Raw genomic sequence first — 72,089 nt, forward strand, 5'->3', positions numbered from 1 at the left:
CTCAAAGGAATTGGTGAGTTCCAGAACCACATTGACTCAGAAAAGGATGTAGTTCGTAAGAGTTCACATGACTGACTTTCACTCTTGTCCGATTCCTTGCAGTTTGCAGCTTGACCCCAGCGAAGAGTTCCTCGTGGTAGCTGATGAAGTTCAGGTAAGGATTTGGCTTATCCTACACAGTTCAATAAAATAAGGCCAGAATGTAACCTGTGGCTTGCTCCCTTATTCAGGTGTGGAGAGAAAATATGAAGTTTGGGGAATAATGCCTCTGGCGGTAAAATTAGGTAAGTCTATTGTGGTGAGAAGAGTTCCTCTTGTTTGTCCCTTCGTCTCACCTTGTTGTCCTTTTGTTCCTCTTAGGGGGTCGGGGTACGGCGAGGATGCAATGGAGACTGTGCCGACCCGTGAAGAGGAATAGTACCCCTGGCGGTAATCAGGTAAGTCTATGGGGGTAGTTACTATTGCCTCTGTTTATTCCCTTGGCTCACCTTTGTAGTTCTTGTGTTCCCCTTAGGTGCCAGAGTGCTGCGGAAACGTGCATAAGGATGCGGTGGATCGTGAGGATGCTGCGAAGGCCGGTGAGTTCAGCGCGGCGCTGCAGCAGGCGAGGCGGCGCACGTAAAATGCTTCTTTCTTCCAGCTCGAAGGCGCGGTGGATCCGGAATTCAGGTAAGGATCAAAGGTTTTGCTCTTATTCTAACCTCTTCTCCTTATGTTCCTCCCTTTTTCTAGGAGCTGCAGACTCGAGGCGGGCGTGGCAGAAGACTGGATGCAGGCTTGCAGACACAGTGAGCGTTACGCTGCTGGATGCAGAATAATGCGAAGCGTGTGCTGCTCTTCGGGCGTGATTTAGATAGCCTCCAAAGTAGTCCCAGGTAAGTATTCCTGACCAGCCCCACCCGAGTAAAAAATAGTCCCTAGGTAAAATAGTCCCTTCCAAGCCTCATTTGGCTTGGAGCTCTGCAGCATGGTCTGCATCAGGTAAGCTTGCAGCATGGTCTGCATCAGGTAAGTTCTACTCTATGAGCCTGGCGCCTATGGCGCCAGGACTGACTCTCCATATGAGCCTGGCACCATAGGCGCCAGGACCGCACCCAAACAGCCCCTAGCAGGGGTTTGTGGGCTTGCACAAAATAACTTGATGCCTGCTTCCGGGGTTGCTGGACCTGGTCTGGTTCCCCGGGGGTAAGCATCATGACAAATACGCAGCATAATTGGGAGGCTAAACATTGTCGTACAACCACAGTACATCCTCCTCAGCATGCATCATCTCACCCTTCATCATCTATTGAACGCCATCCAGACTACCACACCTCATAGCAGTATAGTATGCATCTAGATAACATTTGTGCATACGTACAGGGACATGTGCATGTCCACACCAAATAGCTGGGGGAATAACTGTGCTTCCTGAAGGTGGCAGCTCAGAGTGACACACAACTATTTGTATTTGCTTGCCGGTGATGGAGGATATCCCTTGTGGCTGTAGCTACTTACCCCTGTGCGGAACCTGCAGAACAGCCATGAAGGAGTACAATCGGGTTCACACCCGTACCCATGTTGTGATAGCGCAGACCTTTGGCCTGTTGAAGGCGCAGTTCAGCTGCCTAAGCAGGTCTGGTGGAGCACTCCTTTGTAGGCCTGAGAAGGTGGCAAAGATCACCATGGCCTGTGTCATGCTGCACAACATGTGCGTCCGGAGAAATGTACTACTGCCACCTGACATTGACATGCATGCACCGGGTGAGGATGATGAGGATGGAGACGGAGGTGAAGCAGCACCCCTGCCAGAATGTGATGCACAGGATGGCCATGCAGTACGCCAATCACTGATTCACGAATACTTCTGAACCACAGGGACTATGATAGACATGTGTCAGTGACACACTGGGTCCATGTGGACATACTCACAGGGAATGTTGGGAGTTGGGCACTGAACACCGTCATACATTAAATGGATATAAACAAAATGAACAATGTCCAGGTATTGAATGTTTTTTCTCACAACGGGTGTATTGGTTCAAACTGCTAATATGTGACGACCCCTACCCCCCAAAATCCCCAGTGAACTACAAACCCCCCCAGTGAACTCCCAAACCCCCCAGTAAACTACAAACCCCCCCAGTGAACTCCCAAACCCCCCCAGTAAACTACAAACCCCCCAGTGAACTCCGCCAAATGCTCCCATTCACCCCCAACACCAAGTGAGCCACTCCCATTTTCCTCCCACACTATTTGCGGGCCTACTTGCTTTGCGGAGGCAGCATTTCTGTATGCCTCACACTCCTTCTGGTAGGCCACACAGGGCTGGTGGGGACAGAGGAAGCAGGTGTGGTGGCTGATGAGGAGTCGGTGGGGATTTCCACGCCTGATGCAAGTCGTGGCCACTGCATGTGCAGCAGGTTTGATGTTAGTACCTGCATGATAGCCCCCAGACTGTCCGTCATCAGCACTGCTGAGGCATTGACTGCTGCTGTGTTGACTGTAATGGCGGCTGTGGTCCCTGCTATGGCTGTGGCTATCTCCCGCCTGGTGTCCTCGCCATCCGCTGTGTATTGCCGCAGGAGCTCCAACATCGACTCCTGTCGGGCTTCCACCCTCACCAGCCGTGACTCTAGGCTGTTGGTGGGAGCAGGAGTGGTGGGTGGTGCTGACACAGGGCCTGCATCTTCAGTGCTGTCCTCGGGGAAGGGGCTCAGGTCAGAGTCGTGCAGGCAGGGATCAGCACTGCTGTAGGTGGGTGAGGGCTGAGTTTGCGGCGGGGGGGGTGTACACGGGGCTTGGGGTGCCTGGACAAGCCACATCCGTGACTCCTTCCTGGTCTACATTGTCCTCAAAGTCATCTTCAGTGGTGGCCAGTGCTTCTAGGGCCTCTCCTTCCACTGGTGTGGGTGTGGGCAGCTTGGTGTTAACGGTGTCAGGCGCACTGGCTGTAGGGGTGGGCTGCGACACTGACCCGGAGGTGGTGGTGTCGGTTGCCCTTTGTGACCGGGACGTGGATGCCCTCGTGGTGGTGTCTTGGCTGGCATCTTCTCCATCGGTGCTTGGGGGGTAGAAGAGATGCAGGGCATGAGTGATGGTGTTACATGCCAGATGCATAGTATGGTGCTGTGCAGTATTTCATTAATCATACATTCATGTCTTACAGGTGTGTCACACAGGGTAGTCTGAGGGGGCATTTTGCCATTTGCTGCATGGCAGGTGGCATGCCGTTGTATTGGGGTTTGTGTGAGGTATTACATGGGCACGGTCCATGTGTGTTGGCTGTGTGTTGGTTATGGGATTGGCACTCAGCATGCATTTCTGTCTGGCAGGGTTTGGCCCTCCATCTGGACTTGAACATGTTCATGTGGGTGTTGGGACATGCATTGCCTTGCCTAGACTCTCTTCCACATCACTGCACTATGTCATGGTTTCCCCTACAGGGATCTGCATGGTCACTCGCCTCCTTCTGGTGATGTTGCTGCACCCATCTCCATCTCCATCTCCCCAAATCCCTCGATGGACTTGGGATTTATAAAGGTGCTTGCCATCTCCTCCCAGGTGGTCAGTTTGGCTGGAGAGTGTGGACCCCCGCCTGTGGCCATGGCCTCCCTACTGTTGCTCGCAAGGATGTTGCGGACCCTGAGGCGGAGGTCATCCCACCTCTTCCTGCAATCCTTGACACTCCGTGGGGTGGTTCCAACAGCGGAGACCTTGCGGGCTACCTCCTGCCAGATGTCCTTCTTCCACTGCTGCACCTTACGCTTCAGGTTCTGTGATTCGATCACGTCAGCATGTGCGGCAAGGGTGTCTGCAAGCATGTTTAATTTAGCGTCTGAAAAGCAATGTTTCCGCAGGCGGGGGGTGGTCTTACAGGTTGCCTGAGACATTGTGAAAATATTGCCACTGAGCTCTCCAGGAAATGACTGGTGGTTTGGGAGGATGGCAATTAATTGTGTTTTTAAAGATGGCTGTTCCTGTTCCGACGCAATGACGTTACTTCCGGGTCTGCTATTACGAGCCCGGTATTAGCATGTTGTTATTACCGGGTCAGTATTAAGGGGTTCCTCCTAGGCGGTGGCGGTATCGGCGGGTGCCGTGATGGCACTATCGGGGAGTTGGAGGGCCTTTAGCACCATGCCGGTATGGCCATTACTGGCATGGCGGTTTGCGCGTGCTCGCGCACTCGTAATCACCCGTTATTAGCAGCGTCATAGGAGCACGGACCCGCTCGTACCTCCATGCCGGTAATGACCCCGGTTTTTACAGCGCTACTCATAATGAGGCCCCATGTCTTTATTTGTGTGCAAAATATGAAATGGGCTTCTATGGTAGGCATTTGAAAAGGTTTTGCTGCTTATGACAAGAAAGCCCTGCCTCCCATTATAACTTGGTGAACGCTTATTTTGAACCCTGGTGCACATTTCAAATGCCTGATGGTGGAGGTCTAAAGAACAGAAAGCATTGTATAGTTTTATGGTGTGATGATTCATCTTTGTGTGCCCAGTCACAAGTCCAAGCGAACACACAACTACCCTGGAATAAAGTTAAAAGGTTTTATTAAGCCAAAGTAAACTGTAAGACTATTGCATGGAAATTGTCTCAGAATGGCTGTAAAATAAAGATTATTGTGAAAAGTTGTCCTTGAAAGCAGGTTTATATATGAAGGTGAGCAACAAGGAAGGCATACAGTCTGGATCTCAGTCTGTATACCATCTTCTTGGGATCACAAGGCCTCTTTCAGGATTTATGGAGTCCTCTTTTTGCCAAGTGTCCCAAACGTCATCCCCTTCCCTGGGGCTCTCCTTCACTCTATTACTTATTCCCCTCTTCCAGGGCCAGGGGTGATCTCCCACTCTGTTACACACACCCTCTTCAGTGGATAAAAGTCTCTCACTGTAGCATACCCCTCTTCTGGGATCACAGGGCTCCCCCCACCCCCTTACAGGCGCATACCCCTTCTATGAGGTTCAAAGGGCTCTCCTCTTCTGTAATACATCCTGCCTTACAGGGATCAAAACCAGGCTCTTTTTTACCAATTTTCTCCCCTGTAAGAAGATTGTAAGATCTGCATTTCAACTTCCAGGCTCTGCATTTCAACATTCATATTTTAGAGAGGGTTTGAATTATAACTAGGGCCAAGGGTGTGAGACTCATAGATAGACTCAAGAGTCCAGGCTGAATCTAAATAGATTAATGAGCTGAGTTGCACTGAAAAAAATGAAACTAACCTGATACTAATATACTACTTTACCCCTGAACATTTAACATATAATTCCCATAATAACATGTAGTGCATATCAATTCATTATATAAACTGGATGCAGGTTGATGGAAATGCATGATTCTCTGGAAATGGAAAAGGAAAATAAGGGGCTGTGCTGTGCTGTAAAGGTTGAAATGGAAGGTTTGTTCTGCTAAATACATTGGGCCTCATTACGACCCTGGCGGAAATCGAAAAACGATGGCGGAAATGCAATACCGCCATCGAATAGCGCTCGGTGCGATCATGACCCGTCACCGCAAAGTACGATGCCATTAGCGACACCGTAGTGAACGCCAACGCTAACTGCACCAAGTACGCGCGCGCGCGCCATGCCAAACCGTAATTAGCACCATGGCGCAACGGTACGCGAATTCCGACCCTAGCGGACATGCACCTAACGCCATCAAGCACGGCGGAAAGTACCATTCCGCCATGGTGAGAAGTACGGCATCGCGAACCAACCGTAAACGGCCCTACTGAGTGCTTGTACACCGCTCCCTGGCCACATTGTACAACCCCCCGTAGGTGCAATGAAGTCACACAATGCAACCAGTGAAATGTACTAGTCATCCATGCCTGCCAACGAACAAATGAATCTCAAGAGGGCCCAATGGGAGCTGCAGGGCACAGATGGCACGAATACAGAAGCCATACAAATGGACATGACCTCAGTCTCCCACCAAGAAACGCACGCAAACACAGGCACCTGTGACCAGCAATATTCCGATAATCACATCATTCCACCTATCCAACTGGCTGACCGGCATCTGTTACACAAAAGCTAATCCCCCGCCCCTGAGCATGACATCATCAAAACAGTCATAATGGCAGCCCTCATCCCTGACCTCACTGGGCTTCGTAGGCAAACGCGCCCAGCACAGTACCACGCAACTATACCCCGAAGCTGGAACCCAATGCAGATCTCCTCACAATACATCGCTCCCCAAATAGTAATATGCCACATCACTTGCAAAGAAGAACGCTACACGGTTCATATCAGAATAGAAATTTAATGCACAACAAATTCTCCAAGCCCATACAGCCATTAGGCCATGAACTCCAAAATATATTTCATTATTGTGGGCTGCATCCGCAATAAATGACCAGCTACTTCTTGTGTGACGCCCTGTTCCTTCATGGTACACAGGGGCTACATTCCCGTACGAAAAGGCAACATGGAAGCGCCTAGAACCGCAGGGCCGTCCCAATAGAGAGGCACTAGTCCAGCTGAAAGGCCGAAATGTTGCTCCTAGCCACTAGTACTGCGTAAGGGCATGTGGCCCATTGGCGATCGTCCCATAAGATCGTAATGCTGCTCCACTGATTAACACGAAGCAGCAGGTGTCGGGAGTAAAATCCATCTGCAGGAGTGGCATACAGATGGCAGTGGCAAAAGGGGAGGAGATACCTGTCAACCAAATGAAATGAAAAAGAATAGTATGGCCATCAGAACTACATTTGAATTACTCACTTCAATGATCACACCAAATCCACAGCCATATGCATGCTAGCCCACTCCAAAGGATCATCACCACCCAAAAACCACTTGCGAATCATAACTATCTATATCGAGGTGAAAACACTATCACAAACGAGTGTACCTGTGCATGCGTCTGTTAAAACAGAATCCATCTGATGGGATTGGTAACGTGCATAGACACAAGTGTCTGAAGGCGCGTCGAGACAGGGAGGGCTCAACAAGGCCAGATAGACGATGGTCCCACTAAGGCAGCCCTGCATCACATAGCGCAGGGGAGGCGGATAGATTCCAAGAAGCCCTGTACATGGCAAACTCTGTATCAAATCATCTGTCCATGCATCCATACATCATCGCCTCATCCCGTAATGAAAACGCCTGTCTCCATACTCACATAACATGTGAAATTTCCATTGAGTCTGTGCGTTATGCAGCCTGCAAAATCCACTGTGCCCCAGCCCGTAATTCCAGTGTTGTGAAGTAACATGTATTTGGGAACGTCCGTCCTCATCGCCCACGTCGCTATTGCGCATCCCAAACTATTCATATCAATCATTGCATCCTCGCCATGGCCCCTGTCCCAAGGACATTGAACAATAGAACGTTATATTTGCAGTCAGACCTGTGGGCATCTCCTCGCCGCTAGCTGAAAACCGAAAGCGTCGCCCTTCGAATTCCTCATTTGCAACATCACGTCGAAAAGGCAACTGTGGCCGCTTGAAATCACAAATTAATCCATCTAGTGCGGCTGTGTGTGAAAATGGCAACTGCCTTCACTCACAAATGGGACGCCCCGCCCGTCGGTGAAGCTCGGTACAGTGTTGCATGAGGGTCCACCGTTACTCGAGTACTACGTTCCACTGACCCTTCACAAGTCTGTTCGCGACTGCAAAGATAGTATGTGAAACAATGGGACCATAGCCGAATGAACATATCAACCAATGTTACACTGCCATCGGGTACAAATACATGATTGCAATAGCAAGATGCCATTCGTCGAATTGCAGCGTTGTGTGCGGGACGTGCTCGCCCAAAGGGGAGTGCAGCTTGCACAGGTGGAATGAATTACCACAGGTGGAGGCCATACAGCCTGAAAACACATAAATTGCACACCCAGCCTCCTCCCACAACCACACCCACTCCGAAATGCTACCGGCAGGACTAGCTATGTTGGCCCTGGGGGACCTGATAGCACTGCAAGTACTCCAACTTCAAGAAGAAGACGAACACCAACTACAACCGGCCGCACGGCGGAGACGCAGGAGGAGGAGGAGGGCAAGGCAGGGCCAGCAAGGGCCGCCAGCACAGCCACTACCACCACGCAGGCAGCCCGCAATCCCACGCCTCCGAGCACATCCGTTCAACCTCACTGATGAGCAGATCCACACCCTCTACCGTTTGGACCGGGACACCATAACCGCCATTGTGGACATGACACAGGCTGACCTTGTCAGCATGATAGATAGCCCAACCGCCATCCCACCCCTACTGAAGGTGGTGTCTGTACTCCACTTCCTGGCCACAGGCACCTACCAGCACACAGTCGGACAGTTGCATGGCATATCACAGCCACTGTTCTCACGGACACTATTGCAAGTGCTCGATGCCCTCCTGAAGCACGCAGACGACTACATCTCTCGACCACGCTCGGAGCAGGAAATTACCAACACAAAAGTGGGATTCCATGCACTTGCCGGCATACCGGGTTGCATTGGTGCCATCGACTGCACCCATGTGGAATTGGTCGTCCCACATGCCATGGAGGCCCAGTACCGCAACCGAAAACAATTTCATTCTCTGAATGTACAAATGGTGTGTGACTCCAACAGGATCATTACACATTGTTGTGCCCGATTTCCTGGATCAACCCATGATTCTATGGTCTTGAGGAACTCTACTATACCACGCTACATGGAGCGACACGCAGGGAACAGATCCTGGCTACTCGGTGAGTCACATTTCATGCATGATGATGTGGGGTATGTGATGCGGCAATGACCTGGCAGGAAGGGGGGGGGTGCGTACGTAGCAATGGCATTCCTCAAAATTCCTTACTTGTCCACATACAGGTGATGCCGGGTATCCACTGAAGAGATGGCTCCTCACACCAGTCCGGAACCCACGGGACCAGCATGAGGAGGACTACAACCATGCCCACTCACGTACCCGTGTAGTCATAGAACAGGCATTCGGCCTACTGAAGACTCGTTTCCGCTGCCTCAGCAGGTCTGGCAGGGCACTCCTGTACCGCCATGTGAAGGTTGCAAAGATGGTCATGGCATGTGTCATGCTCCACAACATGTGCGTACGTAGAAATGTGCCCATGCCCCCTGACGCAGAACTGCAAGCACCTGATGATGGTCATGATGAGGGTGGGGATGTGGCAGCACCTCAAGGAGTCTGCGAGGCACAGGAGGGCCGTGACATTCGTCAGCATCTCATAGATGCATGCTTCTAGCACTCACGCCTGGTGGCTGATACATGGACACGGGACTCGTGGCACTGTGTGTGTCTGGAACATGCACAATATGGACTGTACGCCTATAATGGCCTCGTACACAAAGATCAATGTCCACACATCTCATTGCATGATCGTGCATTGTTTATGGCATATGTGATATCATGTTAAACACCCTATCGACCCGCCACCCAAGTGAGCCCAACACACCCCCTCCACCCTCCTACCTCCCCCCCGAACACCAGTGTCCAAAGATGCTCATTGTCAGTGGGCAGTCGCTATTGCAAGCCCCCTCTGCGGGTATCAGGGGCACCCCTGCCTGTGGAGCGCAGGTTCCTCCCAGATCTACGTTGGGGGCTGCCCTGGACGGAACTTGCAACGGATGATGTCTCTGCCTGCTCACGTCCATGCATGTCCCTAAGGGTTTGTGAGAGCTCAGTGAGCACACGGCGCACTGCGGCAAGTTCGGCACATACGTCTTTGGACGTCGCATGCAGTTCCCCCCTCAGGCTCTCGGTGCTTCTCTCCATTTGTACTCTCAGGCTCTCGGTGCTTCTCTCCATTTGTACTCTCAGGCTCTCGGTGCTACTCTCCATTTGTGCCCTTAGTGTCTCTGTACTTCTCTCCATTTCTGCCCTAAGTGTCTCAGTTGATGTTTCTATGTCTGCCTTAGTGCCCCCACATTCATCGGCATGGTCCTTGAGGAGCGTGGCCAGTTGCTGCTGTTGCACGATTACCTGGTCGAGGGACTGTTGCCTCTGCTGGGCCATGGCCATTTGCGGTGGTGTCACAGAGGGGCTGATCACCTCATGTTGCCTTGCCACAGGGCTTGTGGGGGATGGCCAGTCGTCGTCTTGTGGGTGCCCCTGCGTGGTATCCTCATGGTGTACGGGATGGAACAGACAGGGGGATTGAGACAGGTCATGGATGGATCTAACTTCGACATCCCCGTTTTCTGTGTCGGAGCATGCTGCCATTAATGCAGTGTCACCTATGGTGCTGCTGCCACCAGAAGCAGTGCCTACTGTGGCATCCATTGGGGGGACCTGTGGTGGTGGTGTTGTGGGCATGCTGGCTGCTGGGGTGCCTGTTGGAGTTCCCTCCTGTGTGCTGTCACTTGATTTGTGCTGCTGCCGTGTCTTGATGCGTGCAGCTGAGGTGGAGGGTCTTTGGCCGTTGGTCTTGGCCCTCTTTGCAGGTGTGCTGGTAGGGGTGTCCTGGAGCTCGTCGTTTGGATCGGACCCTGTGGTGGAGTAAAGGAGGGCGAGCGTTATTAATGGGTCTGTGGGAATTGGAATGGCAATGTATCACATGCATTGGGGTGGTACCTGAGGGTGATTTGGGTCGGGGCCTTGGAGGTGGTTTCATTTGTGTGTGGAGTGTGGGTGCAGTTGTTTGGCAGCCTGCAGTTAGGGTGTGCCTGCTGCACGTGTAGAGGGTGTTTTTAGGATTTTTAATTATTTATGTATTTGATGTGAGTTTTAAAGTGTGCTATCAGGCCTATGTATGTGGACGTTCTCCTGGACATGTGTTCCTGTTGCACTATGTGGGCACGTGGTACTTCACATGATTGGACGTTGTGGTTTTGGCATTGTTTTATTTGGGACACCTACCTGAATCTTCGGATGTCTGCACTCCTTTCTCCATCCCTCCGACTCCCTCTATACTCTCCATTCCAATGGTGGAGGCACAGATTTCTTCCCAGGGGGTCAACTTGATGGGTGATTCCGATCCTCCCCCGGTAGCTGTGGCAATGTTGCGGTTGGCAGAAAGTATGCTACGGACGCGTATCCGCAGGTCGTCCCATCGCTTTCTGCATTGCTGTGGGTTGCGGGGTGCGGTCCCCACCGCACTTACCCGCTGTGCCACCAGGGCCCATATGGCCTTCTTGTTCGCAAGTGCCGTCCTGGTCATTTGCGTGGAGAAGACGGCGGCAGCATTCTCCTGGAGGGTCTCCGTGAGCACGGTGAGTTCCTCACGGGAGAAGTGGACCTGCCGCTTGCGGTCGCACGCTTTCTTCGCTACTTTTCCCATTTTTCTTGGTTTCACTAGGGTGGATGACGGGTTGGGATGTGTCTCAGGGTAGTATTTTTAATGGTTGTGTGGAATTTGTGGTTTTATAGGTGTACGGCGGGATGTTTCCCGTTCCGGGACCATGCTTTTACTTCCGTTTCCGTATATTTACGGTCACCGTACTTTCCGGTTGGCGCTCACTGCGGTGTCCGCTGAGATGGGTGGCGGTATTGCACCTAGGGCACCGTACGGCGGCGGTGTGGGCCGTTTTGGGGTCATTTCCGCCATCGCAGACTTTGCACTTCCGCCATGGCGTGGTGCTCGTGCCCGATGGGTCGGAATGAGCCGCACTTTGCTCCATCGTGCAATGGCGGAAACGCTATTTACGCTATGGCGGTCCGGTCGGTTGATTTCCGCAAGGGTCGTAATGAGGGCCATTGCATTGTCTTGGGGCAGGAAGCACAGATGAAATGTATAATTTTCTCTTCAGCAATGCAGTTTGCAAAATCAGAACGGCCCAGAGGAAATCACATGCTATTTTAGTGAGATGATCTTCTCAAAGGGAGGTGCTTTTTGAGTGACACAGAGTTTTGTGAAAAAGGTTTGAGGCAGAGCGGACTGGGTCACATACTCCACTCACTGGCGAAGGGAGCAGCAGGACTGGCAGAGAGCTGATTCCAGGGCTCTTTTCCTCTTGCTGACTTTGTGATCAGAAATGCTGGCTCGTTCGTTCCAGGCGAAAAGGGGGTGGATGTGATAAGAGTTCTCCTGTCCTGTCCAGTAGATGAAAAAGGGGGTGTATCGCCGGCCGAGGCAGTGAAGGGCTATCCTGACCATTGTGGTCCGAGAATCTACTGACCTCAACAGATCTAGGTAATTATGCAGTAAATTGAGGAGAGTGAATTTTATGAGACAAATATTTTACCCGCTGTTGTGAGATAGAAATATATTTGTTTTCTTAAAGTAATTCACAATCTATATTTTCCGTGGATTCCTATTTATGAAGCAGTTTTTTGTGAAGATAAGAAACTCATAGCTGCCAAGAATTGAGAGAGAAACATTCAAAGTTAAATCAGACTGTGCGTTAGCCAGCCAGCAATAAATGTGTAATTGAAGTTTATTATTAGAAAAGCTATTTAATGTGTGCAAGCTCTCTAATGAAATGCGTTTTCAGGTATAAGCCACTGTAAAGGAGCACAGCATGATGCAACTTTTTGGTCTTTTTCTGAATTATAACATTTTATAAAGCCACAAAAGGAAAAACAAGTTTGATTCAGTGTTCTTATTCTGTATCTGAATTATGGTTTTAGTACATAGACCGAGACAACAGGTGGTAAGCTCATTTTACTGCAGGTGGTAATTCACATTACCATGTGTGGCACAGCATAAGGTTAATTACTCGTGGGAGTTGAGTTTTTCAGATGTGCTATGCATGTGTGTGAATACAACTATTTTGTGATGTGAAATCATCGATGTATTTAGAGACACAGCCAAAAGGGCATACACGTGGTATTGTACATAGGATACAGTGAGCAGAAATGACTGTACTAAGTCCAGTAATTGTTTACCGTTAGTGATCCTGGTCAAATAATAATTAGGAACTGCTCTGAAGTTAGTCTCACCACTATAAAAATACCCCAATACGTTTGCCACAATATGTTGGCAAGAAATACCACACAATGCCACTGGATACTGAATATAACCCATAATATCTCCTACACCCCCCTTCTGTCTTTCGTCAAGGGTCCCTTCCTCCTGGTATCAATGGGCTCTCCTTGCCCTCACTGTGCAGCCCCCTTTCTGGATTCAAGGAGCTCCGATTCCTGGTGCTGTCCAGTTTCATCAACAAACTCTTCTCTTCAAGCGCCCATTCCAGAGACACTGGGCCTCATTACAATTGTGGCGGTCTGGAAACAACATGCCAGTAATTCTGATTACTGCCACTATTTCTGGACCGCAGCACTAGGAGAGAGAATGCCGGTAACAACGGTGCCGGTAACAGTGGATACTGTGCTGGTAGCACAGGGAACTAAAATAGTGGAACCATCCAGAATCAATGCCAGAAACACCAGCACCACGGAAACAAGGCATCATTATAACATCGGTTTCCCTGGAAACACCAGCACAAAAATACCAGTGCCACCAGGAAAACTGTGACGGAAACACTGGCAAGGGGACCAGGTGGTAACAAGGCCCAGTTATGGAGGAACAGGCCTCAGGTGCACCCAATTGACCCAGCTGCACACAATGAGCACAGGGACTGTAGAAAAGGACCACACCACATACACCATCCAACACAAGCATGCTGCTCATAGCAGTAGTCATGGGCCCTCATTAGGACTCTGGCGCTAAACCATGGTGCTATTAGCACCATGGTCCATGCCGGAGTCCGCCATGGACCAAGGGGGAATTACCACCCCATTCCAAGGTTGGCGGGGCGGTAATTCCACCTTTCTCCATGGCCCTTCCGCCATTCCCATTTTTGCCCCACAGGGCTCAATGGGAATGGGGAAGGCGGCAATTACGGTACCGCAATTTGCGGTACCGTAATTCCCATCAAGGTCCCTTTGCGGGTCCCTACTTTAACGGCTGGTCCAGACCAGCCGTTAAGGTCGGGAGCCGCAAAGGGACATCGTAGTAAGGCGTTAAGGTAATTCCCATCAAGGTCCCTTTGCGGGTCCCTACTTTAACGGCTGGTCCAGACCAGCCGTTAAGGTCGGGAGCCACAAAGGGACCTCGTAGTAAGGCGTTAAGGGGTTAACGGCACCGCAGCCTTTTACGGCGCCGTTAACCCCTTAACGTAGGGGTCGTAATGACCCCCTTGGACCTGGAGGTGCTGCATGCAGGAGTGCATCTCTATGAGCAGGAGTTGCTTCAGTGGCAACAGGCTGACAGGCAGTGGAGGAGGAGGAGGATGAGAAGGATAATGCAGATGAACAACGGGCAGCAAGTTGTACCCCAGAGGCATGCACCTATACCTCACACAAGGGCCACACCCTGGTCCCTGACTGATAGTCAGATTCAGACACTATAACGCCTGAACAGGAAGACCATCCTGGAAATCGTGGAGCTCATCCAGGACGACATCCAGAGCCTCATTGGCATCCATACTGCTACCCCACCCCCTGTTGAAAGTGTTGCCTGTGCTGCACTTTCTTGCCACAGGCACATTCCAACGAATAGTCGGGGAGCTGCATGGCATCTCCTAGCCAGCATTTCTATTGTGCTGGTGCAGGTCCTGGTTGCCCTTGTCCGTATGTGTCCCAGCGCATTGCCTTACCAATGACACAGGCACAGGTCAGTGCCACCAAGGTCCGCGCTGCATCCCCTCGTGGACATGCCTAATGTATTGGGAGCTGTGGACTGCACACACATAGAGCTCGAGGCTGACAACGCCTCAGAGTAGGTGTATCGAAACAGAAAGCTGTACTACTCTTTGAATATGCAGGTCGACAGTGATGCAGACCTGATGATCACACAATGCTGCGCACGCTTCCTGGGATCAACCCATGACTCTATGGTGCTGCATAATAGCATGCTGCCTGTGTACAAGGGGCGTTATGGTGGTCAGCAGACCAGGCTATCGGGTGAGTAAAAGCATTAACACACACACCACATTGCATGTGCACCAGGGCATGGGGGGTGTTCACGGGTCACCAGTGCATGGCCCACAGGCACCATGCCAATGCAGGGATACATTTGGCACGCAAGAGTGGTTGGCATCACTGGCATCTACCACATGTGTCAACGGATGGACAATCTGGGCACTGATGGACAGGCACATGCAATGCACTACAGGTACCAGAATGCATCACTGCCATGTCACAAAACGCAGCATTTCCCAACTCTGCCCCAACCACCACCACCAACCCATCCTTGGGAGTCAGATCCTACACATGGCAAGACCAGCATTGCCTGTCACAGGGTGCAGCAAGGTGAATGAGCGCCCACAAGAGCACAGACCCAGATGCATGTGTCACACTGCCGCATCCCAATATGCACGCACTGCCCATTCACCTCAATAAAACGGCCCTCCCTGTGTCCCATTCCTTGCAGGTGATTCCGGTTATCCCCTATTATCATGGCTGAAGACCCCTGTGAGACACCCACGGACCCACCAGGAAATAGCCTACAACCGTGCTCACATCAGATCAAGGACGACAATGTAGCAGAACTTTGGACTTTTGAAGGCACGTTTTCGTTGCTTTTACCACTCTGAAGGGGCTCTGATGTACAGGCCACTGAAAGTGGGGAAGATAGCCCTTGCCTGTGCCATGTTGCACAATATCTGCATCAGGCGGAACATTCCCCTCCCCCGGATATGGACGGTTCCGGCAGATGATGATGACGATGCAGCAGCAGACTTGCCACAACACCATCACACGGAAGTCAGGGATGGGTGTGCAGCCCACCGCGAACTCATTGCGAACTACTTTTGATGACACACACTGCATGTGATGCAGCACATAAATAAAGCACACCACTAGACAAATTGAATATTCCAGACTTAAAATCATTTGCATAACCATGTGTATTGTGGGTTGAACAAACATCATTAAATGTGTGGGACATCACCCCCTCCCCAACTAACCCTCCCCACCACCCGCTCCCCAAATAACCCTCCTCAGCATCCCCTCCACAACTTAGCCTCCCAAACACGTCCGCCCATTAACACCCCCTAGGTTGCATAAGTGTCTTGGGAAGTCTGAAACTGGCACACTTCCGTGGCCTCTTCACAACACACCTGCACATTTGTGGTGATCCTGACAGGCGCAGGGATCGGTGCCCTGGGCTGCTCTGTTGCAATGTGGCAGGCGTGGTGATGGATGGGGTTTGGGGGGTCAGAACCTGCCATGTGCCTGCGCTCCAGGGCCACCTGCAGGTAAAGGGTGAGGGACTCAGCCAGTGCCGAGATTGCCTCGTTCCCCTCCCGTACCTTCTGTGCAAGCAGGACAGTTGCACATGATGAGCAGCCCAGGGCACCTGCACAGCTCCGGCCGGTGGCCTGCACACTCTCCCAGATCATCTGTGTCTCCTCCAGCTGCTTGCGCACAAGTCCTGCCATCTTCTCATGCCATTCCTCTAGGCACCAAATGGGTGCCTCAATGCCTCTGATGCTGGGGATCAGTGGAGGAGGTGGGCTGTGGAGGTCAGAGGGGCTGAATGATGGACAGTGGTAGGAAGTGTGTTCTGCTGACCCCTGGGAGTGTACCCGCCCTCCTGCCTGGCATCGTCCTCCGTTAATGTGCCGGCATACAAGGGAGGCTGGTGGGGGTGGGGTAATGGCTGTCTTGCTGGCCCACACTGCTGTGTGTCAGAGGCAGCTGGCTGTGCCTCTATGGGCGGATCTGGTGTTGCTGCCGGGGTTGCTGCCTGTGGGGTTACTGCATGGGGCATTTGCCTGTGGAGTTGCCACAGGCGCTCCTGCCTGTGGAGTTGCTGCAGGGGCTTCTTCCTGAGATGTTGCTGCAGGGACAGCTGGCTGTGCCTCGGTTGGCATAGCAGGTGTTGCTGCACGGGCAGGCGTGCGCACTGGGCCCATGGATTGCGTAGCCGGTGCTGTTTGGCCTTGTCAGTGGTCTTGCGGGGTGTTGCTCTCCTCTGTGCAGGTTGCTGTGAGGTGCTTGGTCCATCTTGCTCGCTGTCATACGAGGTGCCTTTGAGGGTGAGATGGGTATGCCGTTATTCACTTCTGAGGCATCCTATGGCCTTAAAGTTCATACATTTGTGTGACATGATGCCTGTCCATGGAGTTATTCAGTTCATCGATTGGACATATGTATGGGGCCTATGCAGATTTGTTTCCAAGTGCCACAAGACGAAAGGGGGTGGTAGATGGGAGAGAAATCAAGATTGAACGGTCGTACTGGGCCTTGGGACATTCCTACTGTCCAAGAGTACTGAAAAGTTCTGGGGAGAGTAGAGTATAGGGGCAGAGATAGGAGGAGGTGATGTGCAGGGGGGCACAAGGGGTGGTACGAGTGCTGATGGTAGCAACAGGGGCAGGTGAAAGGGGTAAAAGGGGGAGGGGAGTACAGTGTGAATGATGGTGTGGACCAGAATCAGGCTAGTGCAGGGAAGGGTGCCCAAGGGCAAATGCTGGTAAGGTATGCTGGGGGAGACTGGTCGAGGCTGGGGGAGACTGGTCGAGGATGGGCTCGCCTCAGTAGGAATCATGAGGGAGCAGGCCCCAGACAGCCTTGTGGATGATGCAATGGTCTGGTTCTGGATTACTGTGGTTACTGGGAGACAGTGGAGAGAATTCAGGGCTGTTGAGATGCAGTCCTAGGGCTTGTGGCCTAGGATGTGTCTCGCAGCCCCATTCTGTGTGGTTTGAGGTGGCGAAGGGAGGAAAGTGGTAGATTGAGGAAGAGGCTGTTGCAGTAGTCAAGACTAGAGAGCACCAGTGTGCTGCAGGCAATAGCCTACTGGGGGAAAGTGTGGATAGGGAGGGTGCCTCTGAGGGGGTGGAGCTGTGAGTGGGACTCCTTGGCAAGGTCTGTGATGTGCGGAGAGGATGAGAGGGTGGAATCAATGATGACCCCAAGGTTCTTGGCCTCACAGAATGGTGAACGGAGGGGTCCCACGGAAGGTGGCCATTGAGTGTTTGGGATACAGGGCACATACGTCACAATGAGTAGCTCCTCTCTCCTACTGGCATTAAGGCAGTGATCGTTAGCAGTGCACAATGCATATATGGCAGTCAGGCTACCATGCGTGAGGGTGGAAGGAGGGGAGGCAGTTGCTGTGTGCTTGAGGATAAGGTGTGTGTCGTCAGCATGACACTACAAGTGAGGTGGGTGGGAAGGTGGAGATGAAGTGGGGCAGATGGGCAAGGTAGTTGTTGAAGATTTATGGAAATGAGATGGTGCCCTGATGGTTGCCACAGGTAGTGTGTGAGGTGGAGGAGGAAGAAGGGCCAAGTTGCACTTGGGAGTGTCAGTTTGACAGGAAGGTGGTCGGCCATGCAATGACCCGGTCCTTCAGGATGGCTATGATACATACATGCATTTGAGTATGCTGCAGGGTTACATTGCTTATGGTGCATGCACGCCACTTTGGAGGGTGTGGGCCTCATCTATGTGTTGCTGGTCATGTTGTCACTTTGTGCACATGACCAGTACTCTTGTGGGCATATGTGTGTGTTTGGATGTTTGAGGAGGCAATGCTTAGGTACCCTTGGCCAACGGCCATGGCTCGTTGGGCACTCTTTGGGTTGGATGTGGTTTGGTGGCATGCAGTTGGACATGTCTCTCTGTAGTGTGTGCTGCATTTTCCTGCCCACTGTGTATTGCTGTATTGGTGTGGCACGTTGTACTCACTGCCCTCTCCGTGTGGCCCGGCACTGGCCTCCGCCGCTCCCACTCCCTCGATCCCTTCAAGGTGCAGCACAATGCTGCATTTCTCCTCCCCCAGCATGACCTTAATCGGTGAGGCTGCCTTACTGCCAGTGGACAGGCATTCCTTCCTGTGGGCCAACAGAAGGTTGCGGCCCTCGGGTGGGGGCCATTGCACTGCTTATGGCAGTTACGTATTGTGCATGGCACAGCTCCCACGGGTGACACCTTCTGCACCACCTCCTCCCAGATGGCATTTTCCCTCAATTGTGTGCTGTGCCAGTGGTCTGTGGCAAACAGCCCACCGGCATGTTCCACTATGGTGCTGGTGAGTATGCTCAGCTCATGCTCAGAGAAACATGGCTTCTACTGCTGCACTTCAGGGACCCGAGATGACATGCCTGCTGAAGAGATGACGGTGTGTACGTGTCCGGATGGCAACTGGAACTTGGTGATTTTAAGTGGATTGTGTTTTCCAAAATGGCTACTAGTGAGCTTCCATTTTCGGTGATGACGTTATTACCGGTGCCATTGTTGCCGTAGCCAGTGTTTACTTGAGGGACGTGCCGGTAACAGTGCCACCAGCATTTTTGGTGGCACTGCCACCGATTTTGAGGGTGGAGATGGTGTTTCCGTCATGCTGGTGGCACCATTACCGGCATGCTGAAATGCACGCTCCCAAAAGTTTGTAATGTGCTAGTAGTTGCGGCTGCCTGAACCGGTGCCACTGGCTCCACTGCAGACTTGAAATGAGGGCCACTGTGGAAATGCATCAGAGGGACAGGGCCTCCGTATCGTTGTCCTTTACTGCCTTTTATCGTGTGTTCTGTTGTGTTTTACGTCCAGGAGTTCATGTGGAACTCCTGGCGGTGCAGCTCTCTCTGTTGGTTTGGTGTACAGACCCATGGGATACCGTTATGGCACCCATGGGTGGGGGTACAACCCTGTGCCCCTAGTGTATGTTTTTGGGCACCTGTGTGTGGCCCACAGAGCAGGGCATGGGCTGGTGGCAGCTCCATGCTGAATTTGACAGGTGCTCTGAGTATCCTCCATTTTGGGATGCCTAGGCCCTGCCATTGGAATCAGTTGATTCCTGATAGGAAACAAGATGGCCCCTGTGGCCTCTTGCTTTCTATTGCCTGTTACCTTGTTTTCCCAAAGTCCTGGGAAGCCCTGACTCTGTCCCTTCCCCCTGACTGGCTGTTGGGTGGACGTTCCATATATGCTGTTGTTGTGAAGTCGAGGCCAGACTGGCTGGAGCCTTCCCAGTGACTGTATGTTGTGGGTACACCCTGTGGGTGGGATCTTGGTGAATGGAGTGTGTGACGAATACGCATTCTGTGTTGTGGATGTCTAGTATCTGGTGTTTGACACAATGACTGAGACAGCCCTGCCCGAAACTGGTATGAATGCAGTGTGGAGTGTTGAATGGCTGGGTACTTGTCCCAATACACATACATTGTTGTGAGTGTCTGGAGAGAAGTGAATGGCCTGAATGCACTATGCACCTGATTGGATGCCTGCCGGCATGAATGCCCTTCTGACCGATTGGTTGCCTGAGTGTCACCCAGCAGAATAAATGGGAGATCAACTAGTATATCTGGGGGCCTCTCACTGCTAGAATTCGTGTTCAGAAGCTGGAGAGAAACTGGAGTTGAAACTGAAGCTTAACCTTGAAGCCCTGCTGGAAGAGAAGCCTTGATGCTGCTCTACTTCATCAATCTGAAAGCTGCTGTGTCTCCAAGGACTGACCCAGAGAGGACCTGGTAAGGCGCCCTCTTCCCTAGCTACGAGGGACCATCGTGCACCAGCTGATCTTTGCCAAAGCTCCCTGGTAGACAGACCTACAACAGGCTGCCGACCGGAGAAAGGGACCACCACAGAATCACAAGGAGAAGCGCCCGGACACTGTTGTCCATCATCGTCGACGACCGCCATCACCGACCGGAGCCGCCGTGCTCCCTTTGCTTAAGTAACATTTGATCCAAGGATGCTCTCGCCTGCACCGTCGACCGCTTTGTCCCGCCGGAGAAAGTTGAGGCCGCTGACGTGCCGAGGAGCATCCGCCAGTGGGTTTCCTGCCACCTGACGACCGTAGAGACGCCGGACGACTCCACGCCCTTGCTGGGCCACAGTTCTTCACAATCTCTTTGCGGTCCTGAACTATCGTCATCGAGGTGCCCCGCACGCCTCTTCCTTGCAGGACGCCAATGCTCCGTCGTCGCCGAGCACCACTAGGAACGAAGCTACCACCTCGCCGTCATCGTTCACCCCTTTTTCAGCGTGGGGTCTCGACGATCGGTGGCTCCTGCCTTAAAGGGAGCCGCTCAAGAAGGATCCTTCGACACCCGGCGACAAACTCTGCTATTCCAGGTACATTGGGGTTGTAGAACTATTTTAGAAGGAAATAAGACTCTTTTGAAGAATATATGGACTGGGCTTGTACGATATATCTTTATTTACAGGTTGCCCAGGTGGGGGGATCTCCACACAGAATTGTGCCTAGTTGGTAGGGGTCAATATTCTGCCAATTGTTCTAACCAACTGCTTTCCTCCTATATCTATTGTTGATTACTTTTATTCCTTGATCTGTGTGACATTTGACCAGAGTATAGTTGATGCACATTAATAAGATCTGATAATAATTGTGGTACCACTTTAGAACTGTATATATTTGCCATTGTAGATTTTCTGAGCACAAAGTGAGTTATTGTGATAGAGTACATAACCTTGAATATTAATTATATAAAGACTGTGTTTTAACTAATACAGTGTGTGGACATTCCTTTGTGGGGGCTTGAGGACGACACTGTAATTAAGAACCAGCCTGCATCACCTCCTGAGAAGCTAGGCCTTGATTGCTTGTCCATTGCTACCTTATAGAGAATCTTGGCTGGGGTCCTCTGTGCCTCTCCTCTACCACATATACCAGAAATACAGACCCCCCCTCCAGTCTTTACACTGGTGGCAGCGGTGGGATGATTATGGTTTTAAGAATCAGTGTATAACCGTGCCACTTACAAAATATCTGCACTTTGTTAAATTGAGGTTTAGTTGTGTACAAGATAACTGCATTACAAGCAATGGAGTCTATTGCAAATGGTAAATTGACTAGGATGAGTTTAGAGGCTCTCCAGAGTGCTTGTGAAGCCAGGGAGTTAGACTTTGTGGATAAGTCTAGGGCTGAGCTGATAGCTGCCCTGGTGGACTACCAGACGGATGGCGAAACTCTTGATGAGGGGGAATAATGCAACTAATGAGGTCTCTGCCCCTGGAACAGTTAGCCTTTCAATACAAAAAGTTGGAAACAGAGGCTGAGTTGAAGAAAGAGGAGTTGGCACAGCAAGTGATACTCAAAGATAGGGACACTGAGTACCAAAGAATCCAGCTAGAGAAAGCAGCTAGAGTGGAGACTTCAGCTAGTTGAGTTGAGAGTGGCAGGTCCCCAGCCACCAAGTTTATGAAAGATTTGGTTGGTGTTTTTGTGGGGGGTTCAGATATCCTCCAATGGATTGAAGCGTTTGAAATGGCTTGTGCAATTCATGATGTTGATAAGAGAGATTGGGCTAAGTGTTTGTTAAACAGAGTGCCTCAGAGTGGATATGACTGTATTCTGAAACTGAGTGTGGAAGAAAGGGGTCAGTATGAGTGCATGAAGTCTGCTTTGATTGCCAAGATTGGCAAGACACCTACCCAATACCTTAAAAGGTTCAGGGATTTTAATAAAAGAGAAAATGTGTCTTGGGTTGACTGGGTGAGTGCTGCGCACATGACCTTGATGGGGTGGATCGATGGTTACAAAGTGAAAACATTTTTTGAATTGTCCCACCTTTTGTTTTTTGAGCATTTTTCTGAAGCCTGTTCACCAGAACTGCGTCAGTATGTTGCTGACCAGAACATTTTGGATCCCTTTAAGCTGGCTAGGTTGGCTGACAAGTGGGTCTCCTACCGGGTGTCCCCTAAGGACTCCAGTGGGAAAGACAAGGATGAAGAAAAGGGGACCTCTCAGAAAGCTGAGGAGTCCCATAAGCAATCACAGTCGAATAAACTAAAACCTTCCTCTCTTAAAACCCGAAAATCTAGTGGGTATAAGTCATCTGTTTCTGGGAATAAGAGTAGTGGTCCACCTGCTGCAAAGCAGGCTCCCAGTGGTTTTAGTACCGTACCCCGTATTCCTGGCACTTGTTGGGAATGTGGGGCTCTGGATCACAAGAAGGGTGACTCCAAGTGTAAAGGTAAGGTACTTGGAGTACAGGCTGTCAGCCTGAGCTACCCTGACCCCCTGTCTGAGGTGGAAGCCACCATCCTCCCCTCCTCTACAGGAATCACCTTTGGTGCTCCTGTAGAGATTTCCTTAGTGTCCCTTGGGGCCTGGGACCAGTAGGCGGAAGTACTGGCGACTATCCCACAGAACACCCGTAGGTTTTTGGGAAGTGTCCTCTTGAATGGCCAGCCTTCTACTGTCTTGAGAGACACTAGGGCAAGCATGACAGTGGTGGACAGGGCCCTGCTCAAGCCAGAGGACTATGCAGGTGCTCCTCTGAGAACCACCAGGTTAGCTGGTGGGCCTCCAGAATTAACCCCTGTAGCCTTAGTCACACTCATGATTGGAGACAAGACAGCAAAGCTTCCTGTCCTGGTTCAGGACAATGCCCCTGCTAACATTATGTTAGGTAATGATCTAGTGGAGTTGGGGTTGATCTAGGATGGTCTCCCCCTGACTGCTGCTGCAGTCACTAGGTCACCGGTGACAGAGGGTCCGGCTGTGAGTCAGGTACCCGAGCCAAAGGCGAGGCCTAAGGCAAGGAGACGGAAGACACCAACAGCACCTGTTGGGATCCATGCTCCAGATGGGCTGGGTCCAGTGGAAAACCCAAACTCAACTCCTGAGGGAGAAGAGACAGAAGACTCTCCTGTGGGAGAGGTTCTCAACCCGGGGGACCACCCTGATCTTCAATACCTGCTGACTGAAGGGAGACCCTCCCGGGCAGACTTCTGTAAGGGACAGAGAGAGTGCCACTCTCTCAAGGGTCTGAGGAAATAGGACCTGTCCCAGGCACAAGGTGAAGTGCCCAAGACATTCTGGATCTATTGCGAGGATGAGCCTTGTTAGTGAGCCCACTAAGCCTGAACCTGGTGCCCTCAAGAGGTTGGTGGTACCCCAGGTTTACAGGCCCTTCCTTCTGCAGTTGGCACATGAGGTGCCCTTAGCTGGTCATCTTGGTACCAAGAAGACTAAGCAGTGGCTCTCTGCCCATTTCTACTGTCCTCGGATGGAAGTGGAAGTGGAGTCCCACTGCAGGATCTGCCCTACTTGTCATTTGTGTGGCAAGACTGGAGGCAGTGTCATTGCCCCACTGCAGCCATTGCCAGTGGTTGGCACATTGTTTGTGAGGGTGGGCATCGACATTGTCGGTCCCCTTGACCTTCCCACTTCAGGTGGACATCGGTTCATCCCGGTCTTGGTTGATCATGCCACCAGGTACCCTGAGGCTATACTCCTTCAGGCTGTTACTGCCAAGGTGGATGCCAGGGCTCTCCTGGGCATTTTCATCTATGTTTGGTTCCCTATGGAGGATGTCTCTGACAGAGGATCCAACTTCATGTATAGTTACATGAAAACCATGTGGAAAGAGTGCGGGGTAACCTACAAGTTCTCCACCTCTTACCATCTCCAGACCAATGGTCTGGTTGAGAGATTTAATAAAACTATCAAGGGCATGCTAGGCGCTTTGGAAGAGCCCCTAAGGAGGAAATGGGATCTCCTCCTGCCATGCCTGCTGTTCCCTTACAGAGAGGTACCTCAAGAAGGTGTTGGTTTCAGCCCCTTTGAGTTACTCTTTGGACATCCTGTGAGGGGGGCCCTTGCCTTGATCAGAGAAGTACAGCAAAAACAACAACAGCCCAATTACCTCTATCTCAGTCCACCTTGATAGCTGGGTAGAGGGATGAGAGAGTATCTTAACTGTTTTATGCACTCAGGCTTACATATGAAATAACCTGGCACATTATTGCACAAAATTAAAACAAAATTTATTCATCAAAATCATAAAGACAAATGTATTGGTCCTAAGTGCTTTCCACAAGGCACATTGCACACCAAAAACAATTGAAAAACCAGTGTAAAAGAGAGATACAATTTCTCACAGTTTAACAATGTCAATGACTGTAGTTAATCTGTAACATGAATTGATTACTTACAGATAATCATCGATTTTGAATTCTTTTAAACATTTCATTATAAGGGGACATATAAATGTAAAGAAACATTACTATTGTCCATTTTTATATTTAGACACAATTTCTTAAGATGTCTCAAGGATGTCTACATATGTTTCGGCTAAAGTTCTGCATTGACACCATCACTGGTGTCTTGCTCTTCTAATTTTAGCCCTCTTCAGGACGGTTGATTTCTTAACAGAATGACATGCTGTTCAAAATATTCCCCAATGTTTCAGAGTTTCCAAGCTGCTGTAAGGTAAGTGACAAAGTGCTAAAGATGTGTGTTAGTGGTTTTTAAAAAATTGTTTAAAAAGACCTTTTTTTTAAAAAACATGGTGGCGTTGAGCATATATTATAGGACTATTGTTCCTATTAATACATCCCACTAACCTTGTCGGTATTGTGTGGTTAGAATGGACAGTTTTTTGCATGAGAAGGGATGTCTTCCTCTTTGTATGATAGCGTAGTGGATATCCCTTTGTATGTTTGCCTTCCACTTTTAGTAAGTTGGATCATTTGCAGACAGGAGGTGTCTTCCTTCTTTTACGAACTACGATATGGCACTGTTGCTGTATGCTTTCTTTCAGCAGAAAATCCTATCTGTGAATAACTATATAAATGTAGCTTGTAACTTGTGTTTTTTAATTAAATGTTGCATTTTCGTTCCTCATAATTATGCACTGAACTGGTCAAAGTAGGTCTCTTGTGGCGCTCAATGTATGGTCTTTTCAGGAATTGGATGCCGTGTTTCTTAGGCAATCGTCCCCGTTCACTCCCAATTTCTTAGACAAGCTGTCGGGATGGGAAGAAGAGAGGCACGATGTATTAAAGTGTCACTCTTGGAAAACAAAAAGGCAATTTTTTTGTGATTTATGTTTCTTTCATAACTGCGTATTAACGACGTATGTGCTCTTTCCTTTACTGAAGTATTTAGGCTGAAGTATTAGTACTTACAGAGCCTGGCGTCTTCATGCTATTTTCCTCTTTTCATAACGCGGTGAAACTCGCTTCAGTCTGTTCTTTCGCTGGCTGACTTGTGTATTTCCGACTGCGGTCGATTTCCGCCTTTGACTCCAGATCGGAATGTGTTGTTGAACACTAGACCGTCTCCATCCATTGTGGATACGTTAGATGGTTTGCCATATTGGAAGGATAATTGGCATCATCGGAAAAGGTCATGTGTTCTTCGTTTTTCCGATGTTGAGTGATTCGCGTAGTTTTGCTGGAGTGCTGCTTTATAGTTACTTAATGTTGCACATTTTAAAAAAAAAATATGATGGGTATAAATCACACGAATCTACATGCACCTTATGGGTGCAGATGTTCAATTCATTCCCAGTGCATCTGGCTCGAGATTATTTTCAGAGGCGGGTGATACATTGTTCCGTGGTGCATTATGTGTCATATGTTTCAGGGACATATTACTCACGTGCCACTTGGGTGTATGCGACTTCTGGATGTACTTTGTGTGACAGGATATCACACTTTGAAGTTGAATGGATCTATATATATATAGCTACACGTGAGGCCCGCTTTAATTAGGGTTAGTATTGCAACTTGCCACGAGATATATATTGTCGGATTTCATCAAGAATCATCAAGAATTACTTCCTGGTTGTATGCATCTTTGTCCCACAACACGATGCCCCCGCCTTTATTAGCAGGTTTTATGACAAACATGTAGTTATTTGGTTTGGTTTTTCATGGAGGCAGAAATTGAAATTGAACTCATTTTGCCCCACTACAGCAATGGTCAGCCTGCAATAGTGGCCTTTCGAAAATAAGAACATTGAAGAAACCCGTAAATTGCTGACTACTAAAAATGCCTCCAAAGACAACCTATCCATAACTGAACGTCGAGCTCTGAGAAATTTACAAAATAATGACATGTTTGTCATAAAACCTGCTGATAAAGGCGGGGGCATCGTGTTGTGGGACAAAGATGCGTACAATCAAGAAGTAATTTCACAACTGACCAACAATACATTTGATAAACATCTAAAGGGAGACCCAACACCTTGTTGAAGGAAGAGATATCAAGCCTAATGACTCATGCTTGTGAAGAAGGGTGGATTGACAATGACGTAAAAAATGTTCTTGACCAAAACTAATCCCACCATACCAGCATTCTATCTGCTGCCTAAAGTACATGAAAACAGCACGACACAACCTGGCAGGCCGATAGTTTCAGCTATAGACTCGGTGCTCGAACCTCTGTCCATCTATGTCGATTGGTTCCTGAGACCTTTTGTCCTTACAATGAAATCATATATAAAAGACACAACCAGTATGATAAAAATTGTAGAAACCATCCAGATGCAACACGGAGACATCCTAGTAACCCTCGATGTGGTGTCTCTATACACAAACATCCCCCAAGTAGAATGTTTATCTGTTTTGGAATACTACCTCAACCAACGCAATATAAGTAATAAAACAGTCCCTACTGCCTTTATTGTGGAGTGTGCGAAGCGGGCACTGACAGAAAACTATTTCCTGTATGAGGGGTCTTTCTACAACCAAAAACATGGGACCAGTATGGGTGCCACCTTTGCCCTATATATCGCCAAATTATATATGGACCACATAGAAAGAAACTCAATCTATCACAGCAATAACCCATACCAGGCCAACATTAGAGCGTGGCATCGCTATATAGACGATTGCTTCCTGATTTGGAGAGGTTCAATCATCCACCTCCTAGAATTCCAACATTGGCTAAATTTACAAAATGTGAACATTAGTTTCACAATGAATTACAGTACTAAAACCATGCCTTTTTTGGACCTGGAAATAGTAAACCGAGAAGATGGTAAACTCACCACCAAACTTTTCAGGAAACCCACAGATAAAAAATACCCTGCTTGAGTATCAAAGTTACCACCCAGCCAGCCTAAAAGCCAACCTCCCTATAGGTCAATTTCTCAGAGTCCGACGCAATTGCACCCTGCTGGAGGATTACATGACGCATGGGAAACATCTAAAACAACGGTTAAAAGCAAGAGAATACCCCAAAAAACAAACAAACGTAGGCTACAAAAGGGCCAAGAATGCAAACCGAGACACATGACTTAACCCAACAGGCAAAACAACTGCAGATAAAATAACATGTGTCACAACCTTCAGCCCAATTAGCCATGGACATTGAAATTTGGTCATAAAAAACTGGCACATCATTAAAAGTGAGGATTTTAATCCAACTCTACCAAGGTTCGCTTTCAAGAGGCAAAAAAATCTCAAAGACAGCCTGGTTCATACTTATCCCAAAGCAACGCAGACCAGAGACCCACAAAGAACATTATGGGAATTACCACCAGTGGTCAGGCATTTTAAATGTGGCAAAAGTCCTGTCTGCCCCCTCACACAAAATTTGAAAAGTATAACCCTGAAAGGTAGAATTTGGCAATTCAAAACCTTCACCAACTGTTCCTCCCAATGGGTTGTGTATGCCATTGAATGCCCTTGTAAACTTCTATACATTGGAAAAACGAAAAGACAAATCAAACAACGAATTGGAGAACATAGATCAAGCATTAGGAATCTAACTCCAAATAAACCCCCTGTGGCACATTATGCGCATTTAAAACATGTTTTGGTTCATCATTCAGACAGTTCATATCACCAAGAGAGGGGGTGATAGAGATTAGGCTCTCCGTAGGTGCGAGCAAAAATGTATTTATAATTTGGACACCATAAAAAACAGTCTAAACACGGCTGTCGGATGGGGAATTTTCTCTTGAAATCCAACAATATATAACCCGTGGCAAGTTGCAATACTAACCCTAATTAGAGCGGGCCTCACGGATAGCTATATATATATATCGATCCATTCAACTTCAAAGTGGTATACCCCGTCACACAATGTACATACTTCTTCCCACCCCAACAGCTTGTCTAAGAAATTGGGAGTGAACGGGGATGATTGCCTAAGAAACACGGCATCCAATTCCTGAAAAAGACCATACATTGAGCGCCACAAGAGATCTACTTTGGCCAGGTCAGTGCATAATTACGAGGAACAAAAATGCAACATTTAATTAAAAAAACATGAGTTACAAGCTACATTTATATGGTTATTCAAAGATAGGATTTTCTGCTGAAAGAAAACATAGAGCAACAGCGCCATATCATAGTTCGTAAAAGAAGGAAGACACCTCCTGTCTGCAAACGATCCAACGTACTAATAGTGGAAGGCAACAATACAATGGCATATCCACTACGATATCATACAAAGAGGAAGACATCCCTTCTCATGCAAAAAACTGTCCAGTCTAACCACACGATGCCGACAAGGTTAGTAGGATGTATTAGTAGGAACAATAGTCCTATAATATATGATCAACGCCACCATGTTTTTAAAAAAAGGTATTTTTAAAACAATTTTTAAAAGACCACTAACACACATCTTTTGCACTTTGTCACTTACCTTACAGCGGCTTGGAAACTATGAACCATTGGGGAATATTTTGAGCAGCATGTCATTCTGTTAAGAAATCAACCGTCCTGAAGAGGGCTAAAATTTGAAGAGCAAGACACCAGGGATGATGTCAATGAGGAACCTTAGCCGAAACATATGTAGATATCCTTGAGACATTTTAAGAAATTGTGTCTTAATATAAAAACGGACAATAGTAATGTTCCTTTACATTTATAGTTACCCTTATAATGAAATGTTAGAAGAATTCAAAATCGATGATTATCTGTAAGTAATCAATTCATGTTAAAGATTAACTACAGTCATTGACATTGTTGAACTGTGGGAAATTGTATATCTCTTTTACACTGGTTTTTCAATTGTTTGTGGAAAGGACTTAGGACCAATACTTTTGTCTTTATGATTTTGATAAATAAATGTTGTTTTAATTTTGTGCAATAATGTGGCAGGTTGTTTCATATGTAAGCCTGAGTGTATAAAACAGTTAAGATACTCTCTCATCCCTCTGCCCAGCTATCAAGGTGGACTGAGATAGAGGTAATTGGGCTGTTGTTGTTTTTGCTGTACTGCATATTTGGTCCCTATACAGCCCAATCCCCCTTGAACAAACAATTGGGACATACCAATTATTTATATCCTTGATCAGAAAAGGTTGGGAGGCCAACCCTCTAGGTCCCGCCAAGCAAGTGGGGGACTATGTGTTAGGCCTCAGATGGAGAATGACACATATGATGGGTCAGGTGACAGCGAATCTCAAGGCCAGCCAGGAATTGAATAAGTACTGGCATGACCTTAAAGCCTCGCAAGTGGATTGGACTCCGGGACAGCAAATCCTTGTGATGCAGCCTACCAAGCCTAGAGCTTTGGCAGACAAGTGGACTGGACCATTCAGGATCATCTCCAAGATGGGCAAAGTCAATTATCTGGTTGACATGGGAGCCCCTGTGGTATCCCCTCAGGTATACCATGTTAACAGGCTCAAGCCTTTCCACAGGCGAGCAGTCTCATGTCTCTTGCTAGCTTCAGAGCAAGAAGAGGATGAGAGTGAGCCCCTTCCTGATTTGCTGCATAGCAACCCTCAGGTTAGCTCTGTGGAGGGAGTACATCTCACTCCCGATCTGACGACAGAGCAGCAGAAGGCCTGCAGGGCTTTGCTCCGGCAGTATGCCTCTCTGTTTTCACTGACACCAGGCCTTACACCACGGTGTAGGTACAAAATTGACACTGCTGACAGTGTGCCTGTCAAAAGCAGGTGCTACCGTATGTCAGATACAGTTTAGAACCCCATCCAGGCTGAGGTCACCAAGATGTTGGATCTGGGTGTTATTGAACCCTCAACCAGTCCCTGGTCCAGTCCCATGGTCCTTGTCCCCAAGTCAAGTTACCAGGCAGGTACCAAGGATTGGAGGTTCTGTGTGGACTACCGAGGAGTCAATGCCGTCACCAAAATTGACGCGCACCCATTGCCCAGGGCTGATGAGCTTGTGGACACCATAGGTGCTGCCAAATTTGTGAGTACCTTTGACCTTACCTCAGGCTATTGGCAAATAGCTCTGACGGACCATGCCAAGGATAAGACGGTGTTCTCAACACCAGAGGGACTCTACCAGTTTAGGGTCATGCCTTTTGGGTTGAAGAATGCCCCTGCCACCTTCCAGAGATTGGTCAATGATGCGCTCAGTGCGCTGGAGGCCTTTTGTGTGGCCTACTTAGACGACATTGTCGTCTACAGTTCCACCTGGGAAGAGCATTTGACACATCTGGATAAGGTGTTGCAGGCCTTGAAAAGGGCTAACCTCACTATCAAGGCCACCAAGTGCCTGATAGCTCAGGGGAAATTCACATATCTTGGTCATGAGGTAGGAGGGGGTCAAATCCAACCTCTCCCCAGTAAGGTACAGGATGTACAGGACTGGGAGAATCCCACTACTCAAAACCAGGTGAGAGCCTTTTTGGGCCTCACTGGGTATTATCACAATTTCATGGCAGACTATGGAACCATAGCTGCACCACTGGCAGCTCTGACTTCACCCAAACATCTAGGAAGGTTAATTGGACTGAAGACTGTCAGTGGGCCTTTGATGGCTTGAAAAAAAGTATGTGTAGGGCACCTGTGTTGTGTGGCCCGATTACAGCAAGCCCTTTATTGTTCAAACTGATGCCTGCGACACTGGAATTGGAGCTGTCTTGTCCCAGTTAAATGACAAAGGGAGGGAACATCCTATCATATTCATCAGTAGACAACTCAAGGGTAGAGAACATAGGTGGGCTACTGTTGAAAAGGAATGTTTTAGCATAGTTTGGAGCCTAAGGCTATTTAGGCCCTTCCTTACAGGGTCTACCTTCAAGGTCCAAACAGATCATAAGCCCCTGAAGTGTCTTATGCAGATGAAGGGTGAGAACCCAAAACTGCTCAGGTGGTCCATTAGCCTGCAAGGGCTCGACTTCACCATAGAGCATAGACCAGGGAAGAGTCACGACAATGCAGATGGCCTTTCCAGAAGGTATGTTGACCGTCTGGATGAGGGTGTCTATCTTGTGGGAGATTAGGCACCCTAACCTCAGTCTGGGGGGGAGCGACTGTGATGCTGGAAATGCATCGGAGGGACAGGGCCTCCGTATCTTTGTCCTTTTGTAGAGGAGGTCCCAAATATAGCCTGCACTCCAGTCGCCCATTTTAAAGTACCAGGAACGTTCACATAGAGATATGTGATGTATGATGAGCAAATAAACCAGCAGAGAGCCGCAGTGGGGCTCTGCCCAGTACCTATTAGAAGAACAATACCTATTGAAGTACCAATAACCAGACAACAATGGGCAGTAAGGTACCCATTGAGAAAACCCTACCAGCAAATGAAATGAAATGAAGATTGTTTAAGTACTGTACAGTAAGAAACCAGAAAATCCTTAATGGAGGGTGAATGGTGACGTCACGAGAGCCTGGACAGACTCACAGATAGAACAAATGACGAACCAAGAATGACACAAAGTACGAAACGCCCTGAGAAAAGAGATCATGAGCTTAAAGTGAAGTCAAGGCGTAAGAGAGTTGAGCTGTAAGAAAAATAAAGACAGTCGATCAGTTTACACCTGTACATATGCTTGGAACCGCAAGAAGCTAAAGAGAACAGTGCTGCTTGCTATGCTAAGTGCGGGTCCACTTTGCATAAAAGGCAGAATTACAGGCCAGACGCAAGAAGTTCCATATTCTAGCATCAAGAGAAAAAAGGCTGAATTGAAACTCGGCAGAGGCAGCTCGTGCCAGGGAAGCCGAAGTCACGTAGATAGAAGCTGTAGAGAGTAGCTACTTTAATTAAAGCAAAGAACAGAATATCCTGCCTCTGAAGAATCGAGATAAGAAAGCGAAGACAGGTGGCAGGGTAAAAAACGAAAATCAAATGCACAAAGGGAAAGAAACAAGGCAAATCCATGGTGTACTAGCACATGACCAGCGGAGCGAGAGGAGGCACGAGTTCACACCTATGCTTGGCATCCACCCAGATAGAGATATCAAAACTTTCCAGACAGAAGATGCAGTTTCGAGGCCAACCATAGTAACATAATTGACACATTGTTGTTAAGTGATGATTGATTGTAACCTAATTGGAGGAAGGCCGGGTAGCTGAGGGGGCACCCTGCACCTGGTTGACCATTCTGCGTGCTGCTAGGCAAAGTGGAGAGCTACAAAACCATTATATTAAAAAAAGACAGTCACAAGGGGGCACGGATGGGGTGGTGTTCAAACAGTTAGGATGCATGTGGAGAGTTATGCATGGGGTTGATGCCAACCCAATCACAGTGGACCAAATAATCTAGGGTCCTATAGTTAGTAGAACCAATGAAACGTTGTGCTTTTAGTGATGTTTACAGTAGTCATTTATGAAGGAAGGGCTTAGATGCCCACCGGACAGTATTTACCCAATCCCCTCACTCCGTTACCATATACAGATATAGCACCTATATTAAAGTTACCTTTTTCCAACCAATAGAATTGCATGTTAACTTTTGAGTGTTACACATCAGATTATGACACGTTTTTAGTATAAAGGTTATGTTTTGTATGAAATTTGAGCGAGTTGAAGCGAGATGGGCTGTCGCACTGCTGTCGATTTCCATGTTTCCCCATTTTTTTGTACTTGTCATTAAACGGACTCCCCTTTGCCAAACCATTGAGTTGTCCTTATTGATTGGTGTTGGAGTAAGAGACCCTGCACCCACATCCATCTCGAGGTGCAGCTATCTAATTTTAAACTGCTGTAGAGTAAGCCCTGACTCTATGGGCCGGCCGGGGGTCTCTCAGTGCACTTGGTAGCAAAGATCGGATGGTTTATCGACTATCGATTATTGATTGAAGTAAGGCACCTATTGACCATCGACATAAAGTAACTCTAGGTCTTTGGCAATATCACAAGTCCTTTGCCATTCCGCCGAGTAGACCGTGAAGCTCTGCGTAGACAATGGTAGTGTAAATAGACTGCAGTCAGGGCCTGAAGGGACCCGTTTTCCCAACAGATCCCTTACCATTTCTACGGGCAGCTGATCGAGTGAAAAGCTGAAGAAGGCGGTAACAAAGGCAGTGATCCCGCATGTCCAGAGACGAACAATGCGAACGGTGAGTGAAACAAAAATGTAGTGCTTTTGCAAACAGTGCATGCCTTAGAACAAGTAAAGGGAAAAAGGTAACGGAGGGAGGAGGGAAACAACAAAATATAGTTAGAAGTAGAGAAGACTGTATATATATATATATGGGGATAATGACTCTAGAATAATTAAATAAATAAAGGTTACCGGGGTGGACACCCGAGAAGAGAGAGGTTACCAGGGCGGACACCTGAGAAGTGAGAGGATTCGCCTTATTCTTGCACTTAAATATAGCGGCTAGAAGAAACGTGTACCCAGAGTCCCACATAATGGGGAACAAATAGACTACCACAACGTTTAAAGACGTCGTGAAAGGGGTTCGTTTACACTCCATGAAGTCGTAATGATTAGAGGCAGAGATATCTGTGTCCAGCTGGTGTCTGTCGAGTCTGTTAAGCGTCTGATTTACATGTTTTCTGTCGTGACGTCACATGTGAAATTTTTTTAAGAGAACTGATTAAAAAAAAAAATCCGCGATTCAATAGCTGAGACAGAATCGCATATTAATTGATGGCCTTTGAGCAAATTGGTAATATAAAATTTTGGTGAAAATTTGGATTGGAGCTTGCAGTGTTTGGTGCTCGCTCATATTGTCAAGAGTTGTTTAAGCCACACGTAAGCATTGGCAAGTGTTATAAAAGAGGAAAGGGAACAGATTTAAACATGGAAGACAACTCCATTAGCACACTTATGCAAGCAATTGCCAAAACACGCACCCAAGCTAAAGAAGTATAGCATCGAGTGGGTCAAAGGTACTGCCCATAAGATGTTTATGTCATGGCCACAAAATGGGTCTTTATCTAAAGCCGTCTTACAACATATGATGACATATTTGCATGCCACATATTCAGGCAAGAAGTTAGAAAAACGCCTTGCTATTCTTGAATTGTGGAAAATGTACAAACAGGTAAAGGAGGAAGAGCCGCCAACAGATTGGATACTTAATGGATGCACTGAGGGGGGTGAGACACCTACCGCGCCACCTGCCCCACCCGAAACGAAAGATGAATGAAGTAAGGTTGAGGGATTATACCATAGAGGGAATTTAAAGCAGCCGCGGGGTACAGCAACCCGCATATGAGTCACCTACACATAATAGTGATGAAAATCCAGGGAAGGATACGGACAAGAATATCACCTCCACAGTCCCAAGGGACAAGGGGAGGCGCGATGATGAAAGGAAAGACCAGGCACAGACAAGTGCATCGCTAGACAAGGAGAGAGAAGGGAAGAAATGGAAAGGGAACGGAGACAGAACTGATGAGATAGCATTCGCAAAGGACGAATGGATGGGAGGACAGATTTTATTGAAATTCGATGGTGAAGGCATTGATGACGCAAAACAAAAGGAGAGGTTAGATGAAACAGAGAGAAAGGGGAAGGAAAAGGAATCAAGAGATGAAGACAGACAAAGGTGAGAACAGCTATATCGCGAGGAGCAAGAAAAAAAGCTCGATCGCAACCCAAGAGCAGCCTACGATCGAGACAGACAGGAACAGCAAAGGTTAGAAGAAGAGCAAAGAATACGTGAGAAAAGAATAAAAAGACGAAGAGATGAGGAAATATGAAGGGCAGATGAATGTAGAAATGAAAAGAGAAAGGAAGAAGATAGGGTCAGAGAAGAGGTGAGGAAGCACAAGGAATTTGATGACTATATCAAACGTAAGCGAAGACAGAGAGCATGTGATCTTGAATATTTGGAAAGGGAGGTTAAAAAACCCAATCCAGTTGTAGACTGGGAAGACATTGAAGAATTTTGTCCTGCGTATGATTCGGCACCAGGCATGTCTAGGGCGAATAATGACGATGACTTCGACACCAGAAGCATCAGAGAAACGATTGATAGAATATATGATGAAATGGGGTTAGAACAAATACCCCAAGGTGAGGGGGAAGACGAGTGCCTGGAGAGCACTCAACTGTATGACACTGAGGATGTCACCCGGAGTAGCGGGAATAAAGACCTACCCTGGATAGACTAGAAATAAGTAGGAATAAAGAAGATACAAGAAGTTGAAAAAATTGGGAACACACGATGTCTGACTCCGAAGGACAGGAGCGCGAGGACAGATTAGGAGGGAGACAGAAAGAAGGACGTCTCCCAAGAGGAAAAGGGATACAATGATCAGACACTAGCGAGTCTGCACCGAGGGCATCAGAGTCAGCCACGCGGTCTGACCGACAAGAAGTAGTGCCTCACTGTCAGAGGGGGGTGTCTTCACCGCCCTATGTGGACAGACTAAGGATATTGCCAGGTAGACGGCTATGCAGGAATATTACCCCTGCAATAGACAGGAGAACAATGAGAGAAGATAAAGAGGGCTATGCATTCCAGTTTCCGCTACTAGAGAAGGGGGGAGTAAGACCACAATATATTCCATGGCCATACATGGATCGGGAAAACTTGCAAAACAAGCTTCCAATGCTGACATTGGGAGCCAGAAAATGGATACATGAGTTAGAAAAAAAGACAGGGGAAAATAGATTAGCCATAGGGGACATTAAGGGTCTCCTAAAAGCCATACTTGATGAGAGAGCAGACGAAGAGTGGGCACGGGCAGGGTGCCCTGGTGTAACCACAATCAATACCGCACATGGCGGAGTGCCATTTAACAATTGCAGAGCAGCAGTATGGAAAGCGCTACAAGTACTTTACTCAGACACTTCCGATATGGGAGCTATAATGACTAAAAAAATGAAGGGTTCTGAAGATCCGTTAATTTACAGAATTTTCAAGATGTGTGGGTGCTCGAAACGCATGAATCTTGGACAAAATCCATACCTGTGTTTTACCATATATTGTGCCAAGGATTGCTAGAACCAGTACAGAAACATCTCAAGAAATTGGTAGGAGTTGAGGTTAAACCTTGGGCTGAAATACAGTTGACTATCGCACACTATTGTAGACTATTACAGGAAAAGAATCGAAAGAAGGAAGCAACTCGAAAGGGTGAGGAAGCGAACCTTGTGCAGAAGAAGCTATCAAAGTACGCTCTTGAAGGAGTCATGCTAACTAATGCAGCTGAACAAAGCATGCAGAAGGTGGCTAGTCCACAACAGAATAATCAGGGTAATGTAGGATTTTACCCAGGGGGGAGAGGATTTAGGGGAAGAGGATGACAGAGCAGTCAGGGTGGCTTCCAAAATAATGAGGGAGGCTTTCAAACGTGCAAAATGGAAACCAAGATATGGCAAATAATCCGACCACCACCAGTATGTTGGCAGTGTTGAATGATAGCGCACTTGGCGCGCACATGCAGAAATCAAGGCATGATGCAGAACGGCCAAGGTATAGGAGCTGGCATGGCGAATCCACCTGCAGTTGTACAACAGGGCGTTGCACAGAATCACACGATGCAACAAGCGCCAGGAGCTCAGCACGGAGTGCAACCTCACAGCATGGGCAGTTTGCCGCAAGGACAAATCCAACAAGCACCATTGCAAGTGTCACAGGCAATGAGCACAGGGCAGACCCAGAACCCTGGAAGGGGAAGCAACAATGGGAATGGGGAAAATATATAAGTGCACAGTGGGCCAAAATTGTATATGAACTAGGACAGTTTACTGGGAACCCTGATGTGATCTATCCTATCAGTGACACCAGACCCTCATAGGGAACCTAGGGTGGATGTCATTATAGGGGGCAAGGATTATTCCTTCCTATTGGACACGGGTGCAACACACTTGTGCATACGTGAAGGCAAGTTTTCCTTGTCTGGCGAGGCCATAGATACTCAGAGTTTTACAGGAGCTCACAGTCGAGTTCCCTTTAAAAACGCACTCCCAGTCTCCCTATGAGAGTGCAAAATGAATGTACCTTTATTATATTCACGTCAGACCCCAGTAAACATTTTGGATCGAGACCTAACGACAAAATTGAACATGACAATTTTGTTCACGGAGGAGTGAACTACTCAAATATATGTGAAATTATTAGAGCATACTCAGGACACATAGCCATGAGGGCCATACAATTAGAGCCAGAAATATTTGCATATGGCATGCGTGTGCTTATGGCGGGATTACCAGGCCTTGCAGACACAATCATGAGGACCCCTGATGAGTTTTTATTCAGACCAAGAATACCTATGCATGAGGAGGAGGGACAAGTATTTCCGTTGATGATACATGCAGCTGCAGTGCGAGAGAAAGTGGTTTTGGTTGACGGTTACGATGAGGAGGGCAGACAATGGTGCGCGATTATCGCCATCAAAGAAGGATATTGAGTGACTGACGTCACCGATAATGATCTGTTTGAAGAACAGCCGGATATGGGAGAGACAATAGTGGAAGTGAGTCTCACCTTTTGGATAAAGATGATTAAAAGGGAAGTACCTCAGAAAATGATGTTGGCACTAAAACGTCCTGAATATTTTGATGACGATATAGCTAAAGTGCCTATCTCAGTGTGGACTACCGGACCCTATGATGTGGGTCTCCTGAAAGGGGTGGAAAAAGTAAGAATTCAATTGAAACAAGGAGCAATCCTACCAAGTGCCCGACAATATCCCATGTGCAGAGAGGCAGATGAAGGGATTTCTAATGTAATCTCTGCCATGATGGACCAGGGCATCTTAGTGACATCAGAGTCACCATGTAATAGGTCAGTTTATCCTGTCAAGAAATCAAAGGGGGGGTCTTGGAGGCTAATTCAAGATCTTAGACCGATAAACGATATTGTTGAGGCCGAGTTCCCTTTAGTCCCTAACCCATCTACAATTCTATGTAATATACCCGTTGAGGCAAAATATTTCACAGTAATTGACATGAAAAATGCATTTTTCTCAATCCTGTTGCACCGTGACTCACAAGATCTGACGTCATTCACATTCAGACAAATACGTCTGAAAAGCACAAGGCTTCCACAGGGGTACTGTGAGTCTCCGTCTATTTTTAACAGAGTCCTGCAAATGGAGTTAAGCAGCATTGCACTAGAAAGTGTTGTCTTACAATATGTGGATGACATCCTGATTTGCAGCACCACAGAAGAACAATGCAGGCATGATTCTGTTCAGCTATTGACTATATTGGCTGAGAAAGGATATAAAGTTGACAAGGAAAAGTTACAATATTGTCAACAAGAAGTGCTGTACATAGGCCAGTTGATCTCACATGAAGGGAAGAAAGTGACCCCAGAAATGGCTGAAGCCATAATGAACACGGCTTAGCCACACACGATAAAGCAAATGCAGAGCTTTCTAGGCCTATGCAATTATGTTAGTGCATGGGTTTTAGATTACAGCTCTTATACTAAGCCTTTACTTCAGGCCCTAAAGCAGGACCAAGTGACAAAAGAAAGGATTGAATGGTCTGAAGCCATAGAGGAAGGGTTTACTGAACTCAAGAGAGCAATTTGTACATCTCCAATTCTCAGAATTCCCAATTATGCTGAGGAATTTTACCTGTTTTCACACACAAATGGCAGCGTTATGACGGCAGTACTCGCTCAAAGAACCTCCTTGGGGTACAAACCCCTAGCATACTACAGTGGGAATCTGGACCCAGTAATGAGAGGCCACTTCCCATGCAAACAAAGTTTAGTTACAGCAGTGTTTGCCATGGAGAAAGCTACAACCAATGTGATGGGATGCTCCATAACGTTGTACGTCGAGCAATCACTATTTGCCATTCTAGAGAAACCAAAGGGCCCATTGACATCTCAGAGAGCTTCTGCTTATGAAGTGATCATATCAAACCCATTGATCAAAATAGTCCGATGTAAAATAGTAAACCCAGCCATGTTCATCGCAGAACCAGTCAATGAAGGAGAACCGAGACATGACTGCGTGAACTATGTAGAATTCTATGATGAAATTCCCAGGGTGAAAGAGCATGCCCTGGCAGGAGGAGAGATCGTCTTTATTGACGGGTCATCAAGAATCAAACAAAGTAATGGGCAGAGATACACAGGCGTTGCTGTGATAAAGCACACAGCAAATGGAGAGTCTCAAGTACTTCTTAGTGCACAAATACCATCGCACTATTCAGCACATACTGCAGAATTATTTGCGTTGATACTCACTATTGAGAATCAAACCAGGAAGTAACGGTGTACAGTGACTCCGCCTATGTGACGTCAACAGTGCACGCAGGCTTAGCGCGCTGGAAAAGGAGGGGCTACCTCCAAGCAGACGGCATGCCAGCACAGCACGCACCCTTATTGGACAGGCTGATTAAGGCACTACAGCTCCCAGTGTGCATAGCGGTTGTGAAATGCGCCACCCACACCAAGGGGACAGATTTTGTCTCACGCGGGAACCAAGTAGCGGACGCAGAAGCCAAACGTATGGCATCCAAAAGTGAGATGATTATGGAAGCGACATGCACCAATGAAAGGCTGATGGTTGCACGGGCGACATCGGAAGCCTATAATGATCTTGGGCAAACACAATCGATGGAGCTCCAAGGGGAGGCACCACAGGAAGAGAAGAACTAGTGGAAACGTCGAGGGTGTTCTTTAAACCCCTCTGACAGCTTGTGGCAACAAGACAGCACTGGTAAACCAGTAATGCCTGTAGCCCTATTAAAACTAGCGCTGGAGCAATTACATTACCCGCACACATGATAAAAGATAATCTAGCAGCAACGCTCGCGGAAGACTGGTTCATACTGAAATTAGCAGAGCTTGTTGCATTTTTTATGGTGAACTGCATAATCTGTCAGCAATTCACCGCTGGGCACACATTAAAAGTAATGAGAGGAGTCATCCCCAGGCCAAATGGGCCTTTTCAGCACTTGCATGTCGATTACGTCGACATGATTCAAGTATGCATCGGGTACAGATACTTAATTGTTGTGGTGTGTCCATTCTCTAGATGGATAGAAGCAGGTCCATGTACCCACCCAGACTCTATCCGTGTGGCCAAATTTCTAGTGAGGGAAGTGTTCCCCAGGTGGGGGGTGTGTGAAGTCATGAGATCAGATAATGGGGCTCACTTTGTCAATACAGTGTTTGAGCAGATTAGCTTGCTGCTTGGTATAAAGCACAAGTTCGCATCGGCGTATCATCCAGAAGGTAATGGGATCTGTGAGAGGCGCAACGGCTTGTTAAAGGAAAGGATAGCCAAGTTGAAGCTCACTCTAAAGAAGGGATGGTTACACTGCCTTCCACTGGCATTGTATGCTCTTCGGAACCAACCTGGCTCCGACCATCATTTTACGCCACACGAGAGCCACAGGAAGAAGAATGAGAACTCCCCTCAAACCCAGAGACATAGTTAGATGTGATGCAAAGTCAACAGGAGAGGTTTTAGGATCTGAAATGCAAAACTATCTGAACTGTATGACATCTTGCCTTACTGTAATTTCAGACCAGCTGTAGCGACGGCGAAAAGGGTGCAGAGCAGCACAGAACACAGAAGGAGACACTGCATCAGACTCAGTTCAATGTCTACGTGTTCCACTCATCTTCTCTGGTGATGCCGTCTTGGTGAGGAGTCATACAAGGAAAAAGTGGACGAACCAAGATTCAACGGTCCTTTTATCATAGAGGATGGCACTCCGTCCGCTGTGAAGCTACAGGGCAGGAGAGCTTGGATTTTTCTCTGTGACATTAAACCCAAATGGACAATGTCAGCTGATGGCATGGAACAAAGATGAACATGTAAAGACAGCAGGAAATCTAAGAGGAGTGATAAAGATATAGATGCCAAAAAGACACTTCTTCAAGCCATCATGTACAGAACCAGAAGATGAAGAGGGAACGAGCCCAGAAGATGAAATGAATATAAATACAGAAGAATCAAGTAAGATGAATCCAAAGGAGGAAGTGGTCGATGAATCGACCAGAGGGGGGAGTGTAGAAGAGGTTCCAAATATATCCTGCACTCCAGTTGCCCATTTTGAAGTACCAGGAACGTTCACTCCGAGATATGTGACGTATGATGAGCAAATAAACCAGCAGAGAGCCGCAGTGGGGCTCTGCCCAGCACCTATTAGAAGAACAATAGCTGTTGAAGTACCAATAACCAGACCACCATGGGCAGTAAGGTACCCATTGAGAAAACCCTACCAGAAAATGAAACGAAATGAAGATTGTTTCAGTACTGTACAGGAAGAAAATCCTTAATGGAGGGTGAATGGTGATATCACGAGAGCCTGGAAGGACTCACGGATAGAACAAATGATGAACCAGGAATGACACAAAGAGACAAAATGCCCTGAGAAAAGAGATTGTGAACTTAAAGTGATAGAAAGCTTTCAAGGCGTAAGAGAGTTGAGCTGTAAGCAAAATAAAAACAGTCGACCAGTTTAAGCCTGTACATATGCTTGGAACCACAAGAAGCTAAAGAGAACAGTGCGGATTGCTATGCTAAGTAGAAGAATAGAGCGGCAAGCACCATTGTATATAATCTCCCTCAAAATGAAGCACAATATTATAAGTGCTGGTCCACTTTGCATAAAAAGCTGAACCAACTCAGGTTATTACAGGCCAAACGAAAGAAGTTCCATATTCTAGCATCAAGAGGAAAAAGGCTGAAACGAAACTCGGCAGAGGCATCTCGTGCCAGGGAAGCTGAGGTCACATAGATAGAAGCTGTAGACAGTAGCTACTTTATTTAAAGCAAAGAACAGAATATACTGCCTCTGAAGAATCGAGACAAGAAAGCGAAGACAGGTGGTAGGTTGAAACGAAAATCAAATGCACAAATGGAAAGAAACGAGGCAAATCCATGGTGTATTAGCATGTGACCAGCCGAGTGAGAGGAGGCACAAGCTCACACTTACGCTTGGCATCCGCCCAGACAGAGATATCAAAACTTTCCAGACAGAAGATGCAGTTTCGAGGCCAACCACAGTAACATAATTGACACATTGTTGTTGAAGTGCTGATTGATTGTAACCTTAATTGGAGGAAGGCCGGGTAGCTGAGGGGGCACCCTGCACCTGGTTGAACATTCTGCGTGCTGCTAGGCAAAGTGGAGAGTTATGCATGGGGTTGATGCCAACCCAATCACAGTGGACCAAATAATCTAGGGTCCTATAGTTAGTATAACCAATGAGATGTTGTGCTTTTAGTGACGTTTACAATAGTCATTTATGAAGGAAGGGCTTAGATGCCCACCTGACAGTATTTACCCAAACCCCTCACTCCGTTACCATATACAGATATAGCACCTATATTAAAGTTACCTTTTTCCAACCAATAGAATTGCATGTTAACTTTTGAGTGTTAAACGTCAGATTATGACACGTTTTGAGCATAAAAGTTATGTTTTGTATGAAATTCGAGGGAGTTCAAGCGAGACGGGCTGTCGCACTGCTGTTGATTTCCACGTTTCCCCGCTTTTTGTACTTGTCATTAAACGGACTCCCCTTTGCCAAACCATTGAGTTGTCCTTATTGATTGGTGTTGGAGTAAGAGACCCTGCACCCCCATCCATCTCGAGGTGCAGCTATCCCGTCTTAATGTGCTGCAGAGCAAACCCCTACTCTATGGGCCGGCCGAGGGTCTCTCAGTACACTTTGCTGCCTTTTATCGTGTGTTCTGTTATGTTTTCCATGCAGGAGTTCATGTGGGACTCCTGGCGGTGCAGCTCTCTCTTTTGGTTTGGTGTACAGACCCATGGCATACCCTTATGGCACCCATGGGTGGGGGTACAACCCTGTGACCCTCGTGTATGTTTTTGGGCACCTGTGTGTGGCCCACAGAGCAGGGTATGGTCTGGTGGCAGCTCCATGCTGAATTTGACAGGTGCTCTGAGTATCCTCCATTTTTGGATACCCAGGCCCTGCCATTGGAATCAGTTGATTCCTGATAGGAAACAAGATGGCCCCTGTGGCCTAAGTAACATTTGATCAAAGGACGCTCTCGTCTGCACCGTCAACGGCTTTGTCCTGCCAGAGAAAGTCAAGGCCGCCGACGCGCCGAGGAGCATCCGCCGGCGGCTTTTGCGCCACCTGACGACAGTAGAGACACTGGACAACACAACGCCCTTGCTGGGCCACAGTTCATCACAATCTCTTTGCGGTCCTGAACTATCGTCATCGAGGTGCCCCGCACGCCTCTTCCTTGCAGGACACCAACGCTCCATCGTCGCCGAGCACCACTAGAAATGAAGCTGCTGCCTTGCCGTCATCGTTCACCCCTTTTTCCTCGTGGGATCTCGACGATCCATGGCTCCTGCCTTAAACGGAGCCACTCAAGAAGGACCCGTCGACGACCCGACGGCAAACTCTGCTATTCCAGGTACCTTGGGGTTGTAGAACTATTTTAGAAGGTAATAAGACTCCTTTGAACAATATATGGACTGGGCTTGTACAATATATATTTATTTACAAGTTGCCCAGGTGGGGGGATCTCCACACAGAATTGTGCCTAGTTGGTAGGGGTCAATATTCTGCCAATTGTTATAACCAACTGCTTTCCTCCCATATCTAGTGTTGGTTACTTTTATTCCTTGCTCTCTGTGACATTTGACCAGAGTATAGTTGATGCACTTTAATGAGATCTGATAATAATTGTGGTACCACTTTAGAACTGTATATATTTGCCATTGTAGATTTTCTGAGCACAAATTGAGTTATTGTGATAGTGTACATAACCTTGAATATTAATTATATAAAGACTGTGTTTTAACTAATACAGTGTGTGGACATTCCTTTTGGGGGGCTTGGGGACTACACTGTACTTAAGAACCAGCCTGCATCACCTCCTGAGAAGCTAGGCCTTGATTGCTCGTCCATTGCTACCTTATAGAGAATCTTGGCTGGGGTCCTCTGTGCCTCTCCTCTACCATATGGAGCGCAGAAGTACAGACCCCCCCTCCAGTCTTTACAGCCACTGTCTGGGATTCTTAGCCAGAGTTAGAAAGCCCTCAGCATCTTCCCATTGGCTGAGGCAAACTTTCAAACTAATTGGATACTTGATCTCTGTAGTGTCTGGGTCATCAGGAGGTCACAGGAAGGATGCAGGAAGTACACAGGAGCAAGTGCTTTATTCAGTTACAGGTTACAGGCTAGATGGTAGATAGGAGAGCATGTAAGTGGCATCCTTCTAGTATAGCTCCTGTCCTGAATGACCCCAGCGGTCACTCATAAACCCTCTGTGCACTCTAGGCTCCATATGCATTCTACATTCCACCATCGAAGCTAGTGCAGGCATGATACTAAACATACCCCTTCCTTATGAGATAGCCAGAAGGGCTTAGCACACAATCAACGTCTCCTAAGAGGACTAATTGCGTTCAAACTAAACGACAAACTCACCACCAATATTTCCACATCTGCAACCTACCAAACAGCGGAATCTACTCTAACACAGCGTAACTAAAATTCACAACCACTTGAGGAAAACATAGCTATATAAATTCCAGGCCTGCCACCACTGAAACACAGGAACTTCTACCTCTGATGCACCATCCATCTCTAAAAGAGAGCAAAACACTTCCACATCCGTAACCATCATGGTGTATACACCTCTCACCTAAGCCTGCCACACAAAGGTCACAGACCTGCCGCGCCCGAGAGCACTCGCATCCCTCAAACAAGTAATATCACCACACTCAAAATCCTCATGTCATATTCACCGCAGAGCACCATCCACAACCTCACTTGCAAAACAAACTCACCAACGGAAATCATGTGGGACCACCACATGCCCCCACATCTCCTAGGAAACACACAAAAGCAAGAGAAAAAACAGTAAAGCAATGCACAGAACAAAGATCACACACACACACAAACGTCTGCTAAAGAAACTGAACATCGTTTAAGACATATAGAACATGGGTTAATTACTCCTGAGCCCCTGCGTTGGTAGAGATGGAATAACATGCATACGAACACAACTATTTTTAATGTGCACAAAAATAGCGCTTACGCACATACTCACTGCACCTTTAGTGCTATAATGTCATTACCTCCACGTCCACTCTTCCTCGTCCCAGCACTTACCTCATGAGGCCTCTGCCTCCGACACAGGATCTTCTTCTATTTCGTTAAATCCCTATAACTACTCCCCCACATCCACGTCACTCAGTTTAAATTTTTCCTGCCTCTGGCAGGTTGGACTTTTTCTTCCCGGTGCGGGGTACTGGGAGCACCGATTGCTGGCCCCCTGGGGTGGGGGCTTTGTGGCGGGCCCCCGGCTCCCTCAGGTGCAGTGCTGCTCCTGTGCCCCCTGTGGGGCTTGGGGTCACAGTTACCTTGCTCTGTTCTTTCCTGGGATCCGGACCGCAGCGTGAGCATTGTGTCCCGGGTCCTGCACGGCCCGGGGGAAGGTAAGGAGAGGGGAGGACTGGGCTTGATGTTTTTCCCCTCTCCTCCTGTTTTGGCCATCTTGATTGGACAGGCCATTTCCTCGTGCTCTGTGTACACATCTTTATTGGAAATGATGGCAAGCACTTGGCAGTATGGGCTAGCCTTCCCTTTTGTTGTGAGGCCTCTCTGCTTCTTGTCGTGGGGTGACAGTGGCAGAGAGTATTTGAAAGTGCAGGGGCTCTGTTCTGTTGCAGGCATGTCACATACCACCCGCTCCTCAGACACACACAGCCCAGGATGCACCGGATGTTGGCTGCATTCTTTGCGTGCAACCTGTGAAAACGGTGCAGATTTGGACACGTCTGCAAGCGGCCGGAAGGGTACCGGCCTGGCATAGTCTACACTTCGGGTTCGAGTCTCAGCGGTGGTGACTCGGCCCTTCATCCTTCCTAGAACGACGCATTGGAACCATTTAGAGCATGGGGCTACCAGCTACTGGATACAGGGCTCAAGCCACCCCTCAGTCATGTGGCGAATTAGTGGTGTGTTTGGGTCTGTGCTAGCTATGGACGCAGACTCCTTGTCCTCTCCTCTTCCTCTGAACTGCGTGAGGGAAGGTCAAAGGAGATGATTTTCTTTCCACTTGTCCGGCATGGAATTATAGAAAATGCATCAGGGAAGTAACGGCCATGCAGGGGTTTCCCAGTGTCTCTTCTTTTAGGGCCTAGGTCCTCCGGTGCCGACGTGTTGCTTTCATGCCTCCTCTCAGACTTGTGGGAAGTGATATGGCACATGGTGGCACATGTCTGTGCTTAGAGGGGTTCTCAGAGCCCCTGGTGCCGGTGGAGGGGGATGTCACTTCAGTGGGTTTTTCCAGTATAGGCATACCCCAGGTAGGGGGATGCCTTGGATGTCTGCTATCCGGGATGGATTGCTTTGCCCAGCTTTGTGACAGTACTGTGCCCTTTTGACGTCAGTCTGGTGGCTCCTCTGTTGGCTGAGGGGGCCATGGTCTGCTGGACTTCTGGGCTGTCCTGTATCTTCCTTTTGATAGGTCAGATCTTTTGTGGGCTGACAAGCATGCTGTTATATTGTGGCGCAAGCCTGATTCAACGTCCTATGATTTTCCTCTGGTGCAAGTGCAGTGACTGGCGGTTTTCCCTAGCTCATCGTCTCTATCTTCCCCTAGCTCATCCTCTCTATCTTCTCGGAGGTGTATGGGACAGGTGGGATTCGGCTTCCTGGGTAATGGGCTCCTTCCGGAGGGGGGTATCAGTTGCTGTTCCTGTCTCCTCCTGTCCAGGTTTGCATGGTTAGGACTTTGGTACCCAGCTCACGGTCCAAGTAGTTGGCCATGGGATCCCTGCTCTCCGAATGGTTGTTGTGGGTTACCGTCTTGCCCGTTCCTCTCCCTGTTCAGGGTCAAGTTTTCTACTTGCGGGTGCTCCTGGTCCCTATGCCTTCTAGGATGTGTCACCTGCTTATGGGTCTCAAGGCCCTGCACTGCTTGTCCGGACAGAACGCTTCAACGTGGGGGCTTTGCGGAATGTACTGTGGATGTTGTGCAGGGGGGGCGCTTGCTGGATGTTCTGGGCTGGGTTCTCAGAAGGCAGTATGACTCGGCTCGCCTGTTGCTGAAGTTATGGGGCACGTGGCATCTTGCGTGTTTTCCAGTTCCTTGAGCCCGTCTTCAGTTACGTCCCCTGGTATTTATACGCTCTCCCACTGGCTCCCGGCGTCTCGGCTTTCGTAGTTTTGTTTTCAGTGTCCCCAGCGCTTTGAGTCTCCCTGCTATGGTGGCGGGGGGTTTCAGGTCTACAGGCTGAGGTGTGCATGGTCCTCCCTCCTGTGTCCTCTCTTACTACCGATGCCAGCAGAATGGGTTGGGGGTGTCTACATTGGGGGTCCTCTCAGCTCAAGGGTTGTGAAATCTGGGGAGAGCCGGCGATCATCCAATTGGCAAGAGTTGTGCCATTATCCAAGCTCTGGTGTACTTTGAGGGGTTGCTGGACGGTCAGCGGTTTTGGTCCGATCTGACAATCCGACGGCCTTGGCATATGTCAACTGCAAAACGGGTTCCGGCCACTCCTTGAATGCTCTGGCAGCGCTGATAGGCACCTGGGAGGAATCTCATCTGGTGTCTCTGGTGGGCTCACGTATCAGAGGGGTGGACAATGTTCAAGCGGATCTTCTCAGATGCCTGTTTCACTCCTCTGCGGAACTGGTCCTGTCGGCCCAGGTCTTTGCAGTGACCTGTGTCAGATTAGGGTCCCCGGTTCTAGACCTGTTTGCATCCCCGGCCTCAGCAGAAGTTCCCCTCTTCTGCTCTCGGTTTCAGGCCAAGGGAATTGGGGGATGGCTGCCCTCTCTGTACAGTGGCCTTGGGGTTTTCCTTTATGCCTTTCCGCCTATTCCCCTTCTGCCCCGTGTGGTTTGGCGCATCAGAGTGTCCAGGGTGACTGAGTTGTTGTTAGCTCCATTCTGGTACCACCGGAGTTGGCTCCCCTCTCTGTTGGAGCTTCGGTCCTAGGAACCTTGGCTGGTTCTGAGGTGGCTGTGTCCCCTTCAAGGGGATCTGCGGTTGTAAGTCCACCGGATGCAATGGGCAGTGTGGCTATCGCTCAGTCTATGTTGATATCTCAGGGGTTCTCAGATCCTGTAGTTGAGTCCATAATGGATGTTCTTAGACCCTCCACTCTGAAGGTGTTCGGCAGGCATTGGGGCCATTTTCGAGACTGGTATGGGTGGTCTGGGATCCCTCCCCTGTGTTCTGGCCTCTCTGCTATCCTTCGTTTCCTCCAGGAGGGGTTTTGACAGGGGCCTGGTAGTTTTTTTCCAGGCTTTGCTCTCAGTGGGCCTCCATTAAATTCCTTTTGGAGGACTCTGATGGTCTCTTGGATGGGGAGGTGTTGGTGGGGAAGTTGCTCCAGGGTTTTTCTTCTTCCCGTCCTTGTGCTGATAAAGGGCTTCCCCATTGGGATCTCCCTCTTGTATTACGGTTCCTTCAAGGGCCTCCTTTTGAGCCCATTTCCGAGATTGATATCAAATATCTTACACTGAAATCTGCTTTTCTAATTGCCCTCGCTTCTGCTGAGGTGTGGTCCGAAGTTCCTCCCTTAAGTTGTATCTCGGTTTTCACACCTCTCAGGATCTGGTTCTCCCTGACTTCTTTCATGATCTGAGAATGCCTGAGGAGATGGCTTGGCTTAACATTATGTCCGGCAGGAAGTGTTGGAATATTTGGCTAAGTTTGCTTTTTTCCACAAATCTGATAGTCTTCTGATTGCTTGTGGTCCGGCTGGGGCTGGGCATAACGCATCTGTGGTTTCCATTTTCCGGTGGTTCCGGGTTGTGATCTCCAGGGCCTATGTGGCTTCTGGCCTGCCTGTTCCTGCGCACGATCAGGGGCGGTCTGCCAGGGGTTTGGCGGCTTCCTGGCCCGAAGCAAGGAGGGTTTTCTCTGCAAGAGATTTGTATGGATGCCGCCTTGGCCGGTCTAGGCATTTTCATCAACCGCTATGGGTTGAGTTTCTCCCACTCGGGGTTGGTTCCTTCGTGGTTGGAGTTTTGTCTGTGGGGATGTGAATTAAGAGTTATTGTGGGTGTGTGTTTTGCTGCACTGTTTTTGGCTCTGTGTCTCATTGGGACCTTTTCCCCGTTGCTGCTTTGGTATACCTCATGAGGTAAGTACTAGGACGAGGAAGAGTGGACGTGGAGGTTACTTACATCTTCATTACTCCTAGTCCTACTCTTCCTCGTCACAGTACTGACGACCCTCCTCACCCTCCCTGCGGGGAAGGTCCCATGCTCCGGCTTGGTAATATGAAACTGAGAGACGTGGATGTGGGGGAGGAGTTATAGGGATTTAAAGAAATAGAATAAGGTCCTGTGTCGGAGGCAGGGGCCTCAGGAGGTAAGTACTGCGACGAGGAAGAGTAGGACTAGGGGTAACAAAGATTACCGGTAAGTAATCAGAGCATTAATGGCTCAAAGACCAAACACCTGCTCTTGGCAGACAAACAATGCATTGTTCCAGTATTGACCCAAAAACCGTAGACAATCTGTTCATGACTGTGAAAAAACGTATCAAATATCACATCATATAACATACGTATAAAAGTATCAATCTGCATATTCCTCGCAACGTCAATACACACACGCTTGGGGTGGGGCAGATACACATACACGGTAAAAAAAGAATATGTTGCATTTGAATACATGTTCCCTACAAGCAGTGGTGATTTTTGTATCCTCACCCCCGGATGGTCGGGGTAGGGACCCGCACTCACTCCTGCATGCACGCACGCACACCGGACACACATGCAAGGACGATGCGGGACGCGTTGTTGACTGGTCCGCGTCCCGGCGGGAACTGCCGCACGGGCGCCGTTTATTCCTCCGCGCATGCGCGGCCGGGAACGAGGCTCGCGCATGCGCTGCACACTACGGGGACGTCACATCCCTTCTTTTTTTTGTAACAACAAACAGCAGTGTAGTAAGAACAAATTGTACTCACGTGATCAAACGTAACAGTAATACAAAAACATTGCACACCCAGTGTAGGCTTCGGGACTGCCTCGATCAATCACCCGAGTCCATAACATAGTCTTTGAAGTGATCCGGAAGTCTCCTTCCCCCTCGAACTGGATATCTTGGCACGACCGTGGGCACGAGACAGTCAGCGCCACAGGTAGGGTCCGGATCTATCGACGGCTCGCTCTCCTGGATCTCTGGGCTTGATGCCCGCATTGAGGACTCCCCTGATGTCCGAGCTTCAGGCGCGACGTCCACTTTCTTGAAGAACGATCTATTGCGGGTGACGGTGCCGCGTTCACTGGCTGCAGTCACCATAGTGCCTTTCACATGGGTCACCTTCCAGGGGCGTGGTTCAAATGGCAAGGACAGTTTCCCTTCCGGGTGCCGATTCTTGACGAGCACGGAGTCTCCGACCTGTACCTCCTTTTCTTGCAAACCTCTCCGTTCGCTCTCCTTTTCGTTGCGTTCCGCCCGTTCCTCTCGGACTTTTTCGTCGTCTATAACTCCGGGTCTTCGGTTGTCCACTTCCGGTATCATCCCTCTCGGGCAGCGCCCGAAGAGTGCCTCGGCTGGGGCAACCCCAGTGGACTGGTGAGGGGTTGTGCGGTACACTCGAAGGAACTCCACAATTCTCTTTTTGAGGGGTTCTCCCTTGCTGGCTGAGATTCGCATCACCTTATTGAGCGTACGCATCATTCTTTCGGCCTCACCATTTGCCCGCGGCCATAGCGGGGACACTCTCCGATGTTTAATACCCCTCTCACTCAGATACTGGGCAAATTGGCGACCGGTAAAAGGGGGTCCGCTGTCTGAGCACACGATGTCGGGAAACCCATGCGTTGCGAACATTCTGTCCAACGCCGCCGTGGTGTACTCGGTAGCCGTCGACTCGACCACCTCCACCTCCGGGTACCTCGACCATTGATCCACTGCCATCAGAAAATACATTCCCCGCCCCGTCGCGCCAAAGTCCATGTGTACCGTACTCCACGGCTTTGTGCTGCGCTCCATCGAGCTGATTGGTGGTGCTTTGTCCCCTGGCGTGGCAGCTTGGCAGAAAAGACATCTCTTTACATAACGCTTCACCCTTTCTTCCAGGCCTGGAAACCATACTTTTGGCCTCAACCTCGCCTTTGTCTTCACGAACCCCTGGTGAACAATGTGCGCCAGCTCCAGTATCCTCAGCCTGAGCTCCTGCGGGAATTGGATCTGTCGGCCCCTGAGTAACAGCCCATCATCGGAGATCGATAACTCATCTCTCACTGTCATGATCACTGCTTCCAAGGAGTCAGGAACAGCCCAACGTCCTTGGAAACAGGCCCCTAACCGTTATCTTAGGTACCAGCCGGTCCCCACTGGGACCTTTTGGACCTTGTCCTGGCGCCGGTGGCACCAGGCTCATCAAAGCCATCGGTCCCGGCACTGGAAGCGCCGGGCTCATAATATGTATGAAGATGCTTGGGTGGACTTACCTGCAGCAGACCATGCTGCTTACTTACCAGCCACATAGGAATCCTCTGTGAACAGGAACTACTTTCTTACCTGGGTGGGGCAAGCTCCACTCCCTGGATACAACACGGGAACTCTTCTGGAACTGGAACTCTTTTCTTACCTAGGCGGGGCCGTGGAGGAAGACGCCTCATCACTCCAAGGCTATTTAAACCACACCCGATTGAACAAACGTGCTTCGCGTTATTCTGCATCTGCAGCAGAACGCTCACCGAGTCTGTTCCAGCCTTTCTTCCTTCCGATCCTGAACCTGCAAGAACAATACTTACCACTCCTGTATCCAGTATTCAGCAGCACCTGCAAAGACAAGAAACAACAGGTTAGCACTGCAACCTTTACACGCAGCGCTTTCCTCACCTGATCCATCGGCAGCGAACATTTCTTCACGCTGCACCTCCGCCTGTGAAGACAAAAGCATTGTTATTACTTACCGGCACTCCGCGAATTCCGGATTTCTTCAACGCTGCAACCCAGCATCTGAAAGACAAACGAAGAGACATTAGACAGGTATTTACTCACGTCCATCGCGCTCACCACAGTAGAACGCCTGCAAATACTCTGGCGTTTTCCAGCATTTCTTCAGCACGAACTCACAACTGCAAGGGAAAAGAGACAGTTAGAGCGCTTGCATTTACTTACGCATTTCCAAGCGCTTCATTCCAAGGCTCTGGCTCCAACTTCGGCTCTCTTCACACCATCTCCTATCTCAAGAGCCCTGCAAGACAAATAGGAAAAAGCATTATACAGAGTCCTGTTCTATATTAACGTGCCCGCGCACCTAAAGACTAAAAGGACTAAAAAGGTGTCCAGAAACTCACCGCTCGTGCAGTTAACGACGGTAGCGATCCTCTGATGTCAAGAGGCCTATGTTTCACCAGTGAAGGAACTGGCAACGGCACCCTGCACCAGACGCAGATGGAGAGTCCAGCATTCACCTATCTAAGGTGAGCACGTTGACCTGGGGGCTCTACGGAGAAGCTAAGAAGAGAGAGAGAGAGGGACATTCAACAACCCAGATCATTAACCCCCATATTCTTTCACCTGCAGAAATCTCACTCTTCGAGTTCGACACACAGTGCGAAGAGGTTCGGCCCCAGAAGCAAATTGAGTCCTGCACATCACTTTTCGGGTCACAGACACCTTCCTGCCAAGACCAGCACCTCCGTGGGAATCAGGTGAGCGTTACAGAACGCGAAGCCCACCGCAAAACTCCTACCCAGGCGCAATGGAAACCTCAGACACTGATCAATTAGCCCAGTTGCTTGGGGAACTAAGAGCAGAAGTGCATGCAGCTCGTCAGGAAACAAACTCTCTAAGAAGAGAGCTGATAATCTCCAAGGAGCGAACAGAGGACCTCGCTAGGCAATTGCTACAAACGCAGGCAGGACAGACACCTTTGCCCGCTCCAGGAGGAAGTTATCCTTCTGCATCATCCTTAAATCCTGTGCAAATCAATCTACCCGGCAATGTGCCCTTGGCTCCGCCCGAACGCTTTTCTGGTGACCCAAAGAAATTTGCAGTGTTCATTAACCAGTGCCGCCTACACTTCTTATGTCGACCAGCTGCCTTCCCAACAGATCAGACCAAGGTGGCTTTCGTGCTTTCTTATCTCAGTGGCAGCGCCGCAGATTGGTCGATCCCTTTAGTCACTCAGGATGATCCGGTTCTGCATGATTTCCAGGCCTTCCAGTCCAGCATGGAGAAACTGTTTGCAAGACATGCACAAGGGCAGGCCTTGGACAATGAACTTCTTTCGTTACGACAGGGTAATCAAGACCTCTTGACTTATATAGCCTCATTCAACAGACTTATAGTGGAAACTCAATGGCCTGAGGATAAGAGAATAGCGCTCTTCTACAGAGGCCTGCGTGGAGAGCTCAAGGATGTGTTAGCTCAAGTTGTGAATCCTCCACAAGAATGCTCAGACTATATTGACTTAGTTGTCCAATTGGACCACAGATTACAGAACAGGAAGGCTGATCGTTCCAAATTTGATACCCGAATGTTTTCTAAACCACAGACCTCTACTAGGGGAGCTGACACTGTGGAACCCATGCAAATAGGGGGCATGAAAGGACCTTTAACCCAAAAGGAGCGGGAAAGAAGAAGACAGCTGCAATTATGCCTCTATTGCGGAAACTCGGGGCACTTTCTTCGAGACTGTCCAGTGAAACCAGCTAAGAAGGTTGTAGGAGCCGCAGATACCTGTACCACAAATTCTGAGCAGGGAAACGACCTAGCCCGACAAGTGTAGAGGTCCTCTTGCCGAGCGTTAAAATCTGTCCCGTGACCTCGCATTTCGTGGTGCCTATGGTCCTCATTAGTCCTGAACGTCCGGATCGTTTGCATGCAATTGAAGCTTACATCGACAGCGGAGCAATCGGTAATTATGTGGACCATGAACTGGTATCAAGGATGAATCTACCCCTTGTCCCTAAGGCAGTAAAAGACGTCATTACTACAGTGGATGGCACGGAGATAGCCTCCGGACCAGTAACGCACGCCACCCAAGAAGTGATGTTAGTGAGCCAAGATGGACACCGGGAGAAAATAGTGTTCGATGTGATCAAGGCCCCTCAGTTCCAGATCATTCTGGGAATCCCTTGGTTAGAGAAGCACAATCCTCAGATCGATTGGCGAGCAAAGACGGTTCAGTTTCCAGAATGTTTTACCACTTGTTATCCTCGGCCTGATGTTTCACTGGCGGCAATCTCTTCTGAGGTTCCCAAACTACCTCCCGAATACCAGGAATTCCAAGACGTCTTTCGGAAGGACCAAGCTAACACCCTGCCTCCTCATAGGTCTTACGACTGTCAAATAGATCTGATACCCGGAACAACTCCTCCTTGCAGTAGGATTTATGCCCTCACCGAGCCAGAGAATCTTCACCTCAGACAATATCTGGACCAGTACCTAGCTAACGGGTTTATCCGTCCTTCAAAATCTCCAGCTTCCTCGGCTTTGTTCTTCGTTCCGAAAAAGGAAGGAGACCTTAGGACTTGTATAGATTACCGCGCCCTGAATCAAATCACCGTTAAAAACAGATACCCGTTACCTTTGATCCCTGAACTCCTGGACCAAGTCAAAGACGCATGTATATATACAAAGTTGGATCTCAGAGGAGCCTACCATTTGGTACGAATAAAAGAGGGCGATGAATGGAAGAGGGCCTTCCGCACCAAGTATGGGCTGTTTGAATATCAAGTTATGCCCTTTGGACTTTGCAACGCTCCTGCCGCCTTCCAGTATTTTATGAATGATGTCCTTAGAGAACTCATTGATGTGTGTGTTGTTGTCTACATTGATGACATCCGCGTCTATTCATCATCTGAAGAAGAACATCGGAAACACGTTAGAGAGGTCCTCAAGAGATTACGTCAACATAACCTTTTTGCTAAGCTCGAAAAATGCGTTTTCAACGTAACTGAAGTTGAGTTCCTGGGATTCATGTTGTCACCTAACGGAGTCCATATGGATTCAAAGAAAGTCGATGCAATCATCAAGTGGCCTTCACCAACCTCTGTAAAAGGAGTCCAAAGCATGTTAGGCTTCGCTAACTTTTACCGCAGATTCATCCCTGAATTCTCTCGAATAGTCCAGCCCATCACCGCTCTGTTAAAGAAAAACAAACGTTTTGAGTGGTCTACCGAGGCAGAACAAGCTTTTCAGGATTTAAAGACTAAATTCATTTCTGCACCTGTTCTAAAACATCCTGGCCCAGAACTCCCCTACATCGTAGAAACAGATGCTTCTAGTCTTGCTATGGGGGCAGTTTTATCACAAAGGGATCCGGTCACACACCAATTACATCCTGTAGCCTTTTGGTCCCGCAGATTCTCGGCTCCCGAGATCAACTATTCAATTACAGACAAGGAACTTTTAGCTATCAGATCGGCCTTTAAAGCCTGGCGGCATTATCTTTTGGGAGCCAGACACACAGTCACCATAATGACTGATCACCGCAGCTTACAGTATCTGAAGACAGCCAAAGCTCAGTCTTCCAGGCAGCTTCGCTGGGCTCTGTTTTTGGCTGAGTTTGACTTTATAATTACTTATCGACCAGGCAGTAAAAATGGAAAAGCAGATGCCCTCTCCCGGATGGGAATAGATGAACATTTGACCAATCCAGAACCAATACCCATAATCCCAGAACAAAGGATTTTGGGCTTGGTCAGCGCTCAATCCTTTGAAGACATTAAGACTACAGTCAAATCACTTTTAACTCCGGTCGACTTACAGGACTGGCAATTAAAAGAAAAAGAATTCTCAGTGGATCGAGACCTACCATATTTCCGAGGACGATTGTACTTGCCCAGTGAGAAAATACAAAAACAGGTAATCTCCTGTTATCACGATTCACTAATGGAGGGTCACCCTGGCATAACCAAAACCATGGAAAAGGTCAAAAGACATTTCTGGTGGCCATCATGGAAGAAGGACATTAGAGACTTTGTAATCTCCTGCGGTGTGTGTGCCCAGAATAAGAGTCAGAAGGAGAAACCAGCCGGTCTCTTACACCCACTAGACATCCCTCCCTGTCCATGGCATACCCTGTCCATGGATTTCATCACGGACTTACCTCCATGCTCAGGGTATAATACCATTTTAGTAGTCGTGGATCTATTCTCCAAGATGGCTCACTTCATTCCCCTGAAGGGCCTACCTTCAGCTTCAGTATTAGCCCGAGAATTCTTAGAAAACATCGTTCGGTTACACGTTTTCCCCTCGGTTTTGGTCTCCGATAGGGGAAGTCAATTCATTTCCCACTTTTGGCGAAGTTGCTGTCGTTTAGCCCAAATTGATGTGAGACTTTCTACCAGTCACCATCCCCAAACTGACGGACAAACCGAGAGGACAAATCAAACTCTAGAGCAATATCTACGTTGCATGCTCCAACAAACTGAAAACCCTTGGAAGGACATTCTTTGGATCGCTGAATACGCCTACAACAATTCGACTCATTCTGGAACCGTGAAGACTCCCTTCTTCCTATTATACGGACACCATCCTAGAACCTCTAACCTGGATCCTCCCCAAGAATTCGAAACACCTGCTGTGGATCACTTGCACTCGGAGATCACTCGTGCCTTTATGGAAGCCACTGCCCATCTGCAAAGAGCTAAAGCTCAATTTAAGAAAGGAGCAGATCAGCACCGTAAAGAGGCCCCTCACTACGCAGTGGGAGATCAGGTCTGGTTATCCACTAAGCACCTACCTCTAAAAGGACCCCGCACTTTCATCCCGAGATACCTTGGACCCTATCTTATCTCTACCATAATTAATCCGGTGGCTATTAAATTGGAATTGCCTTCGCATATGAAAATACATCCAGTATTCCATGTCTCCTTACTAAAACCAGTGCAACCAGGAACCCGATTGACCGAACTCCCGGAACCTGTTTTAGTAGATGGAGAACTTGAGTTCGAAGTAAAGAACATCCTAGACTCCAAAATCTCCAAATCTAAATTATATTACCTGGTTGATTGGAAAGGATACGGTCCCCAGGAAAGGTCTTGGGAACCCTCAGAGCATGTCCACGCACCTCGTCTGGTCAAGAAATTCCATTTGAATCACCCCGACAAGCCAAAACCCCCGGAGAAGACACGCTTGGGAGGGGCCTTGAGGGGGGGTGCTGTCATGATCACTGCTTCCAAGGAGTCAGGAACAGCCCAACGTCCTTGGAAGCAGGCCCCTAACCGTTATCTTAGGCACCAGCCGGTCCCCACTGGGACCTTTTGGACCTTGTCCTGGCGCCGGTTGCACCAGGCTCATCAAAGCCATCGGTCCCGGCACTGGAAGCGCCGGGCTCATAATATGTATGAAGATGCTTGGGTGGACTTACCTGCAGCAGACCATGCTGCTTACTTACCAGCCACATAGGAATCCTCTGTGAACAGGAACTACTTTCTTACCTGGGTGGGGCAAGCTCCACTCCCTGGATACAACACGGGAACTCTTCTGGAACTGGAACTCTTTTCTTACCTAGGCGGGGCCGTGGAGGAAGACGCCTCATCACTCCAAGGCTATTTAAACCACACCCGATTGAACAAACGTGCTTCACGTTATTCTGCATCTGCAGCAGAACGCTCACCGAGTCTGTTCCAGCCTTTCTTCCTTCCGATCCTGAACCTGCAAGAACAATACTTACCACTCCTGTATCCAGTATTCAGCAGCACCTGCAAAGACAAGAAACAACAGGTTAGCACTGCAACCTTTACACGCAGCGCTTTCCTCACCTGATCCATCGGCAGCGAACATTTCTTCACGCTGCACCTCCGCCTGTGAAGACAAAAGCATTGTTATTACTTACCGGCACTCTGCGAATTCCGGATTTCTTCAACGCTGCAACCCAGCATCTGAAAGACAAACGAAGAGACATTAGACAGGTATTTACTCACGTCCATCGCGCTCGCCACAGTAGAACGCCTGCAAATACTCCGGCGTTTTCCAGCATTTCTTCAGCACGAACTCACAGCTGCAAGGGAAAAGAGACAGTTAGAGCGCTTGCATTTACTTACGCATTTCCAAGCGCTTCATTCCAAGGCTCTGGCTCCAACTTCGGCTCTCTTCACACCATCTCCTATCTCAAGAGCCCTGCAAGACAAATAGGAAAAAGCATTATACAGAGTCCTGTTCTATATTAACGTGCCTGCGCACCTAAAGACTAAAAGGACTAAAAAGGTGTCCAGAAACTCACCGCTCGTGCAGTTAACGACGGTAGCGATCCTCTGATGTCAAGAGGCCTATGTTTCACCAGTGAAGGAACTGGCAACGGCACCCTGCACCAGACGCAGATGGAGAGTCCAGCATTCACCTATCTAAGGTGAGCACGTTGACCTGGGGGCTCTACGGAGAAGCTAAGAAGAGAGAGAGAGAGGGACATTCAACAACCCAGATCATTAACCCCCATATTCTTTCACCTGCAGAAATCTCCCTCTTCGAGTTCGACACACAGTGCGAAGAGGTTCGGCCCCAGAAGCAAATCGAGTCCTGCACATCACTTTTTGGGTCACAGACACCTTCCTGCCAAGACCAGCGCCTCCGTGGGAATCAGGTGAGCGTTACACTCACCCTCCAGAGTGCCTGTAGATCTTTCTGGGCCTCCTCCTGGCGTCGCGAATTATTGCGCAGGACTTCCCTCCAATCTCCACTTCTCACCGCAGCCTTGATGATGTCGAAGACCTCATCTTTGCATGACTCCGTGGCGATCGCCAGTCTCGACAGTGCCTTGGGAAGCGCACCTTCAACTATCTGGCAGAGTAGGCCGTTGCACTCCATTTCACTGCCGTCACCTTCTGCACTTGCTTTGTTGGGATGCCTTGACAGATAGTCGGCGGGATTATTGGTCCCGGGTAGGTATACCAGCTTCACCCAGTATTCCATTAAGGCTAGCATCCATCTCTCAATGCGGGGTGGGGGTTTTGATGATGCACCCGCGAGTATTGGCAGCAGCGGCTTGTGGTCGGTGACCACCACTACCGGTTTGCCCAATACGTACAGGCGAAAATGGCGACATCCCCATAGGATAGCCAGGGCTTCCCTTTCTATCTGGGAGTATCTCCTCTCTGTGCTGGATAGTGCTTTGCTTGCGTAGGCAATCAGTCTCATATCTCCACGCTCATCGGGTTGTAACAGCACTGCCCTGACACCGACTGGGCTCGCATCCACCACTACCTCTGACTCCACCGCTGGGTTAAAATATGCCATGGTGTCACCATCTGACAAGGCATTCTTTAGGGCCTGGAATGCTTCTTGTTCTCGTGACTCCCATTTCCACGCCACCTCATTTTTTGTTAGTGCCCTGAGAGGTTCCGCCATCGACGCCAGTCCTTATATAAAACGCCCACAGTACGTCACCATCCCTAAGAAGCTCCTCACTTCCGTAGGGGACTGTGGTGCCGCTGCTTCCCGAATGTCTCTGACTTTTTCCGGATCTGGGGATATTCCTGCGGCCTGAAAGATGAAGCCGAAAAACCCAATCCGGTCCTTGAAGAAACTCGCACTTTTGGCGGTGTAACGTGAGTCCCAGGTCTTTCAATCTCCTTAGAGTACTTTCCAGACGTTTTAGGTGCTCTGCTTCTGAGTTTGCAAATACCAAAATGTCATCACTCATGTTTAGGACACCTGTCAGCCCCGCCAATGCTCCTCTAATTGTGTTCTGGAACACTTCAGCCGCAGATGATATCCCGAAACTCAAACGTTTGAATTGGTACAGGCCCTCGTGTGTTGTGAAAGTTGTAATGAATCTTGAGTCAGGGTGGAGCTCCAGCTGGTGGTATCCCGCTCGTAGGTCCAGCTTGGAGAACACACGTGCCCCTTGAAGCTCACCTACAATGTCGTCGAGGGTTGGTGTTATATGTCTCTCCCTCTTAATCGCTGCATTGGGGAGGCGCATATCTACGCAGATCCTCACTGCTCCTGGCTGCTTAGGTTTGGGGGCGACTACTATCGGTGAAACCCAGGGTGTGGGCCCTTCCACCCTCTCAATGATATCCATATTAACAAGCGACCGCAGCTCTTCTTCTACTTTTTCCCTGAGATGGAACGGAATTCGTCTGTGTTTCAGAGCGGTCGGTCTGATGGTGTCGTCGATGTGCAGCCTTATCGGGGGCACCTTCAGTTTCCCTACTCCTTCGAAAATGCCAGCATATTTGTCCAGCAGGCACTCGACGTCTATTTGATGCACTTCCAGTGCGAAATGCACCAATCCAAGAGCCTCAGATGCTGCGCAGCTGAGTAATGAATGAAGACTGACGTCTGTGACAAAAAAACATGCTTTGATTGCTTTGTCACCCTTGGTGACCGGCGTGACGAACACACCCTTGATGGGTAACAGGGTGTCACGTCCAAACGTGAATATTTTCGCCGCGGAGCTGTCTAGCGCGGGAGGTCCCGGATGTTTTTGGTATTGTTCTTCGGCCAATACACATAAAGAGGCTCCAGTGTCAATTAGAACCTGTGTCGGCACCCCTTATATGTCCACCATGCATTTGGGTTGCCTCTTCTTCCTGGTTCCTGATGCTAAGTTAGATATGAAGAATACTTCTTCATCCTCCTCCTCCTCTTCCTCAGCTAGCTGCAGCCTTTGTATTTCCTGTTCGAGAGCTGCAATGCTTCGTAGTCTTCTGGATCCGCCGCCGCGACTTCTTGCTGGGCCTCTCTGTACAGATACGGGGGCTGGGGCACGGCACATACGGGCATAGTGCCCTGGTTTATCGCACCGACCACACGATCTTGATTTGGCCGGGCATTACTCTGAATGTGGCAGGTCATAACCACAGTATTGACATATGGACTCCGACCCTGGAGGATTGCGAGTTTCTAGCTTTTTCTGGCCCCACTTTTCTTTTGTGTCCCCCCGTCTGCTAATGGCATACGCCTCGTCCGCCATACCTGGGCGCCTGGCTGCGTCCATCTTTGCGCCTCTCGACTCCGCCAGTTCAAACGTCCTGCCACTGTCTAGTATTTGTGCCAGCGTCCATCCCGGTTCTCGCAATACTTGTCTCCTTAGCTTGCTCGAGTTACAGCCCTGTATTACCTGGTTCCGTATCATAGACTCATCATTGTCCCAGCGGCATGCCGTGGCCATCATTCTCAACCTGGAACAAAACTGATCAAGAGGTTCTTCATCTTTTTGCTTCTCCCCACAGAACAGGAATCTCTCATAGTCCATATTCGACTGAGGTATGAAGTGGTTTTCCAAAGCCGTCTTGACAGTAGCATATGTGACTACCTGCAGATTGCATGCCTCAAAAATGCGAATGACGTCCAGCCCTGCCGAATACAGCAAAGTTGCCCTTTTCGCGTCATCATCGGTGATGCCGGTCGCTGCAAAGTACATTTCAAGTCTTTTAATCCAGAGCAACCATCTTGGCCCCAGTTTGGATGGGGGTCCCGACACGTCAAACTCCTGCATCGGTAACAGAGACCCTAGTTGTAGCCCCGTTGTGCCACGTGCAGTCTCCGCTTCCCCATCGCTGTCTGCCATTGCTGCAGGTCACACAGGCACCTCTAGGTGTCACAGAGGCCGCAAACCTGATATGTGGGGCCCCAACACCGTGTCTTGGCCACTCCTTTCTGTGTCAAAGTAGAGGGTCGTCCCCAGGTGGGTGGGAACAACCAGGGTTCCAAAAATTGCCGTGTGGCGGAAGCGCAACAGCGCACGAGAACCTGTGCAGGCCGCTAATGTTGCTTAATCGTGGCGTTCGTGCCAGGTCCGTGTCATGCCACGATACGCAGCACCGCTGATCCGACGTTCGGTGTATGTCGGGGCGAGCGTAATCGTGGCGCTCCTCCTCGTCGCCAGTTGTTGTATCCTCACCCCCGGATGGTCGGGGTAGGGACCCGCACTCACTCCTGTATGCACGCACGCACACCGGACACACATGCAAGGACGATGCGGGACGCGTTGTTGACTGGTCCGCGTCCCGGAGGGAACTGCCGCACGGGCGCCGTTTATTCCTCTGCGCATGTGCGGCCGGGAACGAGGCTCGCGCATGCGCTGCACACTACGGGGACGTCACAGTGATGAGGCACTACCCGAAGGGGAATGCCAGAATATTATGGAACTTTACCTCTCAAAAATAAAATGATGCTGATAGATCCAAATATATCAACATGTGATAGTCCACATTCCACATAGCACATCGCTACCTCACACAACCATGTTGTATAAGTGCCTTATAAATGTGCAATAAATTAATAACACGCACAACTGTATGTTTCATTTAAACTAACAACAGAATTGGCATTAACATTTTTAATTCTTCTCACCAGTTTATTTTTTATTTTTTTTATAAGTCGTCGAGTAGCACTGCCACTCTGACAGCAATAAAACAAGTTCGATTATAAATAAAATTCTAGAAAGTACATCGGAAACACAAACTGATCCATTCATGCGGAAGCAACAGTTTGTCACTGAGGGAACACTCTTTGCTGGGGAAATAACACAGTGCCACTTCCGAAAACGATCATTGCATGAACATGTGAAATGAGCACACTCATGGCGAGCCTCAAAAGGCTGCTTCCTGGGAACCCGTAGCAACTCGCCAGTACAACGCACTCTTCACGTACGTGAGCACGTATGGCACAATTTGCAGGTCTGTTCGTCAACTGGTTCTGCTTTATCTCTCATTGTTATGTGATATTCCCCAGGGTCCATTAGAGATGACGCTGGTACAGTTCGTTTCAGTAACGGCTGCAGTGGAATGCACACAGCGATATGCGCTTGCGGCTCACATATTGCCATTTCCCGCTCTAGGAGGAAGACAACTGGGGCTGGCGCTACATCCTGACAACCGCACAGCTCTTGAAAGGGACTTCATGCCCGAAAAGACTCTGCACCTTCTGGCACCGCAGAATTTCGGCTGTGCACTGCTGTGTGCACCTCAGCCCCGCACACCTGGGCCCTGTAGCCCTGCACAACACAGCATGGTAAAATGTTTTCCTATGACAGCAGTTATGCATCCTGTATTGAGCCTTGGATCCCAGGGGCTTTCAATGGCCCTGCTGTTTCTATCCTCATGGAACACCGCCTCAGCAGCAATGAAGATTCCCTCTGCTAATAGCGCAGGGAGCTCTTGATTCTATTAAAGACAAGGAGGCGAGCATTAAGCTTCATCTTCTTTTATTTTCTCTTTCCAGCACTTTCAACAAATAATAACTTTGTAAAACATTCTTTTTTTTTTCTTTCTTTTTTTCAAGAAACTTCAAGTCTCATCATTCCTGTAGTCCTTTAGTCTCTGGCCGTGTGACCTAGTCCTTCCTGTTCCTCTGTCCTTCCTCTTCTTTGACTGCTTCAAACTGCAATCTTTCTCCAACTGCGTAACCAACTGGTCAACTTGTTTTGAACTTCCTGCTTTAAGCCGGATCGGACTCTCGCATTTGAACTTGCGGGCTCATTCCGGGTTCTTGTTCTCTTTAAGGCTTTCAGCTGTTCTTTTGCTCATCTCCTATTGACGGAAGACAAATTATATATGTTAGGGCGGGGAATACACACCCTATTCTGGAAGGAATAATCATGTTAATTATAAGCAGTGCATCACTTCCTTTACTTTATCCTTGCATCATCTTTGTGTATTTGGAATCAAGAGCTCCCTGCGCTATTAGCAGGGGGAATCTTCATTCTATGTCAAGATGGAGGTGAGCATCAAGCTTGTTCATAGCTTCTTACTACGACTTCCGCTATCGTGTTGATTGGTCTAAAATAAAATGTCCTAAACGTTGTATCGCTAGCCCAATCTGCTGCTTTCATGATGTCCTGCAACGCTGCGCCTTGCCCTAACGCTTTTGAGGCCATCGCACCTCTGACTGAATGCGCTCCAAACTTAGACATCTCAATCCCTGCAAGACTCATGATGTCTCTGACCCATCCCACTATAGTGGCTGTTTCTACTCCTTTGTGCGGTTTCCTGTGCGCTATTAGTAGTTGAGTTGTCCCTACTGGCCTCAGCTCTGCTGTTCTACTTTCATATTCCTTTATTCATGTGGCTACACACCGCTTCGGGTGGTCTTGCATGTAAGGGTATGTGATTGTAGCAGAATCTGTTTTTGTCCTTCTGGCTAGGTTGAATGGCACACCTTCTGGCCCGTATGTCTTCCTATTTACTTCCAATGCTTTCACGTCTGCTACTCTCCTGCATGATACCATGCACAGGAGCATAGCTAGTTTTCCGGACAACTGTCCCAGGGATAGGTATCTGGTATTGGGCCAATCTGATAGCAGCTTCAATCCTACCTACGGATACGTCCCACAATACTTTGTACCTCGGCTGTAGTGGATTCCTAAATCTTATCCCTTTTAGCAGTCTTATCAGAGCTATGTTCTCCCCTATTGGTATTCCTTCTAAAGGCAGGTGTCCTGCTGAAATTGCGGACTTATAGACTCCTATAGTCCTGTAAGCTTTCCCATCTTGCAGAAGTTCCGCTAAGAAATTTAGTATTTCGACTAGAGGGGCAGAAACGGGATGAATATTTCTCCTTCTGCACCATGTCGACCACCTATTCCAAGCTGCGTCGTAGCTCCTTCTTGTTGAGGGTGCCCATGACTCGGCAATGAGGCTCGCAGCTTGCGCCGAACTTCCCAGGAGATTCCAGCGTCTCCTGCTATCTTGCACGCCATCAGCAGCAGTGTCCCCTTTACTCTCAGGGGGGTGATATGACCCAACTGTGTCCGTGAGCAGGCTCACTCCTTGGGGTAGTAGTCTCGGGTACTCTATTACCAGTTCCATGAGTGTCGGGAACCATACTTGAGATTTCCATATCGGGGCTACTATTATCAGGCTCGCCGCTTCTCTGCGCACTTTCGCCAATACTCTGCTCATCATTATGAATGGCGGAAAAGCATAGAGTGTCTGCTCTCTCCAGTCTTGCAGGAAAGCATCCGCTCCGGCTGCTGCTGGGTCTAATCTCCAGCTGAAGAATCTTTCTTTCTGTGCGTTCAGTCTGGACGCAAACAGATCTGTGTGAATCGGACCCCAGCATTCTTCCAGCCGTCTGAATATTTCCCGATCCAGCATCCAATCGCTGGAGTCTGAGAGGTACCTGGAGTTCCAGTCCGCTTTTACATTCAGCGGCCCCGGCAGATATTCGGCTACTACTGAAATCCCTGATTCCAGGCAGGAGTGCCAAAAATCCTTGGCTATTTCCACCAGTAATTTGGATTTCGTCCCTCCTAAGTGATTGATGTACTTGACTGCTGAAATGTTGTCCATTTTCAACAGAATACAAGAGTTCACTTTTCCTTTCGTAAAAGCCTTGATCGCAAATGATCCGGCTAACAATTCCAGACAGTTGATGTGTAGCTGGAGTTCTTCTGAGTTCCACCTCCCTCCTGTCTGGAGATCTCTGCATTGGGCTCCTCAGCCTGCTCTGCTGGCATCTGATTCTATTATCAGGTCTGGACGGTCGCCGAATATGGCTCTCCCGTTCCATGCTTCCATGTTCGCCAGCCACCACTGCAGCTCTGTCCTGGATTCTTGGTCGATGTGTACTAATTGGTGATAAGACCCTGACGCAGGTGTTTTATTATCAGCCTTTGCAGAACTCGATAATGTAGCGGACCTGGAAAGATTGCTTGTATCGAGGCTGCCAATAGGCCTACTACTCTTGCTATCGTGCAGAGTGATATGACTGTTTTGCTGAGACATGTTCTCAATTCTCTCTTTATGTCTCTTAACTTTCTGTTTGGAAGTTCCAGGGTTGCTGTCCTGGTATCTACGATAAACCCTAGGAACTCTAACCTCCTGGTTGGTTTCATCTCTGATTTCTCTTGGTTCACTAGGAATCCCAGGGATGTCAGGAGTTTCACTGCCCAATCGGCCTGATAGAGGAGTGTCTTTCTGCCGCTGGCCAGCAGAAGGATGTCATCTAGATATATAATCATACGTATTCCTTTCTCCCTGATCGCTGCTGCTACTGGTTTCATGATCTTCGTGAATGCCCATGGCGCTGATGCTAGCCCAAACGGCATCGTGGCAAATTGCCATAATTGCCCGACCCAGTCAAACACCAGGAAGTGGCGAAAATCTTTGTGTACTGCAATCGTCAGATAGGCATCTTTCAAATCTATCCTCGCTAGCCAGTCATCTTGACGGAGTGTATCTCTGAGCTGATGGGTCCCTTCCATCTTGAAATGGTTGTATACTACCCATCTGTTCATGTTCTTTAGATTTATTACTGGCCTTACTTTGTCTTTTCGGTGGACCAGAAACATGTTGCTCACAGATTTTGGGTATGTCTCGCATGGCTCTATCGCTTGCGTCTCTGCTAGCTTCTGTAGCTCTGCGTGTAAAAGACCTTTCTCTATTTGTGTCGCGGCTAGAGGACGGGGTGTTTGACATTGCGAGGGGGTCTCTGTAAATTCTATGTGCATGCCTCTTGCCATCTACAGAACCCAGGCGTCGCTGGAATGTGTGCGCCAATTTTCCCAGAATATGGCTGTCCTCCCCCCAACTGGTGGGTACATGAAAACTCTCACCTGTGGGGAAGTTGTGTCCACTTTCCTGTCCTCTGCCTCGCCTTCCTCTAGGGAAGCGCCCTCTTGGCGGGAAGAATGAGCCTGGCTGTCTGTTCTCCCAGTAGTTATTTCTATTTCCTTGAGGCCTTCTGAATGCTTGATAGCGACCGGTCGCTCGGCCTCTGTACCGACCAGTCCCGCCAAAAACTCTCCCGGGGAAGATTTTCTTCATTGACGCTTCGGTCTTTTCTAGGGAGGTATATGTTCCCACGAATCTCCCCATTTCTTTGCCAAAAGTATCGCCGAACAAAAGTCTGTGCGCTGCCTCGCCAGCCTCATATGATGACAAATCTCCTTGTTTTTTGGCAATCTTAAGCAGGAGCCCTCTCCTGTGTTTGGATGAGATTGCACAATTTGCATTGCCTAAAAGGCATACGACTCTTTGCGCCCAGTTTGCTAGGACTCCTGGGTCCACTTCCTCTCCAGTGTCTTTCGCCTGCTCTGCTAGGTCCATAATTTGTTCTAGCAACCCAGCTATGTCGAGGACCTTTTCTTGGCAGCTTTTCCAACAGCGGTCTATACCTTTCCTGGGGTCTCTGTTAGACTTAGAGACGAAAGATAGCATCTTTGGGTCAAGTTCCGGGGATTCTGCCACCTTGCCCGGTAAATCCGGTCTCGGACATTCTGCTCTCATCCTCTGCCTGACTTCCTTCTCTAGCGCCTTTCTCAGTCTTTGCGTCATATATTTTGCGACCCTCGGTGAGGGTACCCATTCGGATGATCTAGGGTTCCTGATGTCTTCAGGTTGGAACATGTCAGAGGTTTCTTCCTCTTCTAAATTGTTCATCTTTCTCAGCCTTTTCATCGGCAGAGGTTGATTTTCCTCATCCCCTTCATTATCTGCTTCCTCTTGTGAAGAGGTCAGGGATTCCCGTGGTTCCTCTTCGGGGAAACCTTCCTCTATGTTGCCCATATTATCGTCCCCTGGGTGGGTGGGTGGCGATTCTCGAGCCTCGGCACCTGCGATTTTTTTCAAGAACACTTCCCTTAGTTTACTGAAAGCGTCAGTAGCCTCTGGGGCCATTGTACCTGCCCCTTCCATCTGGCCTGGAGGGTCAGAAGAGTCTTTGCTCTTCCGGGGCTTGATACACCCCTTTGGGCCCTTTGTTATGACCCTAGTAGACGTGCTTTCTTCAGTGCTCTTTTCTTTCTGGCTCAAAAATAGCTCAATGGTATGGAGTCTCTCCTGTAGGGGTTTAACTCCCTGAGCCACTGCCTCTGTGAGTGAATCACCCAGCACTTCTTTAAAACTATAGACTAAGTCTTCTTGATAGACTGCCTCCTCCTCCTCACGCCACTCAAAATTGGACATGATAGTGCTGTCAGGTGCCTGGTAGTACCTTTGCAGGTGTAGTGGCATGTCCACTGATCCACTCCTGTGAGGCTCCACCTTTTCTGCACCAAGTGGATGATGTGCAGTGTCTCCAGGGACTCTTCTAGTCTCCCTCGTGTAAAAATACACTTCAAAATGATTTTGTAATGCTTTTTTCTTGCTCCGTGTTATCGCGTTGTATGTCTGCTTCCTGAATGAGAAGCTTCACACTGAGCTTTTCTCGATAGGCTCCGCCCCCCTAAGTGTGGGGGCTCTCCTTGGTGAGCGTTTCGCTCCCATTATCGTGTGTAGTCTTCGAGGGAATCCCTCTAACAGGGTGGGGCCTACCGCTCTTCGCGTACGCGGCTGGGACCAGAGGTTCCCGCTCGCGTCGCGCTCCTCCATTCTGACGGTGGGAGCTTCTCCTTGCTACGTGATCGGGAAAGGGATTTCCCGCTGGCGCTTGACTCCGCCCCCACGAGGGTGGGGGCTAACCCGCTCCTAGCTGTGATCGCAACGCCACGGGGTTTTACGCCTGATGTGAGGAGATCTGCGAGCCCCTGAGGTACCGGGTAGTGCGGCACGGGGCCGCAGACTCCTCACCTTGATTATTTATGTTAAATATATGCCGCTGCGCTGCGCGCACGTTTCTGAGGCTTACTACAATGCCTTTAGTATTAACGTATCTTTAAATCACTGTAGAATTATTATCAAGACAAAAAATACTATGGAGCTTGAATGAAATGGTACTTATCTCTGGAGAGCAGGAAAAGAAGAGGAAGGACAGAGGAACAGGAAAGACTAGGTCACATAGCCAGAGACTAAAGGACTACAGGAATGATGGGACTTTTTTGTGAAAAATAAATAAATAAATAAAGTTTTACTAAGTTATTATTTGTTGAAACTACTAGAGAGAGACAATAAAAGAAGATGAAGCTTAATGCTCGCCTCCGTCTTGACATAGAATGTTACCCTCCTTCTCAGGACCAGATAGCTATAGGTCTGAATGTCACCATCATCACGGGTCTCGAATGTTGCCAACTCGTCACCAAATTTGTGGTGTCTGGGTCATCAAGATGACACAGGAAGCACACAGGAACAGGTAGGTGCAAAAGGAAGTGTGGTTTATTCAGTTACAGGTTACAAGCTAGAAAGGAGACAGGCGAGCAGGTAAGTAGTCCTGAATTCCCCCGACCATCAATCAGAGGACCTCAGGGCATCCAAGGTTCCATGTGCATTCTACATTCCATCAGGGTAGCTGGTGCAGACATGACGATACAGTCTCCTAGTCCAGGCCAGGGGAAGAAAGTATTTAAAAGGCTTGCCACCGTTTTGGATTGATTTATTTGGATTGGATTTTTTTCAGTGTGTTTCTAGCGTTTGTCTACTGCTCTGCTCCTCCCTTACCCTGTGACTGTCACCCATCAAATACATTTGTTTTGTGGGTTTCTGGTGCTTGAAATGCCATCATAAGGTGCAGGTAAACCTCTAGTAAGTTCCCAACTGTGCAAAATATTTTTATTTTGGGACTGGAGAAAGGAAACATCTCTCTTTAAGTGCTGCAGGGGAGGGTATTTTCCTTCACAAGCACTGCTGTCAGGATTGGGGGAGGGTGGAATGAATTAGGCCTTCCCTTCAATGATCTGCACCTGTTGTCAAATAAGTCTCTCTGAATATGCTAGTGTTTCCCCATGGTGTACCTTTCTCTGAATCCCTGGTAGACATTCCAGAATCTGCTCTGCGTTTTGGATCTCAAAACATGATGCATCCTGGGGGATGCAGTCCCAAATTACCTTTTTGATTGGTGACCTTTGGTAGTTACCAACTAGTTGTTCCCTCATGGGGTTCAGGAACAGTTCAGGGATGGTTGGCCTAACACCCAGGTTCTGATTTAGAGAGACTCTCTTGTTGGGTCTTTTGGGAGAATCCTCTAGGGTAAGTCTGCAAGGACCCTCTTCCCCTTTCCCCTTTTGCTAAATAACATTTAGGATGCATAGCTAATCAGATTGGAGTGAGTGTGAGTGTCCCGCCAGTCTTACGTTCAGGCAGACAATGTGCAGGAAACAAGGTTGGCGACAGTGCTCATAGCTGAACATACTGTCTTTGTAGCATTACCAAGGTCAGAATGAGTTGTATTTAATTGTCTGATGTGCTCAGTCAAGGAAACCGTTTAAATGTTTCTGTATTTCCCAAACTGAAAGTCCCTGAACTGGACTGTTTGATCATCCTTTCATATTTACCCCCTACCCGCAGAATTTGTATTTGATCCACAAATCACAAAATATTGCTTTGTTGATGACATGCATACATGCATCACCCCATATGCAGCTGCATGCATAGGTCAGTGGTAGTAATGTGGGGTGGAGGTCAGGATGTTTTTTCTTGTTAGGGTTTTTCATGTCATGCTTTGCTATGATTTCTGGTGCTCAATGTACTGCATTTCTTGGCCACTGGGTAATTTCAGCGGACAAGTGCCATAGTTGGGGGCGTCTCACAGGCCACACAGTCACGCTGCCTACACCAGGTGTTGGTGATCATGACTGTACGCCCCTCAGTCCACAGGCACATGTACATGCCCAGCACACCCGCAGAAAGGCAGGCCGTGGTCCAGGACTTTTACGGGATGGCACATTTCCCCAAAGTGCTAGGTGCCATTGATTGCACCCATGTGGCTCTACATCCTCCAAGGGCCACTGAGCACATCTATTGAAACCGCAAGCACTGGCATTCCATCAACGTGCAGGTTGTATGTGATGGCAAGGGAATCCATCACCTCTGTATATGCCAACTATCTAGGGTCCAGTCATGATAGTTTTATATTCATAATGTCACCCCAAACGGGGACCTGGAAGCTGGGAGGCATGGCGACACATGGCTCATTGGTGAGTAGAAATGTCTCTGCACATGCATGCATGTCAGACACTGACAAATGGCAAAACCTAGCTAATGACAACCATTATCACCTCCCCAGGGGACAGTGCCTACCCTCTGAGAACCTACATGATAACGCAAATACGGAACCCCACCACACCACCCCAGGTAAGATACAACGCAGTCCATATTGCAACCCGGGGTATAGTGGAGCGCACATTCAGAGTGCTGAAGTCATGTTTCTGCTCCCAATACCGCTGTGGTGGCCAGCTGCTATATGCGCCCCCAGTAGTGTGCAGGATCATAGTGGGAGCATGTGTCCTGCACAGCATTGCAACCTGGCGGGGCGTGCCGGTGGACATGGTGGTGCCCCCACATCTCCAACCACATGCACGGCCGCTGCGCATGGGAGGAGAAAGGGCACGTGTTGAGGCAGCCTGTACCCAGCTGTGGCAACTTTTTTCACCTAAAATCCCACCCCTGCAGAGTGCACACAGACCTGCCTCATACCAGCTGACAATTGATGATGACAAAAGGGACAGTCAACTGTCACAGCCACACCACCCCGAGATTGTGTGCATCCCTAGCTACTTAAACAGACCCAATGCTGTGTCAGTAAAAGGCACACATTCATGCAGCACGAAGGACTACCCTCTTGCAAAACAGCACACCCAAATACTGGTATGTCACCCAACTCCTCCCAAACCCCATCTCAGCCGCCCAAGACACCATGGCATGGCATGCAATGTCAAAGCAACCAAATGAATGCACAACACATGAAACAAGTATCACAAAGTGCACCATCACAAATGG

Source organism: Ambystoma mexicanum, chromosome 6p, assembly GCF_040938575.1.
Source record: "Ambystoma mexicanum isolate Mex_15411 chromosome 6p, UKY_AmexF1_1, whole genome shotgun sequence".
Classification (NCBI taxonomy): domain Eukaryota; kingdom Metazoa; phylum Chordata; class Amphibia; order Caudata; family Ambystomatidae; genus Ambystoma; species Ambystoma mexicanum.